This window comes from Diabrotica virgifera, chromosome 5 (assembly GCF_917563875.1).
Source record: "Diabrotica virgifera virgifera chromosome 5, PGI_DIABVI_V3a".
In the NCBI taxonomy this organism is placed as follows: Eukaryota; Metazoa; Arthropoda; class Insecta; order Coleoptera; family Chrysomelidae; genus Diabrotica; species Diabrotica virgifera.
The window spans coordinates 94,120,078-94,192,166 of NC_065447.1; the positions used below are offsets into that span (position 1 = coordinate 94,120,078).

At 33.8% G+C, this 72,089-nt stretch overlaps 1 protein-coding gene across 1 annotated transcript; it reads left to right on the forward strand.

Moving 5' to 3' along the window:
* The first annotated feature begins 23,842 nt into the window (after positions 1-23,842).
* On the forward strand, positions 23,843-31,273 carry LOC126885060 (general transcription factor II-I repeat domain-containing protein 2A-like). Its single transcript, XM_050651489.1, has 2 exons — positions 23,843-23,990; positions 30,023-31,273. Exons 1-2 carry the CDS (start codon positions 23,865-23,867, stop codon positions 30,929-30,931), a joined length of 1,035 nt encoding a protein of 344 aa, XP_050507446.1. The 5' UTR covers positions 23,843-23,864; the 3' UTR covers positions 30,932-31,273.
* Positions 31,274-72,089: the final 40,816 nt, after the last annotated feature.

Below are 72,089 nucleotides of genomic sequence, written 5' to 3' on the forward strand. Positions count from 1 at the left end.
TCCGACATGTTTTTTTTATTTGCTTTTCAGACTCAGGGGAACTCAACAACGTCGAAAAAAGTGAAATCTGAAAAAATTTTGTTTGCACGATCCTATAACTTTATCTATAATACTCATACTACGTATGTAGTACGATAAAGTAAAAAAGATAATCAATAACAAAAAAATTCATTAACAGAAAGAAATGCACAATGCTATTTAACTGACATTACAAAAAATTAAGTAAGAACAGTACACATTTCAACTAATATACTATTTAATTATTTTTTTGTGTGTGTTGAGTAAATGTCTTGTTACTTTGAAAAGTAAACTTCATTGTGTTTCCAAAGAGACGCTAATTGTATCCAACCGTCTGCGCTCCCTCCGGTGAGTACCGATCCCACAAGAATAGAAATTATTTTCACGTATTAATTTTAATAAAAGAAAAATTTCCTACCCCTGACTAAGGGGTATTGAGATCGACTAAGGGGTATTGAGATGAGGTACCGTGAGATTCGAACTCACGACTACTTAATCCAAAGGTAAGCCCTCTCACCACTGAGCTACAGAAGGAGTACTATTTAATTTATCAGTTGGTACTCTCAGGTGCCAAATGAAATTAATAGAAAAGTCAACATTGCTAATTTTGAAGTAGCTTTAAGAATTATTGTTAGTTACTCCCTTGTGCCTGTCTCACACAGCAAAGCTGTTCAAAAGAATATCTTTATATTATAAATATCAAAACTGTGTTCTTTGTCTATATTCAGTCGAGACCTATATGTATTTTCTCTCTAAAGCAGCGACGGAAGAAAATGAGAAGAAAATGCCGCTTCTAAAAACTCAATTGTTGAAAATGGCAAAAATGCTCTCGTTTTTAGTGGAGAAAATGCATCATACACTTCCGCCCACAATTAAAAGAGATCTTCTTCTTCTATAAGTGACATCTCCACGGCGGACGTCGGCAATCATCATAGCTACTCGGATTTTAGAGACGGCTGCTCTGAAAAGTTCATTTGATGTACATCCGTACCATTCTCTCAGGTTGCGCAGACACGATATTCTGCATCTCCGTATTCTTTTTTCCTTTAATCTTTCCCTGCATAATTAATTGGAGCAAGCTGAATCTCTCTGCAGGTGTAAGGTGTCCGAGATTTTCTCCAAATACAAAATTTTCAAATTTTCTTGTTTTGATGGTATATAAGATTTCCATTTCTTTGTTCATCTTCCTCAGATGTGACGTGTTCTATCCACGATATTTTCAGAATTCTTCTGTACACCCACAGCTCGAATAATTCTACTTTTTTCATTGATGCAGAGTTCAAGGTCCAAGCTTCCATTCCATAAAACAAAGTCGAGAAAACGTAGCACCTAGCCAACCTAACTCTTAGCTACAACTTAAAATCTCTTATGCAGACCACTTTTCTCATTTTGTTAAAATTTGCTCTAGTCTTACCTATTGTGATTTTGTTTTCTGTAAGTAATCACCTGTAGAGTTGATTATTGTTACAAGCTATGCATATTGGTCTGCTCATTCGATATTGGATCAGTTTATGAAGAAAATCTCGTTATTTTTTTTTGCAGTTTTCGATATTCTCATAAACTTCGTCTTCTTGACGTTCATTGTTAGACCGTATTCTTGTCCAAACTCCACTATTCTGGCCACCAGCCTCTGAAGATCCCCAATATTTTCGGCTAAGATGACAGTGTCATCCGTATATCTAACCCTCAAGAGGTTTGTCCGAGATCTCTCAGGCAGTAAAAATAATTGACGACAACACACATCCCTATCTCACCCCACGTCTGATTTCAATTCTTTGTGACAGCTGATCGTTAACACGTACTTTTGCTCGTTGCTTATATAAGTTCGATATAATCCTGAGGTAATTGTAGTCTATCTTCTTTGATTTCGGGACAAGCATTAATTCTTCATGTCGTACTTTGTCGAATGCTTTATTATAGTCAATAAAACACGCATATATTATTGTGTTTTCAATTTTATCAATCAAAGGCAAAATAAAAATTAAATTAAATTTTTTTTTAAATAACGCGCGCACATAAATTTGATACACCCTGTATATTGAGCTGTAAATATTTATTAGAATTTAGTTTGGATGTAAGTGGATTTCTCTTTTGATGAGCTTTCCGATGAACCATTAAAGACTTTTGTGAATAATTAAAGTGAAAAGGGCGATGTATTTAGATTTAAAATGGAAATAGATTGTTTATTACGAGAACTATAGAATCCACAGGTAGAGGTAATTATCAATTTCTAGAAGAGTGGTTTTAAAAGAAAGTTTGGAATTTTAATCTTTGTTTCAACACGAGTAAATGTTGTAGAGTTTCTCCGAAAGTAATTAGGATGGTCGGAATAATTTTGAAAATGACTGTTTGTTTGTCGAATGGAAAAGTCGATTGGATGATTGAGAGAGTTTGAAAAAGAAGTCATTATGTTTTTGGCATCGCTGAAGAGCAGTTCGACGTTTTCGTGGATAGATAGTTAGCAAGTACCAGTGGTTGTTTGATAGTGGAGAATAGTGTTGAAAAGTGGAACGAGGGACAGATTAAATTGAGACGAAATACCTCTTTGATTCTGTATTATTGTGAGAAGGAGAGCAGAGCATTCTTGGAGTTTTGTTTGAATCGAGTACGTGTCAAAAGAGGCCCGGCTTGTTGGAGAATTGGTGCTGGTATGCTGATAGATTTGAAGCTGGAGAACGGAGAGGGCTTTGATGAGTAGCCTTTAACATAGTCAACGAGGGAGAGCTGTTTTGGGTCACGAGAAGACATCCGAGTGAGTGAAGCAAAAGGTCAGTCAATTTATGTGAAAGAGATTTTTATGTTCGGAAACTAAATTTTTGAGTAAAAAGCATATGAATTAAAATTCCAATATTTCAAAAAGTAAATAGTAAATATAGGTAATCTTGCAAATACATGAAGTTGTTTTGTTTAGTTTGTTTTACCAAAGTCATCGGGAACAAACTGATAAATTGTTTTTTTTTTAACTAAAATAAATTTAAATGGTAGAAATTTCATTCGGACATCTGTGTCCACAGGTTTTTAGATTCGATAGATTTTAGAGTATTGATTTTGATAAATAAAAGACAATTCTGTATTTTTATTTTAATATTTTGCTTTATTTCTTTTCCCTATTTTATCCCGATTAGGATCAACTAAGAGATACTAAACCCACGAGAGAAGATAAGTATAACGTGAGATAATTTAGATTTTTTTTAATAGTATAAAAAGGCACCCTGAGATTTTTTATTCATTTTTTATGTATGATTTGCGACAATTAAATAATTAATCAAATAAATAATAATTAATATAAAATTAATAAAAAGCAGATCATAACAACATGGCGAGCCAACGTAGGACATTAAAGTATCTCTGCTTGTGAATTTGAAGGGAATAGGAAACGAAAAAACAGGTGAAGGAGAATTTATTTGCCCGTCGGAAAGAGTTAGATATATTTAAAATTTTTGAAATATTTGTTGACTTAATTTTTTTATCTAGGTACAGTTTTTACATATTTATTTTATTTTTGATTGATTTGAATTTTGGAATATTTAAAAATTTGTGGGATAAATTGATTATATTTGGGGAGAGAAAAATTTCCGTCTCGACAGCATACAATGTATTTTCGAATTTCATATTAGGCGGGGATAAATTTTAACTACATGTCGATAACAACCAGAAGCAAAAACAAGAAGAACATTTCGAACAAGAAGAACATATAGAATAAGAAGACATTTTCGAAACAACAATCATGGCATCAGAACAACAGGAATTATCAGGAATAGATAAATTATTACAACTGATGCAACTCCAGTCACAAAAAATGGAACAGAAAATGGATGAAACACAACAAAAACTGGATAGAAATCAGGAAGAAACATCAAAGAAAATGGATAAAAATCAGGAAGAAACAAAACAAGCAATAGAAAAGAACAATAAGAAAATAGAGGAACACATAGAAAAGTATGAAAAGGAAATAAAAGGATGTTTGACAACAATGAAAAACGAGATAGAACAGCAAGAAATGAAAATTAAAGATCACATGCTAGAACAAGAAATGAAATTTCAAAACAAAATGGAGGAGTTAACAAATTGCCAGCAAAAGGAACTAGAAAATTTGGAAAACAAATTTGAAAATGCTTTACAAGAAGACAAGAAAGAAATAGAAGAAAGATGCCGAAATAATGAAAAATAAATTGATGGTATCAGAAAACAACAAAATTCCGGAGAAAGAAGGGAAACGATTATCCATAGTACAGAGGATGTGAAAATAAAATTTAGCGGAGATGTAAAAAAATTACACCCAGTAATTTTCATAAACAATTTAAAAAAGAAAATACGACACATCGGTAACTTCGAAACAGCCAAAGAAACGATAAGGAACTATCTTAAAGATGAGGCAAGTTTATGGTTTGATAGCAAAGAAGAAGAATTGGACAATTGGCATAAATTCGAACAAAAGTTCCTGAATTTTTTTCTGGGGAAAAATACAACAGCTAGAAATAAACAAGGAATTGCAAAATGGGAGGTACCATAATAGAATGGGTATTTCAGAGATGACATATGCACTACAATTATATAATAATGCAAAACATCTACAGTACAATTATTCATCCGAACAGCTAGTAGAACTGATAGCCAGACATTTTGAAGATACCTTAGAAGATCACATAACTCTACAAAACTACAAAGATATCGACAGTTTGTGCCAATTCTTGCAGATACGAGAAGCAAAAATGAGAGAAAGAGAAATAAGAAGATCGCAAGATAATTATAGACAACGCGAAAATCGAGACTATAGAGATAGAAGACAGAACTTTAGGAGAGATTATACAAGAAGAGAAAACGAAAATAGAGACAACGGAAGAGGAAACTATGAACAAAGAAATCGGCAATGGAACGAAGACAGATATCGAGAAAACCAGAATAGAAATAACACCCGCACAAATCAAGAAAACAGAAATGATAATAGAAGGAATGAACAGGAAAATCGGGGAAACCGATACGGGTCCGACAGACAAAGAGAAAACAGAAGAGCGGTAAACAACACGCAAATATATGAATATGAGGATGAGAGACAAAGCGACGGAAGAAGAAGCGAAGAAGAACAGCAAGCGTTTTTTCACGAAAGCGCTCACTAAAAACAAAAGAACAAACAGGAATTTTTGTCACCCGAAGGAATTTATTAAATTAGCAGGAAATAATGATAATGGAAGTGGATCAAATTTAAAATTTGTAGATGGTTTTATCAATGAGAAACCGATTAAAATTATGATTGATACTGGTTCAGAAATTACTTTGATTAACAGGAAATTAATAGAAGAGGTTGATTTGACGAATTTGATTTACAAAATTCCCAGGGTAAATTTAGTGGGCGCAAATAAACGGACTTTGGCAACAATAAATGAAGGAATACGAATAAAGGTTCGATTGGGGAAGAAATTTTATGCACTACAATGTGTTATAATGCCAAACATGATGCATGATATGATCGTAGGAGTGGATGAATTGTCAGAAAAATATGTGGTGATAGATTTCAAAAATAACACGATGAAAATCACAGATGGAAAAGAAGAAGAACCGAACATTCTGAAAATGGACAAGGAACATGAGAAACGAAAAAAGGAAAATGTAGACAAAAAACAAACGGTGGAAATGAATTTGGCAATGAAGCAAGGACAGAGAAGAAAGAGGAGAAAGCAACAGAAGATAAATAAAAACAATGAAGCCTGGGATTCCTCGAAAAAGGAGATGAGCCCAGAAGAAGAAAAAGAAGAAAAAAGAGTGACAAAGGAAATTGACGATTGGAATTCCTCGAAAAAAGAGATGAGTCCAGAAGAAGAAAAAGAAGAAAGAAGATTGATAAAAGAAAATGAAGATTGGGATTCCTCGAAAAAAGAGATGAGCCCAGAAGAAGAAAAAGAAGAAAGAAGATGGATAAAAGAAAATGAAGATTGGGATTCCTCGAAAAAAGAGATGAGCCCAGAAGAAGAAAAAGAAGAAAGAAGATTGACAAAAGAAAATGAAGATTGGGATTCCTCGAAAAAAGAGATGAGCCCAGAAAAAGAAAAGGAAGAAAAAAGATTGACACAGGAAAATGAAGCTTGGGATTCCTCAAAAGAAGAGATGAGCCCAGAAAAAGAAAAGGAAGAAAAAAGATTGACACAGGAAAATGAAGCTTGGGATTCCTCAAAAGATGAGATGAGCCCAGAAGAAGAAGAAGAAATCAGAATAGAAAAAGAAGGCGGAAAAGATACAATTGAGACTGCGGCATTTAAAGAGGAAGTATGCAAAATGGAGAAGATAGAATACACAATAAACATCTATAGAGAATCGGAGGAAAAAGAAAGAGAATTGATATGTGGAGAAGAAAAGGAGAAGGAACTGCATGTAATATGGAGGGAATGTGAAAATTTAATAAATGAAGAAAACTGAGTAGCCAAAAAGTATGAAAATTCATTTGAGACTAAAGACTTAGGAAATTTTCGATCGAAAACTTATCCTATCCCATCTAAGTACAGACACTGGGAAAAAGAAAGCAATTGTTTTTCAGGTGGGAACAAATATTTTGACACAATAGAAAAGTATTGTTGTCGAGAGAAAATCATATTTTTGTTGCACTTATTAATACTGATTTTATCTCAAAACAAGGCGGTGATGTTATTGTGTTTTCAATTTTATCAATCAAAGGCAAAATAAAAATTAAATTAATTTTTTTTTTAATAACGCGGGCACATAAATTTGATACACCCTGTATATTGAGCTGTAAATATTTATTAGAATTTAGTTTGGATGTAAGTGGATTTCTCTTTTAATGAGCTTTCCGATGAACCATTAAAGACTTTTGTGAATAATTAAAGTGAAAAGGACGTTGTATTTAGATTTAAAATGGAAATAGATTGTTTATTACGAGAACTATAGAATCCACAGGTAGAGGTAATTATCAATTTCTAGAAGAGTGGTTTTAAAAGAAAGTTTGGAATTTTAATCTTTGTTTCAACACGAGTAAATGTTGTAGAGTTTCTCCGAAAGTAATTAGGATGGTCGGAATAATTTTGAAAATGACTGTTTGTTTGTCGAATGGAAAAGTCGATGTTTCTGATTCTTGGCAATGTGGAAGGGGAAAAGTGGATTGGATGATTGAGAGAGTTTGAAAAAGAAGTCATTATGTTTTTGGCACCGCTGAAGAGCAGTTCGACGTTTTCGTGGATAGATAGTTAGCAAGTACCAATGGCTGTTTGATAGTGGAGAATAGTGTTGAAAAGTGGAACGAGAGACAGATCAAATTGAGACGAAATACCTCTTTGATTCTGTATTATTGTGAGAAGGAGAGCAGAGAATTTTTGGAGTTTTGTTTGAATCGAGTACGTGTCAAAAGATGCCCGGCTTGTTGGAGAATTGGTGCTGGTATGCTGATAGTTTTGAAGCTGGAGAACGGAGAGGACTTTGATGAGTAGCCTTTAACATAGTCAACGAGGGAGAGCTGTTTTGGGTCACGAGAAGACATCAGAGTGAGTGAAGCAAAAGGTCAGTCAATTTATGTGAAAGAGATTTTTATGTTCGGAAACTAAATTTTTGAGTAAAAAGCATATGAATTAAAATTCCAATATTTCAAAAAGTAAATAGTAAATATAGGTAATCTTGCGAATACATAAAGTTGTTTTGTTTAGTTTGTTTTACCAAAGTCATCGGGAACAAACCGATAAATTTTTTTTTTAACTAAAATAAATTTAAATGGTAGAAATTTCATTCGGACATCTGTGTCCACAGGTTTTTAGATTCGATAGATTTTAGAGTATTGATTTTGATAAATAAAAGATAATTCTGTATTTTTATTTTAATATTTTGCTTTATTTCTTTTTCCTATTTTATCCCGATTAGGATCAACTAAGAGATACTGAACCCACGAGAGAAGATAAGTATAACGTGAGATAATTTAGATTTTTTTAATAGTATAAAAAGGCACCCTGAGATTTTTTATTCATTTTTTATGTATGATTTGCGACAATTAAATAATTAATCAAATAAATAATAATTAATATAAAATTAATAAAAAGCAGATCATAACAATATATATCTTGATTGACGTCCAGGCACCTTTTTATAAGTATGTTAAGTAAAAAAAGAGCTTCACAAGTTCCTAGACCTTTCTTCTTCTTCATGTGCCATCTCCTCTGAGAAGGTTGGCAACCATCACGGCAATTCGCACTTTCGATACCGCTGCTCTAAAGAGATCAGCAGAAGTGCAATTAAACCAAGCTCTCAAATTGTTTAACCAGGAGATGCGTCTTCTTCCGCGACTTCTTCTACCCTGTATTCTTCCTTGTGTTATTCATTGTAACAAGTTATAACGCTCGCTCCTCATAACATGTCCCAGATATTGCAGTTTTCTGACTTTATTTTGTATTTGAAACCTCTTTATCTTTTCCCATCCTTCTCAACACCTCGATATTCGTGACTCAATCCACCCAACTTATTTTTAATATTCTTCTATAGACCCATAACTCGAAGGCTTCTAATCTGTCCGAAACATCCTTCTTTAATGTCCAAGCCTCCAACCCATAGAATAATACGGAGAACACGTAGCATCTCAGAAGTCTTATCTTTAAAGAAATTGTAATGCCCCTGCTACATATTACTTTTTTCAGTTTGTTGAAAGCATTTCTTGCCTGTCCTATTCTTGCTTTAATCTCTTCTGTGTACTCATTAGTTTCATTAATTATTGTACCCAAATATTTATATTTTTCAAACTTTTTAATTTGTTCTCCATGTATTGTTATGCTTTCTTGGCGCTGTTGAGCTTTTGTGATTACCATAAATTGTGTCTTTTTTGTGTTTAGGGACAGTCCGTTTTCTTGGCTGACTTCTACCACTCTGTCAACCATTTGTTGTAAATCCTCAAGACATTCGGCTAATAAAATAGTGTCGTCGACAAACCGTATATTATTTATTGGTCAGCCATTTACTTTTATTCCCGTGGTTAGGTCTTCTAGTGCTTCCTGGATTATTTCCTCTGAATGCAAATTGAACAAAGTAGGAGACAGGACACAGCCCTGTCTGACGCCCCTCTCAATCTGTATTTCATTTGAAAAGGCGTTGTTCTCTTTTACCACAGCGATCTGATTATAAAAGATAGCACTAATGATCCTGATGTCCCTCATATCTAAGTTTTATTTTTCAAGTAATTCGATAAGGCGGTTATGTCTGACCTTACCGAAGGCTTTGTTGTAATCCAAGAAACACATATATACTGGCTGATTAACATCCATGCACCTTTGCACAATTACATTTACAGCGAACAGGGCTTCCCTCGTTCCCATTGCAATTCTAAATCCAAATTGCGTATCGCTTATGTCCTGCTAAAGTTTGTTATGTATTCTCCGGTGTATAATTTTTGAAAATATTTTGAGTGTATGACTCATTAAACTTATTATCCGGTGGTCTTGGCATTATTTTGCATTTGGTTTTTTTGGCAGTGTTATGGACGTTGACAGCAGCCAATCTCTAGGAATAATTCCTGTACTGTATACTGTATTAAATAAGTCGACCAATATTCCAATTTGCTGTTCTTCTATTAACCGTATTATGTCTACAGGTATTTAGTCAGGACCTGTTGCCTTGATATTCTTTGTTCGCTTTATCGCCTCTAATACCTCATCTTCTGTTATGTCTGGGCCGTTGTCGAACTTTTCCTGCTCTAGTACTATCTCAGTCCGTTCGTATTTAAATAGCTTTTGAATATATTCCTGCCATCTTTTAAGCCTTTCACCGACGTCTATAATTATTTTGCCGTTTTTATCCAGCATTAAGTTTGATTTTTTCTTAATATTAGTGCCTGTTATTTCTGTAATTTTCTTATGAAGGCTTAAGTTATCATGTTTCTCTACAAACTGTTCAATCTCTGCGCATCTGTCACTATACCATCTTTCCTTTGCCTCTCTGATCTTTCTCCTTATTTCTGTGTGTATAATATTATACATGTTTTTGTCTTTGATTTTATAAGATCGTCTTGCTTCCATGAGATCTAGAATCTCCTCGGTCATCCATTCATTTTTATTCTTAATTAGTTTAGGTGTTAGTGTTGTCTCATATGTGCGGATAAGAGTATCTTTTAACATGTGCCATTTCCTGTTCGCATCTTCAGTAGGAATAATTTCTATTTGGGTGAACTCTTCTTTAATTTTCAGTGTGACTTGCTCTTTTGTTGATGGATCTCTTAATCGAGCTACTTGTATCGTCTCTACTTTAGTTTTAACCACAGGCTTCTTTAGATTAATTCTAAACCTTCCTATAACTGGGTTGTGATCTGATCTCACATCAGCTCCAGGGTATGATTTTATGGAATTTCGGTATCGTTTGCAGATGAGAAGATAGTCAATTTGGTTTCTGATGACGTTATGTTGGTTGTCTGCTGGTGATTTCCATATATAGAGCCTCCTGGACGGCAGATCATAATAAGTATTCGTGGCAATAAAATCGGTCTCTTGGCAGAATTGAGCCAATCTTTCTCCTCTGTCGTTACGAGTGCCCAGTCAAAAGTTTCCAATAAAATAACCTTGACTTCCTCTACCGATTTTTGCATTTAGATCTCCCATTACTATTGTAACGTCTCTAGACTTAGTTACTTCTAAAGCTTGTTGTAATTCGTTATAAAACTGTTCGAGTTCTTCATCTGATTTATCTGCTGTGGGAGCATATACTTGAATTATATTGACTCTAGACTGGGCTGTTTTGAGTGTTACCATCATAACTCTATCCAAGATGGGTAAGAAGCCAGTTACAAATTTCTGGGTGGTTTTATCAACTGATATCGCTACTCCGTTCCAGTGATTTGGGTCATTGTCATTACCAGAGTAGTATATCGTTGTTTGGCCTACTAATATGTCACCCGAGTTGGGCCATCTGGTCTCACAGTCCTAATATTTTTATGTTAAATCTTTCCATTTCCTGAATGTCATTATGGACTTTACCTGCTTGGTATATTGACTTAACATCCCACGTGCTTATCTTCATGCACTTTTTGTCGATTTTAGTCTTCTTTTTGAACGATGTGTTACTGATGGGTATTTCACAGGGATTTCGTTTGATATCGACCTGAGAGGCCCTGTGGTTTATCTGCGATTTGCCTACCCTGCCGGATTTTGGTCTCCGATATCCATGATCAGTAACAGAGTTACTTTTTTGTACCTCCATGACAATTGTACTAGGGATATCCGTATATGATCTTTAATGTAGTGGTTTCCCCTTGCCTTCTATATCCTTATGCCGTTGACCGTTTTTTTTTTGTTCATCCGCCTTCACGGCCGATTTCTCAACCCAAGGACAAAAGAGTGCCCTACCACTTATTAACTCATCCGCCCGAAGCCGTTGGTCGGTAAATGGGAGATTGCTTATACCGGCAATCACTCGGTGAAATTATCGCCATATCTGGCTACCTTCACTTAGTTTAGCCTGCAGACCAACGCAGTTGCCCGGGGTGTGGCAAGTGGAGCCATAAGTGAGAGTTAGTTGTCTTATGAGGACCAGTTATCAAGAACCATCTCCCGTCTATGACGCATGATGTGGTCGTTCCGATAAAAGGTGCTACCTCTATAACACAACCCCTAGACTTTTGCGAAACTTAAATTGCGTGTCGTTTATTTTACATCCAGTTTATGATATATTCGGTTATGAGACAAATGAAGATCGACGTTAACCAATCTTTGGATAATGTACCTGAGCTATAAATTTTGTTCAAGAGTATCACTACAACATCAATATACTGTTCATCTATAATTTTTAGAAGGTCGATAGAAAGCATGTCAGGTCCTGGGCCTTTACCGTTTTTCATTGTTTTTATTGCGTGTATTACTTCTTCTTCTGTAATATCTGAACCTATTTCTCCTGAAATAAGTTCTATGTGTTCTAGGTCCCCTCTTTCATCATCGAACAATTCATCGATGTATTCTGCCCAACGCAAACGTTGTACTTTCTAATCGGTCTGTGTTATAGCATCCCGTGTCTACCCAGAAATGCACCAGTGAGATTTTGTTTTCTTAGTCCAAACCATTTCTTTGACATTCTTATGTAGGTTAAATAGATCGTATCTTTTTTGGACGTCCTCGGCCTCTTTGCATTTCTCTTCAAAGTGTTTTTCTTTTGCCCGATTTATCTTCTTCCTTAGCTCGTGGTTAATTTCCCTGTATTTATTGTTTTCCTTGTTCTTATACTGTCTCCATAAAAGAGATACCTGTACTCTTGTAAAAGAGATACTTATTACTAATTCGCTAGGAAATAAATCCCTATCAGCCTATGACCCTGAATGAGCGAATATCATGTCTTAGATATTACTTGATCAGTGATATGGTTTTCAATTGGAATTTTATCGCTGACTACAAGGTTGTGTCTCATAAATTATTGTGTCTGAGGTGTTAATTCAAAGACCAATTGTTTTTGGCGTTTCATATAGCGTTTCCAGAATTTTTGTAGCTTTATCGCCTCTATGAGATATTAAAACGATGTTATCGGCAAAATCTTAGGCTAAGAACAGAACAAGTGGGTCGCGGTGGAGGTGGAGGTCGCGGTCGATGTCGATATCCATGTAAAACAAACACATTGTAGTAAATGGAAGAGAACAGACCAGGTAAGTCGCGGTGGAGGTTTATATCGATGCTTTTGAAAATAAAATGAGTTTGTTTTACATGGATGTCTACTGCGCGGCCTACAAGGATGCTTCCCTGTGATTGGTCCGTTCGAAGCCAAGTTGTCATTGACTGCACTATCTTTTGCGAGATGCGATTGCCTGCGAGTTGATATTTTTTATATAATCCCTTTTTGTATTCAGTTTATTTTTGAATTTCTAAAGTACAGTAAAACCTGTGTTACCGGCCACCTGCCAACGTCGACCACCTGTCCTAACGGCCAGTTTAAAAATTTCCCAAACCAATTATATGTAGACTACAAAAATTGGCAATAGCGGCCACCTTTCTATATCGGTCAATAGTTCTTTCATGTTTAGTGGCCGTTACTGACAGGTTTTACTGTATTTAAATTTAGTAAATTTTTGAAATATGAAGAAGGATCTGATTATTTACAGGCGACATTTCATCACTATCATCACTTGACTGACACATCATCGCAAAAGAACAGTCTTTTTGTGATTCAAATTTCATTAAACTACTTCACTTGATAGTGGTTCTAGCTCGACTGAGAGCTCAGGTGACCTCCTTGCTATGTGCTGTCGACATCGACCTCGACTTAACTAGTAGCATCCACCGCGACCTACACCTCCACCTCGACCCTCTTGTTCTGTTCTTACCCTTAGGTTGTTCAGATCCTCTGCCTCTATATTGCTTCTATTATTATCCTCTCGTTCAATTCGCTTAAACATGTATTCGATTACAACTGTAAATAAATTCTGGGAGTCAGCATCACGTCTAATTCCACGTTCTATTCGGAACTTTTTGGTATATTCATGAAGTCCGACACAAGCTGTACCAGTTTCGCAGGTACCTATTCTTAATCAAAGCAATATATCGGTAGTCAATATGGTAGTCAGCCAATGCTCGAAGCATTTTGTGATGATATATTTATAATATCAAACGTCTATTCATAGTCTACGAATATGAGAAAGATAGGCTTATTGTCATGTATTCTGTGCACTTTTCTATTATCGTTTTAATAACCTGTAGATGACTATTTGTTCCGTATTTTCAGCGGAATCCAGCCTATTGACAAAGTTGGTAATTATCCAGTTTGTCCAATAGGAGTTTTTTTATTATCTTCATGAATAGTTTGTCTATATGGGAGAGCAAACTAATAGGTCTTTAGTTCTGTAAGTCTGAAATGTCACTTTTTCTGTGCATCGTGCATTTTCTTATTGCATCGTGCCATTGGGAAGGGATTACGTCTCACATATGTCGATTTAATGGATTTACGCGGCCAAAATTATTTTAAAGCATATTTCTACTAAAACTGATACAAATCAAAGAAAAATATTGTTTTTTAAAAATTGATTTGTTTTTTTTTTTCATAGAAAAAATAAAAATTGAAAATTAATACAAAATCTGCACTTTTTACTTATACCTCACTCGGTATCTGACATAACGGACCCAGTATTTGGGGTCACCTGGTAGGTAACAGCATTCGAAATGTTTCAGAACAAAATAAGCCTGGTTTTATCCCTTTCTGTACACGTATTTTGCTGCTTAAATTTGTTAATAGTGGGTCAGAAGTTAAAAGAAGTTTAATTTCTTGTACGCATCTCTGTATTTCCTTGCACTAGCGGGGATCTCTGAAATCTCTTTTGATATTGTTGAAGCATTGCTTTTTCCACGAGCCTGTAATGTCTGTGCTGCATGAGCGATAACATCAACATCAAGCAAAGAACGTATTTCTTCTGTTTTTCTTCTTTTTGTCCTTTCACTGGAGTGCTCAAATAATTTAGAAAGTCGACTTGGATTAGATAAACTTTTTGCCACAGATATTCGAAAGTTGAAGATTGAAGATGTCATATTAAATTTTTATTTTAGAATCTTCAAGAAATTGTATGATAAGATCATTAATAGTTTTGGAGTTGAAGCTTAGTAGGTGTGAAATATTCAGCGGTAAACTTACATTCTTCTCCTGAAGTCTAGCAATTAGTGCTTCCGTATGGTATTTATTAAGTTCACAATTAAAGATTATGTGATATAAATCTGCATTAGAGTAGTTATCATATGTCTATGGTTAAGCTAGTTACAGGGTTTGAATTCGGGTATATCGCAAGAATAAGTGATAATAGAACTGAAATAAATTAAAATTGAGATTAAAGAATAAAGGTAGACTAAAGAGAATATTTAGGTGATAGAACAGTTGAGCGCTTATTAATTTTATAATAAAAATAATAAAACAAAATAGAAAGTATATAAATTAATAACATCAAAAGGAATTGGGATAAAATAAGTGTTTAAAGAAAAATAACAAACATGTGACGTTAATAACTGAATCTTCGCAATTCTTCCACTCAGTGGAAGAGAACTCTAATTAGTTTACATAAAACTAGTTTTTCTACTGACGGAATACCATCACAAAATGCTGATTCGAAACCAGCGTATCTTCCAACTTTTTAAGAATCTCATGATGTGACAAACAAAAAATTATTTTCGAAAAATTATTTATTTATTATAAAGTACCTGCTTAAATCTAATTAAGGGGAGTGAAATTATGCCAATGTGTCACGAGGGCAAAACAAATCGATAAATTTTAAGAGCTCGAATGTAATTCGGTAATATTATTTCATGAATAACACTATTTGTTAAATCATTTTAAATTATATTTTATTGGTATCTTCGCCTGAATATTTGCTAAACTTGCTCATGGTGTTCTATTTGAAAAGTTGTAAAACATTAATTGTCATTAATATCACTGAATATTCATTTTTGCGTAGCAACGAAGGGTATCTGACGTACAGTTGAGTCCGCGAGTCTTTACCCGTGCGTCATTAATACCTGGCGAGATAAAACACATACTTTTTATCTAGCATCATTCTCTTCCAATCATGAAACTCATAACAAACGAGCTGCTGTTTGTTATTAAGTAAAAACACATGTTATTTTTATGAACCATCTAGACCAGGGTTGTCCAACTGGCGGCCCGCGGGCCGCCAGTTGGACAACCCGCGAGGCTATTTGTTGTGGCCCACGTAAGATTTTCGAAAAGCATATATTTTCTTTAAATGCTGCCACTGTGGAAAAAGATTTTTTAATTTATATTTTATGGTTTAGCAGTGTTTTTACATCACAAGTACTGTACCGCGTGCCGCTTCGCGGACGTGTAACGAACACAATCGTCCTCCACCACTATGAGAACTGCACTGATTACTTCGCATCACAGTTCACGCAGGACAAACCTCCCACTGCTTACCATCCGTTGCCAGCCGCCATCATTCCAGTGTGCTACTGACACGTAGGCTAGTCGGCTAATCTATTACGTTGCTAGTGAACAGTGAACTTAATTAATTATTTGTCTTGATTCCTCTTATACAATAATGAGTGTAAAACCAGTAAAACGGAAAATTGATAGTGAGAACAGAATTTACAAAGAAAGTTGGGAGAGTGATTACTTGATTGTAACAATAATGGAAAGTTGCAGTGCTTAGTGTGCATGAATGTCGTTTCAGTGCCTAAAGAATATAATGTGAGAAGACATTACACAACAGTGCATGAAAATAAGTATGCTACGTACACAAATGAAAGTCGGCGTGCCCTAGTTGCAGATTTGAAGAAAAAGCTTAAACAGCAAAATGTTCAGTAAAATATTACACTCTCAAACGCATTCTTTGCATGCATCTTATGCCGTGTCAGTAAAAGGACAGCAACAGTTCGAGCCCACTTTGACCCGTTTTTACATGTAAATCTCCATAAGAAAATCTAAGGTTCATTCTGGTCATTTTTGTCTCGTTTTGTGGTGGAGGCGCGACCGCTCGGCGGATCGTGACGTGTGGCGTATCGTTGGAAAGGTATTGAAAAATGGGGTTGAACGCAGTCTGTGGCGTGCACATCAGAGTATGCCAAAAGGGCATTACGTCATATCTTCGTTTCTATTGGTCCGATCATGGCGTAAGAGGACTCGTTGGAAAGCGGAGGGGATAACGAATACGTTGAGACAAAAAAAGATGGCGGCATTGCCAAAACGGCATTACAGCATATCTTCGTTGCTATTGGACCGATTTTGACGTATGGGGTGTCAAATGAAAGCGGTGGCGACACAGAAGACAACTGTCAATTCTTCTTCTGTCAACGTTCAATATTAAGTGCCAATTCTTCTTCTTCTTTCCGTCTATCGCAAATTATACAGGGTGTAGTCAGAAAGTCAAACCAATTCTTCTTATTTTCAGCTGTCATAGTGATTCTTCTAGTTGTTTGTTAAATCGGTTTTCATAGCTCTTTCTTATCTGCCAAAATATTACCTGTCACTTCAGACATGGATGCATTGTCAAAGCAACATTAGGTATGTAAGACTAAATGACTTAACGTACAGAAACACACGACTCATCGCTGATAACGTATACGGAATAATAGAATAATTCTTATAATATGTCCAAACCATCCCTCTCTCATGAATTTTATCAAATACAATGCAACGGTATTGCAACAAAACAAACATTCGAATTCGTTTACATGCACACACACACGCACGCGCGCACACACACACAAGCGCACACACACTTCTCCATCTAACAATTAGATCAAATCGCCTTCTCATATCCCTTGCCGGCTACAACCTTTTCATGACGATCGAACGCCATCAGGTACATCTAAAAAACCGACCATCAAAGCAAACACACATTATATTCTTTAACTCTGTCCAATCCATCCAGCACCTATCTGTCATCGTAAAAAAACACTCCTTCAGTCTGCACTATTATTCTGAATATACATATCATTTTTATGAAAATTGCTGAATAAATATTTTCGCATTTCGCAGCCGTCAATTCTTCTTCTTTGTGTCGAGCCTTCTGCTTCTTCTTTTTCGTTTATCATGTTGATATTGATTCTTCTTCTACCCAGGCCACATACTGAGACTATATGCTCAACAGATTACGAAATAACAGTATATCAAACATTGCTGTTACACTCTACCGTGATAGCCAAAAGGCTATTACATCGGATCTTCGCTATTATCGGTTCGATTTACACGTAAAAGGCGCCAAATACACAAACACACCGTCCACTGCTCGACATGTGGCTACCCATTATTTTTCTTTCAAATCTTCTTCTTCTTAAGGTGCCTATCCGTTCCGGATGTTGGCGACCAGCATGGCTATCCTAACTTTGCTTGCTGCTATTCTGAATAGTCCGGTTGTCGATGTATTAAACCACTTTCTCAGGTTTTGAAGCCAAGATATTCTTCTTCTCCCTGGTCCTCTCTTTCCAAATACCTTGCCTTGAAGAATGAGTTGCAACAAGCCATATCTCTTTTCATTCCTCATAACATGGCCAAGATATTCTAGTTTGCGCTCTTTGATTATGTTAATAATCTCGCATTCCTTGCCTATTCTACGTAGAACCTCAATATTAGTCACACGATCCACCCACGAAATTCTCAAAATGCGCCTGTAACACCACATCTCAAATGCCTCGAGTTTTCTCAAAGAAGCCTCGGAAAGTGTCCAGGCCTCTACTCCGTATAATAACGTAGAAAATACATAGCATCTGATGATAGAGATTTTGGTAGCAAGAGGTAAATCGTGGCTTCTGAAAAGAGACTTCATCATTATGAACGCTGATCTCGCTTTTCCTATGCGTTGTTTTATTTCACTTGAGTGGTCCCACTGGCTGTTTATGTTGGTACCAAGGTATGCGTAGCTGTCGACCCTGTCAATTAGTTGTTGGTTAACCAAAAGCTGTGTATTTAATATTTCGCGCTTACTGACTACCATATACTTTGTTTTTTTCGTATTGAGATCAAGTCCGTATTCTCTACTTATATCTGATATGCGCGACATTATTCTTTGCAAACCATCTAGACTGTCTGCAAAAACTACAGCGTCGTCGGCATATCTAATGTTGTTCAGACGCACTCCGTTGACTAATACTCCTTCCTGTAGTTCTCCCAGCGCTTGCTCGAAGATACTAGTCTTTCAATATTCAAATTTAGATATTCTTTCAAATAAACTAGTCAAATGTCCACTTTTCTAAAAAGATCTTTCATTCTTTCGTCTATAAGTAATTTTTGATCAACCCCGTATATCTGTACAATTACTAATATTTTTATACATTACACGAAAACTCTAATCTATACTTCTAAAATTCTTTTATTGCTAAAATGCCGCATTTTTAGATATAAACATCTAACAAGCTGGAATACTCCATACCACTTTCATTACTAATTGCTGAACCTCGTAAGTACAGAGGGGGTACCTCAGACGTACAGACGCCATCAGAGACATGCTAACAGCAGACAGAAACGACCACAAAGGGGTATCTGAGACTTACAGACGTCATCACAGATACGCCAAGAGAAGGCAGAGACGACCACAGAGGCTACCAGAGACGTACAGACGTCATCAGAGACACGCTTACAGAAGGCACAGATGACCACAGTTACTACGTGTGAGATATCAAGCATCTACGCTAGCACAGACGTACAGACACCATCAGAGACACGCTAACAGAAGGCACAGACGACCACAGAGACATACAGACGTCATCAGAGACACGCTAACAGAAGGCACAGACGACCACAGAGACATACAGACGTCATCAGAGACACGCTAACAGAAGGTACAGACGACCACAGAGATATACAGACGTCATCAGAGACACGCTAGCAGAAGGCACAGATGGCCACAGAGACATACAGACGTTACACAGACGACAAACACAAGTACATAGAAGGCCTGCACAAAAAATAGGGAGAGAGAAATAGAAGTCAAAATTATTAAAGCAGAGTAGACGTGAATTTTTTTGCACGTAATTATTTTAAAAATACATAAAACAACCACAAGTACATAACACAAGAACTTATTTCAAAAATATTTAAAATATGAAACACCAGTACACAATAAATACATATAAAAATGTTTAACAAATGAACAACAAAAATCTCTTACCTTGATTCAATATTTATCACTGCACTGCGGACTTACTAGCGAAACGTTCAGATGCTAACTATAGCTCGGACATAATTGGTTATACACAATTATTATTTTATGCTTGTCAGAAAATCACTGAACTGACTATCCTCCGATTTCTATTTATATAGTAGGTTAATTAGATGACGCATTATAATTTACATGTACTTGCAGGATTTATTGAAACGGCATGTGCATATTATTTCTAGAATTTTTGGTTTTAATTTCCGTTATTAACATGTATTGTGGAATGTGTTGTGTCATAATAATGAAATCGTATACTAAAAAATAAAATCGATGCTTTTTTTGCGGTCATTGCCCTACATTCTTATTATTGCAATATCAGGTTAAAATGCAATATTAAACGACATGTGAATATTATTTCTAGAAGTTGCAGTTTTAATTTCCGTTTTAACGGGTCATGTAAAATTTGCAAGGTGTTTTTGTCGATGTTGCTAAAAATATAATCGTTGCTTTTTTGCGGTCATTGCCCTATATTCTTACTATTGCAATATCATGTTACAGGTGTAATATTAGATGAAGAATGTGCCTTGCTTTGCTGACACATTCGTTTTGTGTGACTAATGAAATTATTGTATTTAATACCAGTATTAGATGTGAAATGTAGCTTTTTATGAATAATGAAATCGTATTTAATGTCTTCTTCTTTGTGTCGAGCCATCTGTCAATTCTTCTTCTTTTTGGTCTATCAATTCTTCTTCTTCTTTACGTTTGTAATGTTGCTGTCAATTCTTCTTCATTGTGTTGAGCCATTGTCACTTCTTCTTTTCGTGTGTCAATTGTTCTTCTTTTCGTTGTCTTGTTGCTGTCAATTCTTCTTCCTCTTCTTCTTTTCGATTTGTCAATTCTTCTTCATTGTGTTTAGCCATTGTCACTTCTTCTTTTTTTTGTCATGCTGCTGTCAATTCTTCTTCTTCTTTTCGTTTGTCATGTTTCTGTCAATTCTTCTTCTTCTTTCCGGTTTGTCACTTCTTCATTGTGTTGAGCCATTGTCACTTCTTCTTCCTTTCGTTTGTCATGTTGCTGTCAATTCTTCTTCTTTTCGTTTGTAACGTCAACTTCTTCTTCTTCTTTACGGTTTGTCAATTCTTCATTGTTTTGAGCTATTGTCAATTCTTCTTTTCGTTTGTCACGTCAATTTCTTCTTCTTTGCGGTCTGTCAATTCTTGTTTATTGTATCAATATTTACCGTATCTTGTAAGTAGAAGGTCGAAATTTTTGTATTAGCTTGGTTAGTTGCAAGTCTAGACAACAAGATTTTGAACTTTGACCGTGTTAATGCCGCATGCGTGAAATAATCAATTAGTGTAGATAACTGTATTGGTAGATAAATTTAACCAATTCGTAAGGACTCGTTTAGTCTCGTGGCACATTTTTGAGAGTTCAGCTTTTTGTTTTTAAGTATAATTTACTCTTAAATTTAAATGATTTTTCTCTTCTAGCAGTTTCCATTTGCGCCCTGTATTTTTTAAGTAGACTTGTTTATCATGTCTACATCTACGTTATAAGAAAATAAAAAAAGCAAAATTTTTAAGCAAAAAATGTCACATTTTTTGAGTTTTTTCCCTTTATTTTTGATGGTTTGTAAGTTTGATGGTACGCCTTTTACTACGGGTAACGTTGATCCTGCTACAAATGCCTGTCATGCCATTGAACTATTTTCATGTACCGATGAAATGTGTATCGTCTACGTCAGTGGTTTTCTTCTAAGTTAAAATCGGACCAATAGCAATGAAGATACAATATCGTGACTTTTTGATAATAAATGCAAGCAATCAGTTTGCTTTACCTGATTACACCAAAGTGAAGAAATTTATGATTTTCTTTTTAATTGGTTGTGCGATTTAAAGTCGTTGACCTCCATGCGACAATAACCTCAACCCGATGAGTCAGCATTTGGACTATAACTGACCTGATTCGAAAACTGCAAAATTGTGAATATTATTTTTTTATTTTTTAATGTAATTAATTTTCATTGATTATACTTTCAGTCTGATATAACATTGTAATCGTTAACAACGAAGGGTATAAAATTTAATCCCTCGCGCATTTCTGATATTTTAAATAAATAATTATTTAAAAAAAACGTCCTTGAGGGCAGTATCTATTAGTGTCGTAGTCCTACTGTATTTTTTTCGTAGGATTTTATTGTGGGCATTCGTGACTTTTATGCTTTAACGAAAAAGAAATGTTTCCGTTTTCCATTGTTTCGAACTGTCGGCGATTTTGGAATGTTAGTGTAGTTAAATGTTTATTATTAAGGTAAGTTTTTAAGTATTTTTTTTTGTTAAAAAGCTTACTTTTTTAAAATGTGAGTGATATAGTGCTTTTTACTTAAGTATCTTTGGTACACCATCAACAATATTTTTTCTTATTTCCGGTGGAAACGTCTCCTAAAATATGCTGTCGTCGATTTGCTTTTCTTAAATCATGATAAATATCCAAAATTTTTATGTCTTCACCGCTTTTCGGTGTCCGATATTCTTTCTTTCTTTCATTATCGTAAATTTATGCTTGGTAGCACATTTCACCTATTTTAATTGAAATATATTAAAAATATTACTACTTGTATATACGAGGTTGATCAAAAATTAATTGTGAAATAAACATTATAAAATAAAAGAATTTTAGAAGTATAGATTAGAGTTTTCGTGTGAATTATTGTAATGTATAAAAATATTAGTAATTGTACAGATATACGGGGTTGATCAAAAATTACTTATAGACGAAAGAATGAAAGATCTTTGTAGAAAAGTGGACATTTGACTAGTTTATTTGAAAGAAAAATAATGGGTAGCCACATGTCGAGCAGTGGACGGTGTGTTTGTGTATTTGGCGCCTTTTACGTCTAAATCGAACCGATAATAGCGAAGATCCGATATAATAGCCTTTTGGCTATCACAGTAGAGTGTAACAGCAATGTTTGATATACTTTTATTTCGTAATCTGTTGAGCATATAGTCTCAGTATGTGGCCTGGGTAGAAGAAGAATTAATATCAACATGATAAACGAAAAAGAAGAAGAAGAAGGCTCGACACAAAGAAGAAGAATTGACGGCTGCGAAATGCGAAAATATTTATTCAGCAATTTTCATAAAAATGATATGTATATTCAGAATAATAGTGCAGACTGAAGGAGTGTTTTTTTACGATGACAGATAGGTGCTGGATGGATTGGACATAGTTAAAGAATATAATGTGTGTTTGCTTTGATGGTCGGTTTTTTAGATATACCTGATGGCGTTCGATCGTCATGAAAAGGTTGTAGCCGGCAAGGGATATGAGAAGGCAATTTGATCTAATTGTTAGATGGAGAAGTGTGTGTGCGCTTGTGTGTGTGTGCGCGCGTGCGTGTGTGTGTGCATGTAAACGAATTCGAATGTTTGTTTTGTTGCAATACCGTTGCATTGTATTTGATAAAATTCATGAGAGAGGGATGGTTTGGACATATTATAAGAATTATTCTATTATTCCGTATACGTTATCAGCGATGAGTCGTGTGGTTCTGTACGTTAAGTCATTTAGTCTTACATACCTAATGTTGCTTTGACAATGCATCCATGTCTGAAGTGACAGGTAATATTTTGGCAGATAAGAAAGAACTATGAAAACCGATTTAACAAACAACTAGAAGAATCACTATGACAGCTGAAAATAAGAAGAATTGGTTTGACTTTCTGACTACACCCTGTATAATTTGCGATAGACGGAAAGAAGAAGAAGAATTGGCACTTAATATTGAACGTTGACAGAAGAAGAATTGACAGTTGTCTTCTGTGTCGCCACCGCTTTCATTTGACACCCCATACGTCAAAATCGGTCCAATAGCAACGAAGATATGCTGTAATGCCGTTTTGGCAATGCCGCCATCTTTTTTGTCTCAACGTATTCGTTATCCCCTCTGCTTTCCAACGAGTCCTCTTACGCCATGATCGGACGGATAGAAACGAAGATATGACGTAATGCCCTTTTGGCATACTCTGATGTGCACGCCACAGACTGCGTTCAACCCCATTTTTCAATACCTTTCCAACGATACGCCACACGTCACGATCCGCCGAGCGGTCGCGCCTCCACCACAAAACGAGACAAAAATGACCAGAATGAACCTTAGATTTTCTTATGGAGATTTACATGTAAAAACGGGTCAAAGTGGGCTCGAACTGTTGCTGTCCTTTTACTCGTGTCGCTTGAGCTGGTAAAGGCATAAAAACATTTCACTGATGGCAATTTGATAAAAAAATGTGCTGTTGAAATGGCCAAAGCTTTCGGTGATTCTAAAATGGCGGATAAATTTGAATCAGTGCCACTTTCACATCAAACCATACAAAGAAGGATTGTTGCTATGGGTGAGCAAGTAGAAAAATCTATGCTTAGCCTGGTTAACCTTTAACTACACGCGCTGGCGTACTTTGTACGCCAGATATAAGAATTTTACTGGAAATATATTTAAAAATTTAATTTTTGACCCTGCTTATTTTTCTAACCTATCACTGGAATGTGCTTTACAATTTGGTTTTAGTTTTTCGTTATAATCGGCGTTCTGGAAACATCGTAATTTACATTTTATTATTTGTTGTTTCCGGTGGTGGACAATATACCCCAGGATTATATTAGTATAAGTCGTAATATAAGTACTGTTGTGATCTTGATTATTGATATGAGATAATATTTTTGTATGTCATTTAATTTAATCAATGCTTTAATAATAATCTAATTAATTTACCAGATCACATATCAATATGTTTTCAATCTCAGGGCTTTTTATAAAATTAATTACTTACATACGTGGCTTCTAAGTATTTCTTAATGGTTCCTAATCGGGATAGGAAAGAAAAGAGTAAAATAATAACACATATGGGTTACAATTGTAATCAAAATATTGTTTATTTTATTTAAATGGCAATCACTGCTTAATATTTGCTATATCTTATTATTCTTAAACATAACATTTACACATGGGAATCTTATTTCCTTTTGATTTCCAATTGAAAGTTTTTATTAACATTTAACTATTATGATTTATTAGCAACAATTCTATTTAAGTTTGATGAAGCTTTTCTGATATTATTGATTATGTTTCTTCAATTTTAAATGTGGTATTTACTACGAAAAACCCATACATTCATGTCCAAACAAATGAGACTGACCTTTTTCTGGTGCACTGAGAATGTCTTCACACAAGACCCGTTTCCTGCTATCCTTGGCTGCAATCAAAACCTCGTCCTGGCTTCCAGTAATGTTCTCCTCTGAAACTAGCTCGTATAGCTCTCGTTTCCTGCTTCTGTCGTGATGCTGTGTTCTACCTTTTTCGAAACTGCAATCAGCTACCGGGAACTCTTGGCTCAAGGAGGTTCTTTTACTCTCAACCTGGCCTACCTCTCGTTCTACGATAGATACTCCACACTCACGGAACTACACCGGCTTTCTCACTCTCCGTACACTACCGTCTACTACTTGACTTCACTTCTCGACAGCTCAAAACATTCTGATCTCTATTTGTCATTCATTCCCCTACTTTCTAAATATCCCTTCCAGATTCACAAATCAAAATTCCACCACCAACTCTCATTCGCAGTATTCCTCAAAACCAATTTTTAAACTTTCTAAATATGCTTAATGGATTTCAAAGAAAATAGTTAATTCCCATTCTAAAACTACTTTCTACTATATACAAATTTTAATGACCTATTCTCTATTTCCACTTAGTCTTATTTAGCATCGGCTAATGATCGATCCTTCCGCGAACAAACGATAATGACCTATTAACGATTTCACTTGAGTCTTATTTAATCACTTCTTAAAATTAAATATAACAATTTGTTGTATACAGGTTGTTCTAAATTTATATGCCCGTGGTTGAGAAAATTGAAAATATTTTATATTAAATTGAATTTTGTCTATAATTATCAAATTTTAATTTTCATATCAAATAGAAATATAACAAATCCCCGCCTTGTATTCGATAAAATTTATCTGCATTTTTAAATAAATTTTCTCGAGGCAAAACCAACTCCCTGTATATTTCCTTACTTTAATCTACGTCTTATACCCCTTCTTCTTGTATTACTCTAATTAGTCCCACCTGTAGAGTAATTGTTTCCTTATTTTCAGTGTCCTCATCCTGTGTTAGAGTGTCGGCTATTATGTTGTCTTTCCCTTTTTCCCATATCAATCTTCTGTCTTTTTCCTCAGATTTTTCACATACTTTTACCGTGCATTCTGCATCCTCGTTTTCATATGCCTCCTCTTCAAATGCCACTGTTTCGATCATATCTTTTTCGCTTTCATTTGTTAGCTTTATTTCTTCTTCTCCTGAGCTCATCTCTTCTTTTGAGGAATCCCAGTTTTCTTTTGCTTTTGATACTCTCAATTTTTCTTCTTCTGGGCTCAACTCTTCTTTTGAGGAGCCACAGGTTTCATTTTCTTTTGTCTTTTTCTGACTTTTTCTCCCTTTTCTTCTTTGTCCTTGCTTCGTTGCCAAATTCATTTCCACTGTTTGTTCTTTACCTGATTCGTCCGTATTTTGTTTCTCCTGTTCCTTGTTCTGTTCTTCTTCTTTTTCTTCTGTTAGATTCATCGTATTATTTTTAAAATCTATCACTCCATGTTTTTCTGCCAATTCGTCAACTCCTACTATCATGTCATGTGACATGTTTGGCATTATTACACATTGTAGTGCATACATCTTCTTACCCAGTCGTACCATTACTCGTATGCCTTCATTTATAGTTGCCAATGTCCGTTTGTTTGCGCCCACTAAATTTACCCTAGGTATTTTGTAAATTAAATTTGTTAAGTTAACTTCTTCTATTAGTTTTCTGTTGACCAATGTTATTTCAGATCCAGTGTCTATCATAATTTTAATTGGTTTCTCGTTGATAAATCCATCCACAAATTTTAAATTAACTCCATTTTTCTTTTCGTTGTTTCCTGCCAATTTAATAAACTCCTTGGGGTTACAAAAGATTCCTGTGTGATTTTTGGTTTTTAGTGAGCGCCGTCGTGAAAAAACGCCGGTTGCTCATCGTTGTTTATATTTTCGTCATAATGTCTCTCTCCGACATATTCATCTGTCTGGGTATTATTTACTTCTCTTCTATTTTCTCTTGGTCTGTCGGATCTGTTTCGGTTTTCTCGATATCCCTGTTCATTTTGTCTACCATTATTTCTGTTTTCTTGATTTGAGCGTGTGGTGTTTCTATTTTCGTTTTCCCTTCTGGGATTAAAATCTCGTCTTGTATAGTCCCTCCTATTTTGATTTCTATCTCTGTAATCCTGTGTTTCTCGGGGCCTGTAATCTTCTCGCGACCTTCTTGATTTTCTTTCTCTTAAACGTGATTCTCTTATTTGTAGGAATTGGCATAAACTATCTATGTCTTTGTAGTTTTGCAATATGATATGGTCTTCCAGCGTTTCTTCGAAATGTCTTGCAATCAGTTCGACTAATTGTTCCGATGAGTAATTATATTGTAGATGTTTTGCGTTATAGTAAATTTGTAATGCATATGTCCTTTCTGATATACCCATCCTATCATTGTATTTCCCATTTTGCAATTCCTTGTTAATTTCCAATTGTTGGACTTTTCCCCAGAAATAATTCAAAAATTTTTGTTCAAATTGTTGCCAACTGTCAAATTCTTCTTCTTTGCAATCGAACCATAGGCTTGCTTCATATTTGAGATGGTTTCTGATAGTTTCTTTTGCTGTTTCGAAATTTCCGATGTGCTGTATTTTCTTTTTCAGGCTATTTATGAACGGCACTGGGTGTAATCTTCTTACGTCCCCGCCAAACCTTATCTTCACGTCATCTGTGCTATGTATAACCATTTCTCTTCTTTCTCCGACATTTTGTTGAGTATTGATTTCCGCAATCTTTCTTTCCACTTCTTCTATGCCTGCTTGAATAGCGTTTTGCAACTTGTTTTCCAAACTTTCTATTTCCTTTTTCTGGCAATTCGTTATTTCCTTTATTTTGCTTTTGATTTCTTTAATCTCTGTCTCTTGTTGTCTCATATCGTTCTTGATTATTGTCAAACATCCTTTTACTTCCTTTTCATACTTTCCTATGCGTTCCTCCATTTTCTTGTTGTTCTCTTCTATTGCTTGTTTCATTTTTTGTTGTGTTTCATCCATTTTTTGATCCAATTTTTGTTGTGTTTCATCCATTTTTTGTTGTGTTTCATCTATTTTTTGATCCACTTTATCCATTTTCTTTGATGTTTCTTCCTGATTTTTATCCATTTTTTTTTTGTGTTTCATCCATTTTCTGTTCCATTCTTTGTGACTGGAGTTGCATCATTTGTAATATTTTATCTATTCCTGATAATTCTTGCTGTTCTGATGCCATGATTGTCTTGTCTAAAATATCTTCTTGGCCTGAATTATTCTCTTGATTTGAATGTTCTTTTTGTTTTTTGTTGTCTTTGCTTTGGCTTCTTGTCACAGACATTTGTTTTCAAGAAGTACTGTCCCCGCCAAATATGAAATTTTACTAGTATGTTACCAAGACGACTTTTTCTCACCCAAATATTATAAATTGTCAATAAATATATCAAATGTAAATATCGTAAAAATAAAATATTAAATCAGTTATGTAAAATTTGTACCTAAAGAGATCTAAAATTTTATGTTATCAAATGTAAGTATCTCACTTTTTACCACAGGCATATAAATTTTCAAATACCGGCTTTACTCTTTCTATCCTTCAAATTTGCCACTAGAAATACTTTACAATGCCCTCCACGTTGGACGACAGTTGTTGTGATCTTGATTATTGATATGAGATAATATTTTTGTATGTCATTTAATTTAATCAATGCTTTAATAATAATCTAATTAATTTACCAGATCACATATCAATATGTTTTCAATCTCAGGGCTTTTTATAAAATTAATTACTTACATACGTGGCTTCTAAGTATTTCTTAATGGTTCCTAATCGGGATAGGAAAGAAAAGAGTAAAATAATAACACATATGGGTTACAATTGTAATCAAAATATTGTTTATTTTATTTAAATGGCAATCACTGCTTAATATTTGCTATATCTTATTATTCTTAAACATAACATTTACACATGGGAATCTTATTTCCTTTTGATTTCCAATTGAAAGTTTTTATTAACATTTAACTATTATGATTTATTAGCAACAATTCTATTTAAGTTTGATGAAGCTTTTCTGATATTATTGATTATGTTTCTTCAATTTTAAATGTGGTATTTACTACGAAAAACCCATACATTCATGTCCAAACAAATGAGACTGACCTTTTTCTGGTGCACTGAGAATGTCTTCACACAAGACCCGTTTCCTGCTATCCTTGGCTGCAATCAAAACCTCGTCCTGGCTTCCAGTAATGTTCTCCTCTGAAACTAGCTCGTATAGCTCTCGTTTCCTGCTTCTGTCGTGATGCTGTGTTCTACCTTTTTCGAAACTGCAATCAGCTACCGGGAACTCTTGGCTCAAGGAGGTTCTTTTACTCTCAACCTGGCCTACCTCTCGTTCTACGATAGATACTCCACAATCACGGAACTACACCGGCTTTCTCACTCTCCCTACACTACCGTCTACTACTCGACTTCACTTCTCGACAGCTCAAAACATTCTGATCTCTATTTGTCATTCATTCCCCTACTTTCTAAATATCCCTTCCAGATTCACAAATCAAAATTCCACCACCAACTCTCATTCGCAGTATTCCTCAAAACCAATTTTTAAACTTTCTAAATATGCTTAATGGATTTCAAAGAAAATAGTTAATTCCCATTCTAAAATTACTTTCTACTATATACAAATTTTAATGACCTATTCTCTATTTCCACTTAGTCTTATTTAGCATCGGCTAATGATCGATCCTTCCGCGAACAAACGATAATGACCTATTAACGATTTCACTTGAGTCTTATTTAATCACTTCTTAAAATTAAATATAACAATTTGTTGTATACAGGTTGTTCTAAATTTATATGCCCGTGGTTGAGAAAATTGAAAATATTTTATATTAAATTGAATTTTGTCTATAATTATCAAATTTTAATTTTCATATCAAATAGAAATATAACAGTACATATTTTAATTGTTTTTTAGTCATTATGGCAAAAAATATATTTTTCTATGTAAACAATACTTTTTCTCCTGTAAAAAATCACATTTAAAAAAATTTTTTATTAGTAATTTTATTTATCATGGAATCCAGTTATTCCATGATTCCAGTTATAAATCCCAATTGGCTTACTGAAAAGGAACTCCAAGTATTCACTGATGCCGAATACGGTTTATAACAAACAACTAAGTGTATTTTTTCAAAAAAAATTAAACAAATCCGCTGTTTTTAAGTGTATTTTCTTGTGGCGTACAAAGAACGCCACGCGTGTAGTTATGTTATAACTTGATGCGCGGGTAGTTAAAGGTTAAGAAAAGTTCATATTTCTCACTTTGTTTGGATGAAAGCACTGATCAAGCCGATGTTAGTCAGCTGTTAATATTTGTGCGCACTACTTTTGATGATTTTACCAGTAAAGAGGGGTTATTTGATATTTGTCCTCTTTATGGAACAACAAAAGGAAAAGACATCTATGAGGCTGTGAAAAAAACAGTTGACAGAATTGGAGGCTTTGATAAATGTTCAGCCATAGCAACAGACGGGGCCCCATCAATGACAGGTAAAAAAATTGGATTAGTGGGTCTGCTTCGAGAGAATGGTGTCACTTGCCCAATAATTCATTGTATTATACATCAGGGAGCTTTATGTGGAAAATCAGTCAAGGAAGATCAAGTTTTCCAAACCGTGATTAAGATTATAAATATGATTAGAGGTGGAAATCGATCTCTTTTACACAGGCAACTTAAGCAGTTTTTAGTGGAAACAGAGGCTGAGTATAGAGACTTGCTAATGTACAACCATGTAAGGTGGCTGAGTGCAGGAATGTGCATGGAACGATTTTTTGCCATAAGAAAGGAAATCCCTGCATTCCTCAACAAATACGTTTCATCTGACACAACTGAACTGGAAGAGAAGTTTAAGGATCCAGAATTCTTAAGACAGTTAGCTTTTATAACAGATCTGACTAATCATCTTAACATGTTAAACTTGAATCTTCAAGGAAGAAACCAGACGGTTTCAGATTTGATCGGAATGATAAACGGATTCCGGAATAAGCTGAACGTGTTTAAACGTGCTTTGGAAAAGAACAACCTGACACACTTCCCTAGCTGTCTGCAAATAGCAGAAGAATTCAACGGTGAGGAAAATATTGAGTTTTCATCCTGCATTTCACAAATTGAACAAGTTATTGATGAATTCAATACAAGATTTTAAGAAATTGAAAGTCTCAAAAGCAGTGTACTACTTTATAATAACCCTCTTGGAGCAACCATTGATGATCAACCACCCAACTTACAGCTTGAGCTATGTGATCTTCAAGCCGACATGTTCCTAATCACCAGACAAGAAAAGGGACCTGAATTTTTCAAATTACTGTCAAAGGAGAAATTCACAAACCTGCGAGATTTTGGACTGAAAATGACGTCAATGTTCGGAAGCACATATACATGTGAAAGTGCCTTTTCCTCCATGAAATACATAAAAAACAAAAACAGAAGCAACCTTACCGATTCTTCCTTACGTCATCTTATGAGACTGTCTACAGCTGAACTGGAGGTGGAAATTTCTTCATTGGTGGATGAAGCCGATCGACCATAGTCCTCACACTAATTGGATACATATTTTTCGTTGCTTTTGCAATGTTTGTCTTGATTATTGAAAAGTGTTATCAATAAATTTTCCATTTATAAAAAAATGTAGTTGTTGAGCAATAAAAGAAATAATACTCTTTTTTGTTTTAATTATTTTTATACCTCACTTTATTTTGTTATTACTTGTAACAAAATTATTATATGGCCCGCGACAACATCAAAGGTTTTAGTTTTGGCCCTTGAGGCATTGCAAGTTGGACACCCCTGATCTAGACTCAGTGGATTGAAAAGAGATAGGTACAAAAAAGACGATTCGGTATGTTTTCATATTTTAACCACAATTTGTTTGACGTTTCTGCTTTGTTTACTTTTGTGGCTGTCAGTCAGTTGAATTTTTTGCGGTTTTTGTCGAATTTTTGCGTTTTGAAGTTTTTTTATATTACACAAACAGTTGTTTTAACAACTAATTTTATATTGGGCTTTGAAATTTTAAGGTAAATATTATATTTTGGCAATTAATATTTAAAACATACAAAGCTAACGTCATTCACACAGTAAAGAAATGACTGTGTTTAGATTTCCTTCAAAGTGAATAAAATAACAAAAATAAAATATGTTATTGAATTTTTTTATAAATTGTTTATTTATTTATTAATCAATAATAATAAAAGAATTTATTAAGCTACTTCAAATGTACCTGTAATTCTGCACAAAAATTTTGAAGCAAAACTTACATTTGACATTCTATATATTTGATAACGTCAAATTTTATAATTAAACCCGTAATCGGAACAGGAGCCACTTTCTGTCAGTTGTTGTTGCGTAAAATATATTTCCGACTTATTTCGTATGCTTTAAATGATGACGCACGGGTAAAGACTGGCGGACTCAACTGTAATACTTGATGATGGGAAATTGTAGAAAAAAATTAAGGCTGTAATTTTTATTCTTTTAGTTTTCTATTTGTCAGAATCTCTATAAATGAAATAATCAGTAGTAATTACACGAGACCTCTAAAATTATCCATTTGTATCCGAGTGACACTTTGACAGTTTTGTCACAGTATGTCAAAGTGTCACGAGGGCAAAACAAATCGGTGATTTTTGAGATTTCCCGAGTAATTAGGTAAGATTATTTTTCATGAATAAAACTGTTTTTAAATCATTTTAACTAATATTTTATTGATATCTTCGCCTGAATATTTGGTAAATCTCTTCATGGTGTTCTCTTTGAGAAGTTGTAAAGTTATTTTCATTAATATTACTGAATGTTCATTTTTGAATAGGAACGAAGGGCATCTGACGTAATACTTGACGACGAGAAATTATCAGTAGTAATTACATGAGAGCTCTAAAATTATCGATTTGTATCCCGAGTGAAACTTTGACAGTTTCATGACCCTACGGGGATGAAATTATGTCAAAGTGTCACGAGGGCAAAACAAATCGATAATTTTTAAGAGCTCGAAAGTAATTCGGTAAGATCATTTCGTGAATAAAACTTTTTTAAATCAGTTTGACTAACATTTTATTAATATCTTTTCCTAAGTATTTGCTAAACCTGTTTACGGTATTCTCGTTGACAAGTTGTAAAACATTAATTGTCATTAATGTCACTGAATGTATTTTTGCGTAGCAACGAAGGGCATCTGACGTAATACTTGACGACGGGAAATTACATGAGAGCTCTAAAATTATCGATTTGTATCCCGAGTGATCGATAATTTAAGAGCTCGAGAGTAATTGGGTAAGATTATTTCATGAATGATACTGTCTTTTAAATCTTTTTAATATTTGGTAAACCTGTTTCTTGGTATTCTCATTTTTTCGTAGTAACGAAGAATGTCTGACGTAATACTTGACGACGGGAAATTATCAAAAATTATCGCTGTAATTTTTATTTATGTAGCTTTCTATTGGTCAAAATCACTATGAATGAAATTAATAATCAAAATAATGGGGGAATTTTTCGAAAACTTGTTACTGGTACTGAATTAGGGATGGCGGTTGTTGACAAAACACCGGTTTTCGTTTATACCGTTTTTTATACCTACGGTTTAATATGGCAGTTATAAACGGTCAAAAAAACCGGTTATTCCAAAAACCGGTGTTCGGTTTTTTTAGTCATATACCCAGTAGGTTACATTTCAGTAGGATATCAGTTCATATCAGTATAAAAATCAGTCATCTCATCAGTGATGTGAAATCGGTTTCAGTCAGTTTACAATTTCTCATTTACGCGCGGGGGGTGAAAAATTTCCCATTTTTCCTCAGAATTCGTTATCTTTTCCACTTATCCGTTTTTTCACCGGTTATTACTTTAAAAGGAAAAAACCGGTTATAACCGGCACAAAAAAAATAACCGGAAAAACCGATTATTGCAGAGGAAAAAACCGGTTTTAGGTTATAACCGGTAGGTTTTCACCATCCCTATACTGAACCGGAGGGCTCCAGGGACTATTGACGATTGTATACAAGTTTAAGAAATAAAATTGGAGCATTATTTTCCTATTTATTGTTACTATCGTGTGATATTCGACAGATTATGTTTTAATACATACATATAAAATTCAAGTCTTTGTATAAAACCTTTCAGTGGCATTTGACCTAATTATTGTGAAACACATTTTTCGACTTGTCAAAGTGAACAGCAAAGTTTAGCAAATATTTTGACGAAGATATTAATAAAATATTAGTTAAAATTATTTATAAAAATACAATTTTATTCATGACCTAATTTTTGCTGAAGTAAACTCTTAAACGGCTTAAAATTGCAGATTTGTGTTCTCCTCGTGACAATTTAACATTAGATGCAAAACTAAAAGTTTATTATGGATATTTTCTTACATGTGACAGTAGTCAAAACTAGGAAACTGGTTGCAATTTGAAACAATCTACTTATAATCTACAATAATTAACTAATTGGGCAGAATTAAACACGTGGCGAAAAATCGTACTACACCACTGGAAGTTATAATCATTAAAAAATAATCGCTGTAATTTTTATTCTTGTAGGTTTCTATTGTAGATTTTATCCCAATTAATGTGATACACTTGTCAAAGCACAGTTAAGCAAATATTCAGATGAAGATATCAATAAAATATTATTTAAAATTATTTATAATTTTAGGCCTAGTCATGCTATTTTTTGTAAGTATGGCCTCTTGTTTTTTAAAACCTCTTTAAATTTTTAACTTTTTCTCAATTAAATAGGTTATACTTAATTTTAGGGCTTTTAGAACACTGATGATGGATTTCTTAATCCGAAAACGTTTTGTCTTGTGACCCTTTTTTAGGGTATTTTAAAATATACATTTTTAAAACAAAACTAGTAATTTTGTGATTTATGGTATACAGCCAGCTACAGGAAGTTTATTTTCCTCGTGGATTTTTTAAATTTATAAATAAAGTTTTTATCGTGAAATAAACTTCCCGAAGTAAACTCCATTGCTTAAAATTGCCGATTTGTGTTGTCCTCGTTTTTTGACATTAATTAGACATTAATGCAGAACTAAAATTTATTGTGGTTTATATTCTTAAATGTAACAGTTGTCAAAACAAGGAAACTAGAAATTAAACATAAATAATCTACCTAAAAATTATTCCCACTGTAATAATCTGAGTAGAAAATTCCCGCTCTAATAATAATCTGATTGGACAGAATTTAGCACGTGATGAAAAATCTTACTACACGATTGGAAGTTAAAATCATTAAAAAATAATCAGTAGTAATTGCACAAGAGCTCTGAAATTATTGAATTTTTCCCGAGTGACACTTTGACAGTTTTAATTTCACGAGCCGAAGGCGAGTGAAATTATGTCAAAGTGTCACGAGAGCAAAAATTATATATTAATTTCAGAGGTCGAGTGCAATTTACTGCGATTATTTCATGAATAAAACTGTTTAAAACCAAAATTTTATTGTAATTTATTTATGCAAGTACCATTAAACACACAGTTTTTATAAATATTTGACGATTGAAAGTCATCACTTTTATAATTTTTAAAACATTAATTGTCATTCTAGGGTGCTCGGTAAAAGAACTATAAGTCAATTTAGTCAACTTTTCAGGAGAAGCAAAAAACGAAAAATAATTTTGTTCTGAAGCAAATTAATTGTCATATCTCCTAAACCGTAGTACACAGAATTGTTATATTTACCTATTTTACTTAGTCAACATTAATCTTGAAAATGGTATATCTTTTTTTTAAATAAATGGAAATTACAAAAAAAAATTTTACTTATATTATTTGGACCACACGTACCAGATGACTTATACTTTTTTTCAGCCCAAAAAAGCTGTTGTGTATTAAAAAATAAATAAATAAAAATATATTTATGCAATATTTATTAAAAAAAAACAATATAAAAACATAGGAATAATGTTAACTGAGAAAAGTATTACTCTGCTTCAGATGAATCTTCATCATCTGGAATAATATCAGTAGTATCAGTTGTCTTTAAATTTTTATAAAAGTCGTGAGATACTGGACTTATCAGAAGAAGAAGATCCAAAATATCCTTTTTCTTCTGCACTGATATAGCAAGAGTGCTTTTATACAAATTGCTGGGTACCAACCTAGCATTAGTTTGTCCTCTACGTAGTACACTTAGCGTCAGAAATTCCTCTTTTTCATCAAGTGGTGTTTTATAAAAAATAATTCCCTTTTCTCTTGTATAACGAAACCATTTCACATCAAACCAGTTGAAAGGATTTCCTCTTGTATCTTTTTTACGCATGAGACAGTTACTTTTCAAAAGATCTGAAAAATTTAAGAAATCACCATGGTAAAGTTCTACAACATTGAATTTCTTCTTTTTTCCTGTAGTTCTCACAAGCTGATACCAGTCGTGCGGATGGCTTATTGGAACACTTAATCTTTTTTTTTGCTTTTCGATCAATCCATGATCAATGTCACACTCCATATGACTGTGCCCACTCACCATGAATTTATGGTCAATAACTTCTAAATTAGTGTTATTTTGCATTGCTACTAAAAACATCATAGCAACATGTGAATTTTTGTTCTGACCACCGCATGTATCCGAATACAGGGTCACTTTGGAAACATGTGATGGTAGTGATATTTATTCTTTATAAATACATGTAGCTATATTGTTACCTCCCCGGCCTCCTTCACCTTCGTGCCATATGTAACATGCCACACTTCCTTCTCGATTCTCATGAATAGTTAGGTTGTATGTCCATAACTGTCTTTTGTAAAAGGCAACAGAGGAATTTACATATGAAGTCGGGAGACACTGCTGCAAGTCAAACGTGAGGCATCTAAAAGTACTATCACATTTTGCTTTTTCTGTGTCGTTGCTCTTCATAACATATGCATTGTCTGCAGCAGTGTGATGAATACTTATCTCATCTTTAATTTTAGTTTTATCATCTTCGCTTTCAGTAACTTTGAGTTTATTACTCAGCACATCACATTTATGGCACGTATCTACTTTAGGTTTTTTAAATGAAATGTTCAATTTATGGAACTCTCTTTCATATATAGATCTAGAGACAGGTGATTCATTTTCTTCACAGTATAATTTGTACATTATCTGAAGATTAAGATGGCATGGCAAATACAATCTACTACTTTCTCGTCGAGTATAATGAGATTCATATAGGGGAAACGAATTTATGTGGGACTTCACTGCATTAATTTTTTCTTCATTATGCTTGTTAGCAGAAATATCACGACCACGCTGGTCATCAGTTATTCTCCCTGAAGTATTTGAATCCCTATTTGTAAGAGCCAGTGTAATAAACATATTTCTCTCGTCAAATGTGTTCATAAAACATTTTTTACAAACTTGAATTCTAGCGCCATTCACCTTTAAATGAAAAACATGAGTCACTTTGCGAACTTTTTCTTTATCTGGATCTAAGTTCCTTTTTCTAGTGGTTTTAGGTGGTTCTGAGTCTATAAGGCTAACAATATATGCAACACGTTTGTTACGATCACCCATAGACCAATATTGGTCAAACAGTTTTTTTTGTACATCTTCTGAAATTTTGTTATTGCATTTATTTCTACAGGCTTCAAGTTTTTTCATGCAGCGTGCTCGTTTTACCTTATTTTTTGCTGTTACATAAGCTTTTCCAAAGTTTCGATTTCTTTTACGTTTTTTTTTTTTCGTGAATATACTTTAGTGTTGGAATTAATACTGGTATTACCTGATTTTGATCTCCTCTCTGTATTTTCAGACCTGGACTGTGGAACAGCTTCTATTTTTTCTTCAACTGCACTACTAGAGTCACTACTCTCCGGCATATAGTTTTCATCCTAGTCACTAGAATCATCTGAAGAAATATTGCTATTAATCACATTTGATGCAGATGTTAGCCCATCAGTTATGGTATTTTCAAGCAGTTCAACTTCACCTGTAAAAGAAATAAATATATTTTAAAATGAAGAAATTTAACAAGTTCGGAGAGAGAAACTGTTGCATAATGTGTTTAACTTTAATAATTTTTGTACATACCATCCGTTGAATTACTTTTAATAGGTATTAAATGGAGACCATCCGTGTTCAATGAAACTTCAGATATGTCGTCCACATCATGTTTATCAAAAACACCCAGTCCATTCGCGATATTAGTTTCTAAAAAAAAAGAATGAAATTAGTTATAAACTTTGTGTACATAAAGAACAGAAATCATATTAGAACAGAAAATATCTAATCTTCTCAGTAGCAAAGCTAAAAATATACACTATAAAACACCCTAATTAACAAAATATAAGAGAATATAAACAAATACCTATTTAGATAAAAATTTCACAGGAAAATTGTAAATGTTTTTGCCTTTAATAATTTCTCAAATTGTTTCTTTACATACAACTATTTATCACTTTATCTTCTATTAGGTACTTATTTTAACCTGTATATTATACTGCGTAAATAATTTCACAAATAACATTTTTACACTTACCTGTATTGCTGGCAAAATTCTCAACATTCATATTCATTAACTTCATTATTTTCTTAGGTCGTGATGACATTTTTATATATCTCTGCAACCAACTTAATCGAAGTAATCTCTCTGTGTTGAATTTTTTTCTGCACACCGGAATGAAATTTTAACCACCAAATTTTTGCTAAATGCAAACACAGTGGTCTAGAAAATAAACCACCTACTAATCTATTTTTATCAAATTACACCTACGTGGGAAGTTTGTATTACTTATTCTCGCTGTCCCTATTAAAAATAAGTGTTAGGTATCTTTAATTGATAAAATTCTCACGGTTCAATTATCAGCCAAACGCGAATAGTTATCAGTTGTTTCTTGAAAATCTCGTACAGAAAAGAGTAATATTTGCTTAGTAAGCTTGACACACGTATCTGAAAGCGATCGCCTTAGTATAAGTCAACCGCCTTACTTGGATATTATTCACTATCAATGGTCAAAACAGTACATGTTGAGATGTACTATTAGAGCCAAGAATAGTTCACAAACTCGTAGTGTATAAACAGTATAAGTTGACATAAACTGTTTTTACCAACTTAAAAGTTCATTTAAGTAGTTTTACTTAAAAGACCAATTAATTTTATTTAATTTATATCAGCATATTGACTTGTTCTATTGATACCAATTTAAAGATATAGTCCTTTATAGCATTATTCTGTAAAGATAAGATTTTGAACATTTTTGACTTACACTCTTTTTACCGAGCACCCTAACATTAATGTCACTGAATGTATTTTTTCGTAGCAACGAAGGGCATCTGACGTAATATACTTAACGACGGGAGATTATCAAAAATTATCGATTTAATTCAGATTTCTGTAGCTTTCTATTGGTCAGAATCTCCTATGAATGATATAATCAGTAGTAATTGCACAAGAGCTCTGAAATTATTGAATTTTTCCCGAGTGACACTTTGACAGTTTTAATTTCACGAGCCGAAGGCGAGTGAAATTATGTCAAAGTTTCACGAGAGCAAAAATTCTATATTAATTTCAGAGGTCGAGTGCAATTTGTTGCGATTATTTCATGAATAAAACTGTTCAAAACCAAAATTTTATTGTAATTTATTTATGTAAGTACCATTAAACACACAGTTTTTATAAATATTTGACGATTGAAAGTCATCACTTTTATAATTTTTAAAACATTAATTGTCATTAATGTCACTGAATGTATTTTTTCGTAGCAACGAAGGGCATCTGACGTAATATACTTAACGACAGGAGATTATCAAAAATTATCGATTTAATTCAGATTTCTGTAACTTTCTATTGGTCAGAATCTCCTATGAATGAAATAATCTCTGTAATTTTTATTGTTGTATCTTTCTATTGGTCAGAATTTCCATGAATGCAAAAATAATCAACGTAACAATATCAAACAGGACGCACAACACAAGAGCTGAACAGTACTGAAACACATGATACTGCAAGAAAGAGCTTCGGGATACGATTTTAAATTAAATTTAATAAAATCGTAATTGACGTATTAAAATACGGTAGTTAAAAAGTAAACTAAATGAGATCCAAATACCATCGACATTGCTAAATTAAGTAATTATATTTCTCACCAGACTACGAGATGAAGCCATCGAGATATTTATGAATAAATGTCGTTTCCTCCGGCGAATAAAAGAGATTTCATCTCTGATAATAATTAATACAAGTCGAGATAACGTCCTGGAATTGCTAAATATTTCAGAGTTTCTAATTGAATTCTGCCAGACCAATTAGTAAGTTGGGAGAAAATTTGTATGTAACATTCATTCGGTCTCACTAATGCAGACTAGATTTAAATCGCCATTTGTTTCACAATTTGTGGATTCCAAACTATTAACTTCAGAACTAGTTTCCGGTTTATACTAGTCAATGAGATTGAAAAATAAACTTCACTGATTTATGTGCATATTGCAAATTATGTATGGATTCATGTCGAATTATTAAGTTAATTCTTCTTCTTCTTTTTCTTCTTCTTCTTCTATTTCCATAACCGTTAGCGATTGTTAGATATCGTGTTGGCTACCATATTCGCTATGGTGACTTTTTTACAGCAGCTTAGAAGAATGATATAGTTGATTTTCCGTAACATTGCCTTAGATTTTTCAGACATAATGTCTTTTTCTACCAGAACCACGTTTACCTTGGATCTTTCCTTGAATGGTCAGATGTAAAATATCATCTTTTTCGGTGTGTCTCATAATGTTACCAAAGTATTCCAACTTGCGTGTCTTGATTATACTGACCAGTTGTGTTGTTTCGTTCAGCCATCTAAGGACCTCCTCATATCTAACTCTATAGACCCAGCTTTGACTGAAACAGTCGACGGGTTATTTACCTTCGAATGAACAAGGGGGGTAAATTTGGTCCCCAGCGTATGTTTTTCTTTAATAAATTCAAAACTATTTTCAATTTTTAAATCATTATTTTTTTATTTGACTTTAATGTCAATCTAGATATCCTCATATTTTCAAATAAAAAAATTCCCTATATTTTACAAATAAAAAATAAATTCTGAAGTTGATGTTTAGTAGAATACCGTCTATTATGTGGAATTCCAAGTGGTTTTACACTGCGCGTTATCAAAATCTATTTTTAGACTGTGGTGCCTGTTATGTACGAATCATGACATTCCTGTCTGCTACAGTTAGTCATTATTATTATTTCCGGGCGTATATTATTATATTTTCTTAGTATTTTGTGTACATATAAGATATGGCCCGCAAATATCTTACTGAGGCTGAGTTACAAATAGATTAATAATGTTACAAATAAAAACAAATCGTACAGACTTAAACATCATTCAGGTATATGCACCTACACAACAATATGACGATGAAGTTGTCGAAAGCTTTTATTCAGATCTAGACTATTTATTATCATCCACAGGAAGCCAAGATATAAACATTGTATTGGGGGATTTCAATGCCAAGGTTGGAAGAGGTAGTGAAGAAAATATCGTTGGCAAGTTTGGTTTAGGAACGAGAAATGACCGTGGAGAATGCTTAGATTTTGCGTAGAAAAACAATTAGTAATATATAACACTTCTTTTGACTTGCCTAAGCGACGACTTTACACCTGGAAATCTCCTATGGACACTTGTGGAAGAATAGTAAGAAATCAAATTGATTATATATGTAAATCAAAAAGATATAGAAATGCTATACTATCCTCCAAAACATATCCAGGAGCGGATGTACCCTTCAACCACAACTTACTAGCAGCTAAATTATTACTTTCATTTAAAAAGATTAAAAAATCCAAAATATCTCCTAGGATCAGCAAAGATAAACTTTCAAATGCGGAAGTAAAAGAAATAGTAACCGATAAATTAGAAGATCAGTTTAAGAAATTGGGAGATAAAAATTCAGAAGAACAATTATGGAAGTCATGCAAAGAAACATTGGAAAAAGTCCAAGAAGACCATCTAATGGAAAATCAGCGTAGGAATAAGCAACAGTGGATGACAGAAGAGATATTGAATGTAATGGATGCAAGAAGAAAATATAAGAATGCTAATTTGACAGAATATAAAAAGCTAAACAAAAAAAAAATAAACTAGTAAATCCTTTATAAAAGGTATATATTTAAAATCCCTAAAAAGGGCTACATCACAATCACATAACTAGTTTTCGAGTGGTTTACCAGTCATCATCAGTGCTTACGTGAAGTTTACATCCTAACAACCAAGATATAGTTTAACAAAAATACGTGGGTCAAAGCCCTGTATAAGGTCAAAGCCCTGTATAAGTGGTCCGTTAAGGAAACATCAGTTAAAAATGCCTAGTTAAAGCATGGATGTTTAAACTGTTTTAATATTATGCCCCAGGTAACATCTAAGCCGTGGTGTGACTTGATTAGATGGCGAAAGTCTGGTAGCAAATAACGTCATTTGCAAATGAGGTCATTTGATACCAGACTTTCACCATGTAATCAAGTCACACCACAGCTCAGATGTTACCTGGGGCAAATAATAAAATAGTTCAAACATCCATGCTTTAACTGGCATTTTTAACTGATAATGTTTCCTTAACCCGGCATTGGTCGCTAGGTAGGTTGTTACGCGAGTGGTCGCGCGTGAGATTTTCTCTCACATATCCAACTTTTGCCTTTCTTTACAAAATTTTACAAAAAAGATGAGGTTTATTTAACGATAAAGCAATTTGCTTTAAAAAGACACGACGTTTTTTTGTTTTATTATTATTATCTTTATATAAAATGTGACTATTGATGCCGCCAATATTTAACATTGAAAAATATATGGTAAGTGACCATCTACAACTAACCCGTGAAACAGAATATAGGATTTTCATATCATCGAACACATCCTCGGCGCCTTTTATTACATCATAAAAGGATATTATTTTAGGTTTTAAGGGGAAAAATAAAATTAATTTTTATACACAGTTGGTGACGCGGGTGGTCGCTTGATGAGAGAATCTCTCACATGAAGCGCACTGACTCAACAATATGGTGATACTAAGTAAACTGAGTCACTATCTGAGCGGAAGAGTCTATTAGATTGTCAAGGGAGGATAATTAGTATACTAGAATGAACTACAGCGCGTAATATTTCCCAGAAAAAAAGTTGTGCGCAATTTTCTAAAACCGTGAGAGAAAATCTCATACAGCGACCACTGGCGGGTTAACGGACCACTTATACAGAGCTTTGACCCACATATTTTTTTAAACTATATCTTGGTGGTTAGCATGTAAACTTCACTTAAGCGCTGATGATGACTGGTAAACCAGTCGAAAACTAGTTATGTGATTGTGATGTAGCCCTTTTTAGGGATTTTAAATATATACCTTTTATAAAGGATTTACCAATTTTTTTGTATTACATGGTATACAGCCAACTACAGGAACACTTTTTCCTTGTGGATAAAAAGCTAAAAAGTATGATTCGAAGAAAAATAAGAAAGAAGTTGCAGGACTGAATAAAAAATGTAATCTTCCACTAATCGAAGATAAAAACGGAAAAAATTATAATCGATGTCGAAGGTCAACTAATACGATGGACAGAATATATAAAGGAATTATTCGATGAAAGAAGCGAACTAGAAACGCTAGATGACATGAGCGGTCCTCCAATAACTAGGGAAGAAATGCAATACGCTATAAAGAACGCAAAAAACGGCAAGGCGATCGGACCAGATGGGATTTACGTCGAAACGCTAAAGCTTTTAGGTACCGAAGATATTAAGATACTTACGAAATTATTCAACTTATTCTACGAAAGCGGAAAAATTCCTAAAGATTGGCTTAAATCCTCATTTGTTGTAGTACCAAAAAAACACAGAGCTACAAAATGCAGCGACTATTGCACCATCAGCCTAATGAGTCATGTATTAAAAACTTTTTTCAGACTAATTCATCAAAGAACATACAGAAAAATTGAGGAAAGAATCTTAAATAATCAATTCGGTTTTCGCTGTGCCCTTGGAACGCATGGTGCACTATTCGCAACCCAAGTTTTAATTCAAAGATGCAGATATGTAAATCATGACGTTTTCATGCGCGCGATTGATTTTGAAAAGGCCTTTGATAAAGTTCGCCATGAAAAAATGCTACATATTCTCAAAACTACTGGTCTGGACGGTAGGGATATTAGAATAATCGCAAATTTGTATTGGGGCCAGGCTGCATGTGTTAGGGTTGGGAATCAGTGCCCTGAAGAAGTAAAAATCAAGCGTGGAGTTCGACCAGGCTGTATATTGTCACCAATGTTGTTTAATCTTTACGCTGAAATAATCTTAAATGAAGTGTTGGAAAACGCAAAAGAGGGAATACTCATCAAATGGTATCCTTATGAACAATATCAGATACGCAGATGACACCTTGTTACTGACAGGATCAATTAAACATCTTCAAGCGTTATTGAACCGAATGGTGGCATTCTGCGCGATATATGGATTCAAACTCAACGCAAGACAAACAAAGTTTATGGTTATTAGTAAACAGGCAGCCGTAAATAATAATAACTATAACATAACAATCGGTAATGACTCAATTGACCGAGTAAGTAATATTGTATATCTGGGTAATTATATTAATGAAAGGTGGAACCTTAGTACAGAAATAAAATGTAGAATTGCCAAAGCAGGAACAAGTTTTATGAAATTTAAGAAAATCCTGTGCAGTCATGATCTAAATTTGGAACTTCGCATAAGAATGGTTCGATGTTATATATTCCCAGTACTACTTTACGGGGTTGAAGCATGGACCCTTACAGAATCACTTTTAAAAAACCTAGAAGCATTTGAAATGTGGGTCTACCGCCGTATTCTGAAGATCAGTTGGGTAGAAAGAGTCACAAACGAAAGGGTTTTGCAACCTTTGAATAAAAGTTGCGAGGTAGTGAACACGGTTAAAAGGCGCAAATTGGAATAGTTTGGTCATATAATGCGTCACCCATAAAAATATGACATACTTCACCTTTCCATGCAAGGTAAAATAATGGGAAAAAGAAGTGTGGGCCGCCGTACAACTTCTTGGCTTAAAAACCTACGCCAATGGTTTGCGAAAACTAGCACTGAACTATTTCGTACGGCTGTAAATAAGAAAATGATTGTTAATATGTTGGGCAACATGAGAGGTAACGATCGACAAACGGTCTCGGCACCTTAAGAAGAAGAAGATGATCTAGGTTCAGTCGCTCATTCTACAAGAGACGTGAGATAAGTGTTTTCACAACTCGAGGAAGAAACGGGTAGTCTGGGCCTTCAAATAAATGAAGAGAAGACGAAGTACATGCTAGTAACCAAAAATCCAAGACGAAGAGTTAAGCAGAACATAACTTTTAATGACCACAACTTCGAAGTAATAAAAGAGTTCAAATATTTGTGGGCGGTAATCACAAATGACAACCTCGTATAAAAAAAAGGTCTCAGCAAGGATACCTGCATGGAATAGAGCATCCTCCTTATTATCATTATTAAGACCTAAGCTGGTAAAATGACAATCTAAATTAAGATTGTGCGTGCCAATAATTATTCGCCCTATTATTACATACGGAATTAAAACATGCACTCTACATAGCGGAAAATAAATTTGCTGCTGGTTTTTGAAAGGAAAATTCTCAGAATGACATTTAGCCCTAAAAGGCAAGTACGATAATTTGCAAATTTTATTGACAGGAGAGTGGAGAAGGTGCCTCAAAGTTGAATTGGTGATTGTGTATGGTACTGAAAACATCGGCAGACATATATATTATAAAAACTAACCGGATAATATCGGCAGGTTATGTGGTAAGATCAGAGAAAGACAAAATGTTAAAGAGAGTGTTTCTTGATAGCCCCGATGGTAGAAGATCAGTAGGTCGTCCCAGAAAAAGATGTAAGGATGATAAAGAATCGTAGTATCCTGAAATAGAGAAGGCTGCTTGTAGAATTATGTGCATATTATGTGTAACAACGATGTGAACCATTTAATTTCACTTTAAAATTCGTGAAATCCAAACACTGAGAGAAAATTACACTTTTTAAATAATGGTTTAATTGCAGCTCGCGAAAAATTTCAAATTTTGAAATATGGCTCGGACTATCAACCAGCTTGGTCAACCCTGATATAGAAGATGAAATAGTATCAGAAAACGAGGATGTATTGTTAGATGAATATTTAAATTCTAAAAACATTCATTTCAGGTGATTTTTAACTTGGGGTCATTTTTTACCCCCGTTGGTCATCCGTGTAACAAAAAAAGGTTGGTCATCGGAAGGTTAAACACGAACCTCGTTAATGCGGTACAGGTTACCCAAAATAGGGATAGATGGAGAAACAGCGTAAAAAGAGAGAAATCCCTGGAAGAAATGAATCACTAGTAGTCACTTAGCATCTTTCAAGATGTGTAGATTGAAAAGAAGGACGACTAGTAGAAACCATCTTCCCCAACAACTTTGTTTGATATACGTTACTGCAGGATTTTTAAAACTATTTTTTTAAAACGATTTCCGTAGCGGAAATTGAAACATCAAATATTAGTTAAAAATGTAATAATTTTTATTAAAATCAATTTATTCTGGCTTCTTCTTCTTCTTCTTCTTCAAGTGCTGTATCCGCGACAGAGGTCGGCATTAATCATAGCTATTCGGAGTTTAGAAATGGCGGCTCTGAATATCTCATTTGATTTATATCTGTACCATTCTCTCAGGTTGGGCAGCCTCGAGATTCTACTTCTCCTAGAGCTTCTTTTTCCTTGGATCTTTCCATGCATAATCAATTGGAGCAAGTTGTATCTTTTTCCCCATGTAATATGCCCGAGATATCCTAATTTTGTTGTTTTGCTTGTATTTAAGATTTTCATTTCTTTATTCATCTTTCTTAGAACCTCTTTGTTTATGCAGTGTTCTGTCCACGATATTTTCAGAATTGGTCTACACACCTACAGCTCGAATGATTCCAGTTTTTTAATTGATGCCGCATTTAAGGTCCAAGCTTCTATTCCATAATACAAAGTCGAGAAAACGTAGCACCTAGCCAACCTAACCTTTAGCTTCAACTTTAAATTTATTTTGCAGAGCAGTCTTCTCATCTTGTTAAAAAATTTTTTAGTCTTTCGTATTCTGATTTTAATTTTCTGTAAGTAATCGTTTAAGGAATTAATCATTGTTCCAAAATATGCATATTGATCTACTTGTTCGACATTGGTGCCGTTTATGGGGAGAGTCTCATCTCTTTGAGTTTTGAATATTCTCATAAATTTTGTTTTCTTGACGTTCATTGTTAGACCTTATCCTTCTCCATATGCTATTCGTCGGCGTAATGTGAAAAGTGCATAAGTCCAAAATACCTCATTTTACAGGAGAGACAAAAAACTAACTGTGCATATCTCCACTTGTACACAACTAAATATAATGTGAAAATTGCACAGGTCCATTCTAGTAGTAAATTTGGTTAATTACCAAACAATATGTTGTGCCATTTCAACCTGTACACTGTAGGTACCCACCCGTTTACAATGAATATACTTTTTTTGTATAAACATCAGAAAATGACCAATACGTTTAAACGGTTTGGCCACTAACAAGAGCAGACTTGTGCAGATTTCATATGAAGGGCCAGGGGGAAGAACGATGAATGTCTATCTGCAAGCATTTTCGGTAAAATGAGAAACAAAGTTACATATTCATTGCTTTTCTCCCTTGCGTCCAATCTTGTGACGTGATTTTAATACGGATATTATCTTTATACCCCTTGGTCATACACGGTTTGATAGTAAATTTTCTAAGCTAACAAATTGCACAAAAATCGCAAAATTAGCCCAGTCGGGATACCATTTGACCTTGCATTAGGAGCTGCCCCAAATTTTATTTTTATAATCTTTAGGGGGGGGGTCAAAATTAGTATAAAACTAAAATCTCGACTGAATTTGACCGTTGCATTAGCCGCCATCTTGATTTTAAACGAGAACCGTTTTTGCTCAATATCTCCGCCATTTTCATCTTTTCGACAAAAAATTTAAAAACTGAAATTGTTGAAAATGCGATTTTCTATAATTTAGTTTATTATAATTTTTTGTGCGGTCCATATTTTCCTAGTTATGGGGAAAAACAGTGACAGTTAAAGCATAATCATTGATTTATTGAATTATCTCATTTATTATTACTTCTACAACAAATTTTAAGCTATACAAAAATGACGAGAATTAAATTTTGTACAATTTTAATGTCCTTCATTTTTTTGATAAAATCAATATTTAAGGTAGTACGTATGCGGTAAAGGCGCGAGCGTAAGACCCGATTGATTTTAAAGCAATTGCTTTTGTTCAATATCTTCCCCATTTTCAACTTTTCGACAAAAAGTGTAAGTATTGAAATTGTTGCAATTACGATTTACTACAATTTTGTGGTGAATCTAAGGGGGAATGGAAAAATTCCCCCCAAAAGGGTCCAAAATTTAAAAAAAAAATTGTTGAAATATTAAAATATGTTAGCTGACATGAAACTTAATTCTCGACAGACAAATTCAACCAATAAAACCCGCTAGTTAATAAAATTAAGTGAACTTAATGCATATAAGTTTATTATTTTTGTACTTATTTGTACTTAGTTTAGTTAGTGTTTCACTGGAAGTTTCAGAAATTGTATAAAATATAATTCTCTTTATGTTTGTTTATGTACAATTATGTCGTAAAGTTAATAATAAATGAGACAATTCAATAATTATGCTTTCCCTTCGATTCCAATATTTTCCTCCTTAACTCAGAAAATATCAACCGCATGAAAAAAATTGTTAAAAATAAATTGTAGGAAATCATATTTTTAACAATTTAAGTTGAAAATAGCGTAGATATTGAACAAAACCAATTGCTACAAAATCAATCAGGTATTACGCTCGCGCCATTATCGCATACATACTACCTTAAATATTAACTTCAGCAAAAAAATGAAAGAAACTAAAATTGTGTAGAATTCAATTCTCTCTATTTTTGTATATGAGCATTTTTGTCGTAAACTAACAATAAACGAGATAATTCAATAAATATCCTCTATTTATATATAACTGTCATTATTTTCCGCTTTAACTCGGAAAATATCGATGGCACGAAAAAATTGTAAAAGTAAAAATGATATAAAATTACATTTTCAACAATTTTGGTTGTTATACTTTTTGTCGAAAAGTTGAAAATGGCGGAGATATTGAGCAAAAATGGTTCTCGTTTAAAATCAAGATGGCCGCTAACGCAATGGCGGAATTCAGTCGAGATTTTAATTTTACACTACTATTGACCCCCCTAAAGATTAAAAAAATAAAATTTGGGGCAGCTCCTAATGCAAGGTTAGGCCTGTTATTCGGGTTGACTGGACTAAATGACCAAAAATTGACATTCATCGTTTTTCCCTCTGACATTTCATATAGTTATCAACATTAATGGATTTATGCAGATTTCATTTTCATAATTTTAACAAAATCTAGTAAAATATATTAGAAGAAAACAGAGCCTTACATAGCTATTGGATAATGCTAACAGATGCCATTTAAAAAATGGAATATTTTGAAATTATGCATTCCAGTCTAAAATTGAATATTTTGAACTTATGCATTTTCATATTAGGCTGACGTATTCTGGTAACCAGCCTCTGAAGATCTTCAATGTTTTCGGCTAAGATAACAGTATCATCCGCATATCTAATGCTGTTAAAATGGGAGCTCCATTTACCTATATTCCAGATGTCTCACCTTTAGCAGCTTTTTTAGGACCTATTCCGAGTAGACTTTAAAATTTGGCGACAATGTGCATCCCCATCTCACCTCACGTCTGATTTCAATTTCCACTGACAGTTGTTTGTTAACACGTGCTTTTGGTCGCTGCTTATAGTATAAATTCGACATGTGGCTTAATCCCATGTAAACATAATAATTATTTAACTAACATAAATTTATTATTAGATATGCATACATTGCTTCTATAAAGTAACGCATAAATTCATTATTAGCTAAATAATAGTTATTAATGTACCAAGTCAGTCAAGTTACTCTTTATCGAACGAGTCTGATATTATGAGCAGAGCGAGCCTAGCGAGCGAGGCGAATAAGAGACGAGTTCGATAAAGAGTCTTTACTGACGTGGTGCATACAAAATTTTATCGTCAGCAATTTTGATATTGATCTTAATACTTACTTACAATTTAAAATTTAAGAATTTTTTAAAATTTTAGACGTAATAAAAATTCCATGACAGTGATGACAGGTGACTTCTGCATGATGGCCGCTTTCGATTTTTAATCGTTACTTATCAATATTGAATAATTCTTAATCGGTAAAATGTTGATATATTTTATATGAATATAATTAAAAAATACTACAGAATTTCACTTCTCAACATCAATTTAATTAACAATGTCGTAAATTTTGTACAATATTTTTAATAATTAAAGAAAACAAATTCTAAGTTAACTCAAATAAATAATCGATTACTGCCATCGACCACTTACATTCAATTCCGATTAATCGCGGCAGGTAAAGTAATATTCTTCTTTCAGTACAATAAAGTGTTACTTTACTGCCGCAAATGTGGGCAAATGAGTACAATAATGAATGACTTTAATGACGGTTGGTGATAAACAACATTATTAGAAATTCCCGAAATAGGTCGATTTTTATTTTTAAATTACGATTATTTAAGGTACATTCCATGTCAAATCACTCACGCAAAAAATTTTGGATCTCCGATTTGTCTGAAAATTGGTATATAGCTTCTGCGGGACGTAAAAATAAGATATTTAAGGTCAAAAAATCTTCTTCTTCTTTTTTTCTCAAAATGTTATTTTATGCGATTTTACAGTGATTTGGTGTTTATTTAAACAAATTTGCATTTTCTGTCGCAAAGTATCAATGAAAAACATAATATTTTAATAGAAAGGACTCAAAAATGTCAATATATGGCATTATAACAAGTTATTTTGAATCAAAACAAGTTTTTGATCAAATTTTATAGTGCAAAAAACGTTAAAATACCGTTTTTACATTTTCCTCCATTCCCAAAATACATCATCATCGATTTGGCTGAAAATTTGCCCACAGATAGCCAAAAGATAGGATTTTAAGTGGTTAGAAGGATTTGAATTATATTATCATATCAAAAAAGTTACATGCAGTAATATCAGACTCAAAAGTATATATTAGTCCAGTCGGGATAGCATTTGACCTTGAATGCCGAGCTGCCCAAAATTTTATTTTTCTGATCTTTAGGGGAGTCAATAGTAGCGTAAATTTAAAATCACAAATGAATTCCTCCGTTACGTTAGCCGCCATCTTGATTTTAAAGAAGAACTTGTTTTGCTCAATATCTCCGCCATTTTTAACTTTTCGACAAAAATGGTACGAACTGAAATTGTTTCAAATAAATCGTATTTACAATTTCTTTTTAACAATTTTTGTCGTGAGGTCGATATTTTCGAGTTAATTGTACTTAGAGGACACGCCTATATTTTTGACTATAATATTGCATGTAACTTTTTTGATATTGTAATATAATTCAAATTCTTCTCATCAGTTAAAGTCCTATGTTTTGTCTATCTGTTGGCAAATTTTCAGCCAAATCGATTATGATGTATTTTGGGAATGGAGAAAAATGTAAAAAACGGTATTTTAACGTTTTCTACACTATAAAATTTGATCAAAAGCTTGTTTTGGATCAAAGTAACTTGTTATAATGCCACATAATGACATTTTGAGTCCCTTCTATTAAAATATTATGTTTTCCATTGAACTTTACGATAGAAAATGCAAATTTGTATAAATAAACACCAAATCACTATAAAATCGCATAAAATAACATTTTGAGAAAAAAAAGAAGAAGAAGATTTTTTGACCTTAAATATCTTACTTTTACGTCCCGCACAAGCTATATACCAATTTCCAGACAAATCGGAGGTCCAAAATTTTTTTTGCTCCAATGGAATGACCCTTAAGAGGATCGGTACGTAATTTCGGCTGCTATGCTATTCAAATGGGGATTCATTTTTTTCGAATCCTGAGAAAACTAATAAGTATTTTTGAAAAATTTAAACGCAGAATGAAAAATTACGTTATTGGCGAGGGTCGAAAGTCCCTAAAAACTTCTGTAATGTTTATTTTAATAAGTTACAGGGGTGAAAAACTAAGAGAAAATTTAGTGTGATTTTTAATATCAAATATCTCATTCAAAATAAACTTTTTATTTATTCTAAGGGACTTTCGGCCCTCGGTAATAATTTAGTCTTTCATTCTGCGTTTAAATTTTTCAAAAATATTTATTGGATTTTTCAGGATTCGAAAAAAATTAACACAGTGCCGTGGTAATATTTTCCAAATCTATCTTTGTCTTACAACGCACCCAGCTGAATATAATATTGTCAGCATATAGTGTCAGTCAGACACTGACAATCAGTGACAATTTTAAATATTTGACATTGCATCGGGAATATTTTGAGTTATTAATTAAATATTATTGATATATAGTGTATTTGATAAATAATTGATTTAAGACGTGAATTTAATAAATAGTATATTGTGCAACAAGTGCAGAAAGGTACTAATTTCTCACGAGTTTGAAAAGTTGCGGTACGAGCGCAAGCGAGTGCCGCAATTCAAACGAGTGAGAAATTACCTTTCTGCACGTGTTTCACACTATACTTTTTCTACAAGCACAGTTTTTCCTAAAAATAAAAATCACAATTTCCAAACGACGATTAATTATAATAGGTACCTATGTGATAAATTTTAAACTGTATTTAATTAATACCTACTAATCAATTTAAATTCCTTATACCTAAATAAATTGCACAGAAATCAGTTAAAAAATTAATGCACTGCCTTAATTTGTTTAAATTTAAACAATTATTACACATTATTGACATTATATTTATGCAGTCACGGATTTACACAAAACCTACTTCATTCGACGTCTCTTGCACAGGTTGCTAAATCCTTATTGGTTATTTGATAATTATAAAATGTTTAATAAGAATAAAGTTGTAAAATAAAACAGTTGTAACATCCATAATTTAGTTTCTATGCTATAGTTAAATATAATAATTGTCTTATAGGTTATATATTTGTCTAAAGTTTAACCACGGATGTAAACAGAATATAACGTTACTCAGAATGCGGTAGTCCACGGATGTAAACAGAATATAACGTTACTCAGAATGAGGTAGTCAACTGTGCAGAAAAGAAATTTGCGGCACAGAAACGTCACTTTGCGGCACAGAAACGTCACTTTTCTGCACACTAATGTCAAATATCTTATACTGTGAGAAAATATCAAGTTTGCTAACATAAAACCGTGCAGAAAAGTGCACTTTCAATAGTGGTTGTAGAAAAAAGTAATTTATTGTGTATTATTTGTGGAAGATCCAAGCAGAGAATACATCAGGATAATAATATATTCTGTGATCCAAGTATTTTGTTATTAAAGATGTTCAAAATTGTAAGCGTTCCATAAGAACAATATTAAAAAATCACTTTAACACTTTTCCTCTTTTCTCGATTGAGTATTAGTTTTTGTTGTACAAATGAATTATTACAATCACTGAATACATAGTTAGTGAAAAAATTATCATATTTATTAACTGAATTAATAATTTGCAATTATAAAAATAACAGTTATCCAAGAACATTCAAAAGCCATCTCTTTAAATTAATGATGACATTTTCAAGTAGAATGACATTGTAGTAATGTTTACATATCGATACCAGTGTGAATTTTACTACACGTAATTTGCCGTGTAAAGACAGAAAAAGTAGGGATACACGTAAAATATTTGCGAATTATGTACCCATAGCCTTAATTAGTACATTGTTTACCAGGTAGGAAAAGCTTAACATTCCTGGACGACTGTGAAGATTGCTAAGTCGAGGCGCAAGCCGAGACTTAGCAACACAGAGTCCAGGAATGTGGCTTTTCCTACGAGGTAAACATACTGTTTTTCCGCAAATCGTTTAAAATTCGACAGATATTGATTGATTTAAAAAAAACGCGATAATTTTATTCCCAAATAAATGGTGCTTTGAAATTCCTAATAAAATTACTTGGGTTACTATGGAAACGTATTGAGGTTGAATTGTCAAACTTGACGCTTATAAATTTAATTGCTGGTGTTCTCGAAAGTAAAATGATAAGTGATGATGAAATTTCCATTCCTGGGACTCCTCCAGAGCTGGTTGAGGCAGTGAATACTGCTTCATTAGAATTATTGCCAAAGAAATCAAGAGAAAAGTACGAAAATGCATACAGACGTTTTATGGATTATCGCATGAGTAAAAATTCTATCATTTATGTAGAACACTAACAACTGTACGGAAATATCATTTCCTTACAGTAAGGAAATGACATTTCCTTACAGTAAGGAAGTCCTGACTTTTTCTTCAAGAAATTTTGACAGGAATGTCAAAATTTCCTGGCGATTTGCGGAAAAATAATGAATTTAAAGTATTGTTGTTTATTTAGCTAATAATGAATTCATACGTTACTTTATGGACTTCATATACTGAAAATTATGTTTTTTTTTTGTTTTCGGTAGATATGAATACGGCACTGCCCCTTGTGGTTTTATATTTTGTTTGACGTTTTATTAAGAAGAGAATTTTATTTCAGGAGGATGTGTTTTATTGTGATGTTTATATCAGTTGAAACCAAGCAAGCAAGCAATTTGATTCAACCCGACCTGTAGGAGATGTCCACCCTATCGAAAAAGTACATTCGGGTGTAACAATTCATTGGGGCGAGGTGTTTTGACCCGAGTACAAACAGGGATCACCCCACCTCGCTCCAATGCCCCAGGCCATCCCTTTCCCCCCCATAGCACGCTGATGCGCGATGGGGGCACAACTATCGTAGCCAAATGCTCTTCACAATGGAATCCTGGGTAATAAGATTCCATGTGGTACCCTAATGGAATGCAAAAAACTAGGCCAACGTGAAGCGCTCTATGCCTTTATCTTCTTAATTACTTATCCGCGGAACTAAAATTGCTTGCTTGGGCCCCAAGTCATTGTACCGAGCCCCATTGAGCTCTGTCCAATGACTTGTTGCTCGAGTTGTTTAGGGTGTTTTTTTTGGGTTTTTTTATTTTTTGGGGGGCTTACGCCTTTTTTGTATTTTATGTATTTTTTTGGGGGCTTACGCCCTTCTGTATTTTTATATTTCTGACTTACCTTAAAGGTGATCGTGGTATTGGACCTACGTGTGTTACGTTTTCTTCGGAACTTGTTTTCGAGCTACGAACCGTTCACTGTTTACACTATTTTATTTATTTATCCCACTTTACAATATTTGTTCCTTTGGACGTTTGTGCTTCCACCGGTGGAAAGCGTCGTACCTTAGCATTTCTCGCAGTATTGGACTTGGATGGTGTTCCAGTTCTGCAAATTTTACCCTGGCCTTGTCTCTCATCATCTCCGTGACTCTTACTTGCTGTAGTTCTCTGAAGAGGAATCGTTCGGCAACGTATTTTGGGACTTTGGCTGCTTCTCTTAGGCTGTTGTTGTGGACCGCCTGTATCTTCTTTTTTGTTGTGTTACACACGTGTCCCCATGCGAGAGATGCGTTAATATCGAAAGTATTATGCTATTTATGTGCCTTATTTTAGTCTTCAATCTTAGTTTACTTCTCTTTCCTGTTAGTCCTCTGAGTGTTGCTCTTGTTATGTTGGTTTTTTGGACTGTGGCTTCTACGAGTTTCTTGAAGGTTAATCCTTTGTCCATGATGACTCCTAGATATTTGGCTTCGTCTTTCCACTCAATGGGGGTGTTCTGCACCGTCAATTGTTCTTCTGGCTGTTGTCTTCCTTTCTTATATAGTACCGCTTGCGTTTTCTCCGAGTTGATTGCTATCTTCCACTTTATGCTCTATTCTTCTATGTCTTCTAATGCTGTTTGCAGGTTGGTCACTGCTATGTCTACATTTCTATGTTTGACCACTATCGCTGTGTCGTCTGCGTAGAGGCTCATAATGGTACCCGGAGTTCTAGGTACGTCTGCGGTATATATTGTGTACAGTAGGGGTGAGAGGATTGCTCCCTGCGGTACCCCAGCTTCCGGGCTCCCGAGCTCGGACAGGACTTGTCCTATCCGAACCCTGAAGCTCCGGTCGCCCAAGTACGAAGAGATCAGCCTCGTCATCGCCCCACTGTACCCATAGCCTCGCATTTTATATATAAGTCCCTTATGCCACACTCTGTCGAAAGCCTTGCTTACGTCCAGGAATGCTGCTCCAGTGTACTGCTTATCGTTGAAACCAGCTGCTATGTACTCAGTTAGTCTGAGTACCTGTAGCTCACTGGAGTGCTCTGCTCTGAATCCAAATTGAGCTTCTGGGATTATCTCTAGTCTGTTTGCTTCCGCTTGCAGTCTTCTGAGAATGATTCTTTTCACTATTTTGCTGATCGCTGGGAGTAAGCTGATTGGCCTGTAGTTCTGCGGGAACGTGTGGTTTTTGCCAGGTTTTGGGATCATGATGACATCGGCCTCTTTCCATCTGTTTGGGAATCTTTTGTATCTTAATATCGCATTCACTATGTTTGTAAAATACACTATGGCTCTTCTGGGAAGGTATTTTAGGGCTCTATTTGATATTTCGTCTAGACCAGACGCTTTTCTCGGTGAACTGTTTCTTATATATACGAAGCAAGCTTTCAATCCTAATAGCAAATAATTAATATTGAAAAATATCAAAAATTACTAAAAGATTTTTAAATTGAAAACTTACTGGTACATCCCCATGTATACACCTCCAAGACTTCTACAATTTGCAAGTCATATGGATGCTGCAGTAAAGACGATAGGGAAGGAATTCTAAACTTTGCAATTCAAATCCCCCGTCTGCAGCCGGTTAGGAACTGAAAGATGCACCATAGTTACTCTACTGAGTAATAAGAAAATAAAATAAAAATGTGTGTACCATTTTTATATATTCGGCTGCAATACGAAGGAAAAACAATCTTACTTTTTAATTAGAATAAGGAGTGCAGCCAGTCCCTTTAACTGCAATTTTCTGCTCTTATTGGAGCTTCATCAGAAGGAACGTAGGCACTGTTCTCCTTAATCCAATCAAATCGCATCGAAATGTTTTTCCAAATATTGCAGCCAAAATGATGGTATTGGATGGCTAGCGCCATCTGGCCGTAAAAATACGAAGCAAGCTTTCAATCCTAATAGCAAATAATTAATATTGAAAAATATCAAAAATTACTAAAAGATTTTTAAATTGAAAACTTACTGGTACATCCCCATGTATACACCTCCAAGACTTCTACAATTTGCAAGTCATATGGATGCTGCAGTAAAGACGATAGGGAAGGAATTCTAAACTTTGCAATTCAAATCCCCCGTCTGCAGCCGGTTAGGAACTGAAAGATGCACCATAGTTACTCTACTGAGTAATAAGAAAATAAAATAAAAATGTGTGTACCATTTTTATATATTCGGCTGCAATACGAAGGAAAAACAATCTTACTTTTTAATTAGAATAAGGAGTGCAGCCAGTCCCTTTAACTGCAATTTTCTGCTCTTATTGGAGCTTCATCAGAAGGAACGTAGGCACTGTTCTCCTTAATCCAATCAAATCGCATCGAAATGTTTTTCCAAATATTGCAGCCAAAATGATGGTATTGGGTGGCTAGCGCCATCTGGCCGTAAATGTTTTAAAGTCGTAAATTTTAAAAATTTAAAGCCGTAAATTGTTTCTTATATGTTCGTGTATTCCTTCCGGTGATGTTGGGGGGATGATGTCTTCTGGATTCAGTTGAAAGCTTCTCTTATAAAAATGAGTTAGCCACGGTCATCTGACACGACCAGTAATCATAAAACCATTTTAAAATTCGTTAATGGGCGACGTCGAGTTACTTGTAAGCGCCTGTTAATGTACATGTAAAAATGTAGAAATGTAATGTAAAATGTAATGTAAAAATAAGATTCCTTATTCGCTTCCGCTACAGTTGAAACCAGCACACAGATAAATCACGTTTGTCTGCAAAGGTAACGCAGAAATAGATACATCAAAACAAATCCAAATGAACCCAGAACAAATAGCTAGGTTATGGAAACCAAATTATGGAATAAAATTGATAACAAAGTAATAAAGACAAACGATGTAATAAGTGAAGGGGAAGAAAGTACAGAGATAGAGCAAGTAAGTAGAGAAGAAGTAATAGACGGATTATCAAACACAAAAATAGGTAAGGCAGGTTGAGATGATCAAATTAAATTAGAAATGGTAAAATACATGAGAGAAGAAGCAATAAACTGGTTATAGAAAATATGTAAAAGGATGTGGGAAAAACAAACAATCCCTACTGATAGCACAATAGCATAGTGCCAATACATACAAGAAAGAGAATATGAAAACTGCGATAAAGAGAAGAGGGATAATACAAGAAGTAAAAGTGAAATTGGGAGAAGAACAACCGGCATTTAGACCAGGAAGACAGACAAATCACAACACATTAGTAACCTAATGGAAAGAATCATAGATACGAGGGGAAATTAGTAGTAGCATCCCTATATCCAAGAGCAACATTGACAAGATAGAAAGACAATTATGGGAAAATGCTTGAGGAAAATAAATGTACCAAATACATTTATAAAAATTATTGAAAGTACTTACAAAGAGGAAGAATACAAATAATAGAGAAAAGATCGGAAGAATTTAATCGGAAGAGAGGTATCAAACACAGAGATAGTCTCCGCCCTTTTCTATTCATAATAGTAATGAACGAATTGATAAAAAATACTGAAGCAAGAGACAACCGACTAGACACATTTGATATCATATACTACAACAGGCAGCAATAGAGGCCATAATATATGCCAATGGCATAGTATTAGTAGCACATTCCGAGAATAAAATGCAGAAACTAAGGGATATATGGGTAGAACAAATAGAAGAACTAAAAATGGAAATAGACGTAACGGAAAAAAGTTAAATATTGATAATCGGAGTCAAAAAAGATAAGGAAGATAATGAAATTAAAATAAACTCTAAAAACTTAGAACTGGAAATAGTTACAGCTTACGAATACCTGAGAAATGTAATTACTAACAACGGAAAAATAGATTGGGAAATAACACATAAAGCAAAGAAATCAATCAAGTTATACTATGCCCAAATACTGGGAAAAAGATAACTTAAAGAGAGACAAGAACAAATATAATACCACAATAGTGAAACCGACCTTGCTCTATGCAAGTGAAAACTGCATAATTCTGGTAAAAAATAAGAGCAGAATAAATGCAATGGAGATAAGACACCTAAGAACGATAGTTGGAAACACGGAATGGGACAGATTAAACAACGAGACTATTAGGAGAATGGCCAACCAAGAACCAATAATGAATAAAATACACACATGTCCAAAAGTTTGGAATACGTACAAATAATATATATACGCCTATGGTGGTTTCAAAACTGTTGTTGATATTCATTCTAGAGCGTTTTTAAATGAAAATGATAAAAAAATTGAATCGTTTTTGTATCATTTTGGCCACATTCAACTGATTAGCGTATGTACAGATTATTTCAGTTTTTGTTTAAATTTGAACTGAGCCGTTTAAAAATGACTAGAAACGTGATATATCATTTTGACAGATCTAAAGTAATTGCTTTGTGACAACAGTACATTATTCAAAGTGATATCGCGAGTATTGTTGATGTTACTCAGAGGGCTGTATCGAAAATTAAAAAAAAAATCCAAGATACAACCACGTGCCCCATTTGGAGGGGACAGTATTATGATTTGGGGTGGTATTATGAGTGGTAGACGGACGCCACTGCTGGTTCTGGAGAGAAGAGTCACTAGTGCTCTGTACATCGAGAAAGTTTTAAATCATGTCGTGCGTCTATTCCGAGGGGCAGTAGGTGATGGATTTGTGTTTATGCATGATAATGCACTTTCTCATCGAACAGCAGCAGTACAAAATTTTCTGGAAGAAGATGGAATATCTACATTACACTGGCCCTCAAATTCCCCCGACATGAACGTTATTGAACATGCTTGGGACATTCTCAAACACCCATTAAGAAGCGAAACAATCCCCCTATTACACTTCGAGAACTAAAAGATGCTGCTCGTGAAGAATGGGAGAGAATTACCCAAGCCCAGCTCGACCAGTTCCTCGGCAACCTGCCAAATCGCCTACAGGCATGCATGCAAGCCAATGGAGGAAATACTGATTATTAGTTTTATTAAAAATTACTTTTATGTACACCAGTTTATTTTTAAATGTAAGCTGTGCATTGTAATTTTTTCACTCCAAGATATTAAATCAATTTTTTGAATATCGTTTATCTGCTTTTATATTTTTTATTTTGAGATTTATACATTTTTTAGTATTGATGATAATTGAAACAAAATGATGTTTAATAGTCCAGGAACCGAAGCATTTCACCTCGCAATTTTTACAGAATGGATAGATTTGCTTGAAAATTTGAGAATAAGTAGTGGATAGTTCAAGGATCAAAATCTATATGATGCCGAAAGGCGCTTTTACCATGGGGTCGGTTGCCACCCCATCTTAAGGGTCGAAATTTTTTATTATATTTTGACTGCAAAAGTTGATAAAAACATTCATTCTAAGCAAAAAATGTTCTATACATTTTTTTGATAAAATTAATACTTTTCGATTTATTCGCTATCGAAAGTGTTAGTTTTATATAGAAAAAATCAATATTTTTCGATATATTACTCATTTACCATTCACTCAATTTTTGCCGTAGAAAAAATTTTTTCAAACCAAGTTCTTGGGAATTAAATAACCTACAATTTCATATTAAAACATTTTTTCGTATATCTGATGCTAATCTTTCTATTTTGAAGAAAATGGCATTTTTTACCAAACTACAAAAAGTCGTTATTCGCTTTTAACTCTAGTTTTTTAAAAACTAATCATTCTAAGCCAGTCAAACTTTTAAAATCTATTAATAATACATAAATAAAGAAGAATTAATATGGCCAATGACTAAAAGCAAAGCTAACTTACATTATTATGCTTCCAATTGGAATTCATTTTTTTTTTTTTGAAAAAAATATATTAATTTTTTAACCGTAACCTTTTTAATTTTTATCTTAGAAAGTTTATTAAAAAATAATTTGGTAGGTTTTTATAAGATCTATAAGACTGTTAATACCAAATCCTTTTAAAATCCTCAGTCGCAAGAAGCGGTGACATTGAAAGGGTTGGTAAAGGTGATTTTTGCATGTTATTACAAGTTTTAATTGTCAATAGCTCACTCAATTTTTACCGTAGAGAAAATTTTTGCAAACCAGGTTCTTGTAAATTAAATAAGCTACAATTTTGTATTTAAATATTTTTTGTATCTCTGATGATAATCTTTCTATTCTGAAGAAAAAGGAATTTTTTACCAAACTTCAAAAATTCGATATTTGCTCTTGACTCCATTTTTTTTAAACTAATCATTCTAAACCAGTTAAACTTCTAGAACCTATTAATCATACATAAGTAAAGAAGAAGAAATAAGGTAAATGACTAATTTTAATCAGGGTGGTGATTAGGGGTTTGCTTTCGGTCACTTTTTCGCTGAAAAATATAGGGTCTGACATTCTTTTCATTATAAGCCACCTAATTTTTGAGCTAAAGACTTTTTTTTATTTCTGAAGATAGATATTTTTAAATACTTCAAATTAGTTTAAACAAGTGATCCTCGAAAAATGCATAGTTTTCCCGTCTTTTGACTTTGAAACTACAATATTTAGCATTTGCCGAAGAAGACCTAACATATAATAAAGTATAGCTCGATTACTATTGGTCTTAAAGAAAATTTAAAAACACTGTTTTGTTGATGTTTTCAAAATAAACATTTTTTTAAGCAAAGTTGTTTTGATAAAACAAAAACTTTTTGAGTTATTTGCAGAAAACTGATTAAAAACATTAATTTTTTTAATATAAAACTAACACTTTCGATAGCGAATAAATTAATGTTATCAAAAAAATGTATAGAACATTTTTTGCTTAGAATGAATGTTTTTACCAACTTTTGCGGTCAAAATATAATAAAAAATTTTCACCCCCGACATGGGGTGGCAACCACCCCCATGGTAAAAGCGCCTTTTGGCATCATATAGATTTTGATCCTTGGACTATCCACTACTTATACTCAAATTTTCAAGAAAATCGATGCATTCTGTAAAAATTGCGAGGTTTTGTCCTATTTTAAGCTTCATTACTTGGACTATAACCAGTCAGGAGAATTTTTATATAAAAATCAATAAAAAGATGAAATTCCAATATTCCAAACTTTTGGACATATGTGTAGCTAAGAGACAAATGAACTGGTGTTTTTACCCTCGGGATATCGAATTCTGACTCTTTTTGTATTATTTGTTTATGTATTATGCGTTTATGTAATGTGTGTTTATGTACTTATAGGCTTGTGTATAATTGTAAATGGTGTATCTTGGACTCTCTATTTATCCACTATGTTTTGTATATTTTGTATTATTTGTATATTGTCTCTGTCATATCGCGCTACAACCCAAGTCGGGCCCTGGCCTTCCCCAGTATCCGCGTCCAAGTATATCTGTCTCTCACTGCTCTCCTTCAGTTGTCTACCCTCAATACCTCTTTACCATGGGTTATCACTTCGTCTATGCACATCTTCCTTGGTCTTCCTACTGGCCGACGTCCCACCATAGTTCCGCTAAGCGTTCTACTAGGTGTTCTGTCGTTATCCATTCTTATAAGGTGACCTGCCCAGCGCAATCTTTGTATTTTTGCTTAATTTGCTATAGAGTGTTCTCTGTAATATTGGTATATCTCTTTGTTGAACCTTATTCTCCATATACCATTGTCACAAATCCCAGTATCCTCCATAATATATTTCTTTCAAAAGTATAAGAAAGTTTATTGTGAAAGAAAAGAAAATAATCGTTTTCGTTTTGATTCAATTCGAGTCTCTTGCCATCCTCTGACACCGTGTTTCGGGGTCTACCCCTTTTCAAAGAGGCTATGGAAGTAGACTGAATTGAATCACAACGAAACGAAGAAGAACTGCATATATTAAAATATTTGCAGCAGAGTGTGGTTAGACTGTTCTCTAACGGGGAATTACGAAATGAGTAAAAATAAATTTCGACCACGAGTCAGTATTCTGTTGACCGAGATACGATAGTACCAAGCGGCGCCGCTAGGAGAACACTCCAACAATGCGTCTCAGATTACTTTAACGAAACGTGGTTATTTTGTACTCTAAAACGAGTAAGGTATGAAAAAGAAAAGAAAATAATCGTTTTCGTTTTGATTCAATTCGAGTCTTTTGCCATCCTCTGACACCGTGTTTCGGGGTCTACCCCTTTTCAAAGAGGCTATGCAAGTAGACTTAATTGAATCACAACGAAACGAAGAACTGCATATATTAAAATATTTGCAGCAGAGTGTGGTTAGACTGTCCTCTAACGGGGAATGACGAAATGAGTAAAAATAAATTTCGACCACGAGTCAGTATTCTGTTGACCGAGATACGATAGTACCAAGCGGCGCCGCTAGGAGAACATTCCAACAATGCATCTAACGAAACGTGGTCATTTTGTACTCTAAATCGAGTAAGTACTAGTAAGTACTATAAACCTTTTTCATACCTTACTCGGAGAGTACAAAATGACCACGTTTCGTTAAAGTAATCTGAGACGCATTGTTGGAGTGTTCTCCTAGCGGCGCCGCTTGGTACTATCGTATCTCGGTCAACAGAATACTGACTCGCGGTCTAAAAGTTTATTGTCTTTTCAGTCATGATCTATGTTTCTACACCATATGTTGCTATTTGCAGTATGATGGTTTTATATATTTTTAAGTTTACTTCCCTATGGATGTCTTTGGATAAAAACGCCTGCGACAAAGAAGTATGCTTTGTTAGCAACCACTGTCAGTTGAGTATGTGAGCTGTTCTACTACTTCTATATAAGCGTCGTCTACTGTTATATTCCGAGTATTATGTAAGCTTTATTTTTTGGTTTTGTTCTGAATACGGTCCTCGCAGCTTTTTGTTCTATTTTTCTTTAATTTGTTTAACGGTTTTTTAAGACGACAATTTTATTTCAGGAGGATTATTTTATATTGATATTTATATCTTTTGGAAGCTTTGTATATCTGTATGTTATGTAACACAAGCATTAAGCACCCAAACGATTTAAAATTCGTTAATGGGCAACGTTGGGTTATTTGTAAGCGCCTGTTAATGTAAATGAGTACAATTTGTCCTATTTTAACAGCTAAAATGACCGGCCTCATGAGAAATAAGATTCCTTATTCGTTTCCGCTACAGTTGAAACTAGCACACATATAAATCACGTTTATCTGGAAAGGTAAGTGCAGCACTTTGCATGTTTATTACCAACGTTTCGTTTGTAAAAAATACGCATTTTTATTAGATGTTAAATATTGTGATTTATGCGCTAAGATAATCTGGTGAAGGTTTCCCCAAAGCCCTGATTTATATTTGCCAAAGAAAGTTTTTGTCGCACATGTGTCCAAAGGATTATAAAATTTAAAATTTACGGTCGAACATAAAGAAAATAAGAACGCTTGAAAATTTATAACTTAATTTCGTACTGGTTTATACGCGTAGTTGTACTACATAATTTAGACCTTATTTCTTGTGAAATATGAGCAGGTAGGAGTAAACTACACCACAGACTCGCCGATACTAATTATAATATATTCAAGGATAATATACAGTGATGAGCGCGCTAATAACCGGCAAAATAGCTCAAAAGATGGAAAACATAATACATTGTGAAACAAAAAGAGATGAAACTAGCGGAGGTGGAAATTATCAGTAGTAATTGCACAAGAGCTCTAAAATTATCAAATTTTTCCCGAGTGAAACTTTGGCAGTTTTAATTTCACGACCAGAAGGGGAGTGAAATTATGTCAAAGTGTCACGAGGGCAAAAATTCGATAATAAATTTAGAGATCGAGTGCGCGATTATTTCATGAATAAAACTGTTCAGAACCAAAATTTTATTGTAATTTATTTATGTAAGTACAAATTAGTACAATTAAACACACAGTTGTTATAAATATTTGATGGTTGAAAGTCATCACTTTTATAATTTTTAAAACATTAATTGTCATTAATGTTACTGAATGTACTTTTTCGTAGCAACGAAGGGCATCTGACGTAATATACCTGACGACGGGACATTATCAAAAATTATCATTTTAATTTTTATATCTGTAGCTTTCTATTGGTCAGAATCTCCTATGAATGAAATAATCAGTAGTAATTGCACAAGAGCTCTAAAATTATCGAATTTTTCCCGAGTGATACTTTGACAGTTTTAATTTTATGTGAAAGTGTCACGAGGACAAAAATTCGATAATAATTTTAGAGATCGAGTACAATTTTTTGCTATTATTTCATGAATAAAACTGATCAAAACCAAAATTTTATTGTAATTTATTTATGCAAGTACAAATTAGTACAATTAAAGATACAGTTTTTATAAATATTTGACGGTTGAAAGTCATCATTTTATAATTTTTAAAACATTAATTGTCATTTCATTAATGTCACTGAATGTATTTTTTCGTAGCAAGGAAGGGCATCTGACGTAATATACTTGACGACGGAATATTATCAAAAATTATCAGTTTAATTTTTATTTCTGTAGCTTTCTATTGGTCAGAATCTCCTGTGAATGAAATAATCGTTATAAACGTATAAAATTAGCATTACATTACATGACTTCCCACCTTTAGACGTATCAGAGGAGTACTGATACTGTCACTGTGACAGTATAATTTTATAAAATACTCCTGTCAAAGACGTCTAAGGGTGGGAAACTATGTAAAATAATGTTAATTTTATACGTTTATAACAATAATTTCCACTTCCACTAGGTTCATCTCTTTTTGTTTCGCAATGGAATATGTTTTCCATCTCTTGAGCTATTTTGCCAGGTTATTAGCGCGCTCATCATTGTATACTAACAATATTTATAATAAATTTATACAAAACAAATTCTACATGAAGCGTTGACGCAGATTTTTAACCTGCAATATTTCTCTGTACAAGTTAGATATCAAAATGTGCTCGGTGAAAAAATTAAATATGTAGCAATTAGTCGACATTCCAGCTCTACCACTGGACAGGACATCGGGCAGCTTGTCAGTGTTGAATGGCTTTGATCATCCTCACTTACAATTTACTTGCAAATTAGAAGACTGAAACATTAATATAATTCCCTTTTTTGGATATGCGTGTCTTTAGGAGGATTGATAAGACCTTAAATGCAAATTGGTACGAAAAACCAATGGCTGTTAACAGGTTTCTCAACTACCATTCTTGTCAGCGGGTTAAACTCAAAAGCAACCTTATCCAAGTGCGTAAATTCATGTTATATTGGTTAACACATGCGGTTCATCTGAGGAAATCCCTTCTTTTATTAAAAAGTATTCTTGTTGAAAATTCGTATACTATCTTGTTGATTAACAAATATCTTATTCTAAGAAATATGGTACCTTAATTAAAGATTTAGCGAATGGTGACCAATTAAGGTCAATTTAACCCTGGAAGCTCACACTTGGGTGTGAGATATCCATCGCGACACTTAACTGCATGTAGCTTGCGCAGCTGCATTTCAATGGTAATGCTGCTTTATGTAAATTCAGTCTCTAGTCTGCCAAGGACGGGTGTGTAGTTGCGGTCTCATTTGAGCAATATTTCCAATCACGAGAATTTATTGAATACAGGCTAGGGTATGTAGCACCCATGTGTGAGGTTTGCGATCAAGTGTGCGTTCAAGTTAATGACCTAACAACACAACATCCCACAAATTTAGTAAAGAAAACTAGGTGTTATTTCTGCAAAGGCAAAGATGGAAAAGCTAAGCGTGCATGCTCGGCTTGCTATAAAGCATAATGCATGGAGCATAGAGCCACACTGTCTTATGAGTGTAGTTACTAAAATGAGTGAAACTGAAATACCTGGCTAAGAATGAATATGAGTTCTATAATCAAAAGGTGTTATATTTTAGTTAGAAAAACCATTTTGTTGTTAAATTAAATTAAAATATTTTGAATTATGTTTCCGGTTTTTTAGAAAATGTTTTTTAATTCTTTTTAGGTATTTTTAATATTTTGTTCTTTGTGTTACTACAATTAAGAGAGAGAAAATAAATTTATTGATTTAATTATTCGTATGTATTCAATAGTGATTAGAGAGTCTCTGGGAATCATAAAATATTTACTTTTATTTCTTCACAAAAAATCATTGGGTATCTGACACCCATATGTGAGGTTTATGTAAAAAAAAATAGGTGTGATCTTCCAGGGTTAAAGTCGTACAGTGGACAGTACAGTTAATAATACACTTCTGCAAGCTACAGCACATAGGAAGGACGTCTTTCAATTCGTCAATATCCAATTATTCATCGTTACCTTGCTTTCCTCAACTTATTAAATTTTTTCGAAATATACCAGTCAAAGTTTCAACTAAAAATGATAAGACTACCAGAAAATTGTTTTCCAAAACCAAGACTTCCTTGTTTCCTTTTAAACAAATTAATAATATTTACCACATTAATTGTGCTGAACATTTTCTATATAGGACAGACCGAACGTTCACTTAAGGGTGTAATGACTTCTCACCGTAATGATAATTTATTATCCATACATTCTTACGCTTTAGCATGAAATAGTTCAAAAGAACTCAATGAATTTGCCTCATCCAGAAACCAAAAATCGTAAATGTCATTGTTACATATTTTTGTCTCACCCTGTAGACATAAGAATATCGCTTCATATGCTAAGTAAATTCATTGAATTTGTCCCTGTTCCAAAAAAATACGTGAGAATTTGTAGTTTGTCCGTCTTGTTAAAGAAAGACGTTATTATATTTCGCACCTTGAAAACCATATGGCAATAACTGCAATTTTTTCATGAAATGACCTTTGAATGCAGTCTAATAGGAAAAAAATCTATTTCTTAATGCTATATAGCAGCATCTGGAAAAAATTTTAAGTTCGGCACCAGAAAGATACATCCCTATGGCTTTTTTCAAACATCGATTCTTCTTTTTATATGATCAGGCATTATCTGCAGTTGATGCTCTACGGTTCTAAAATTGGAACAAAATCTCAGATCTATATGGCAATATATGTGCAAAATGTGACGCACGCTCGTAAAATAAAAGCAAGATGTACTAAGGAAAAATCCTTTGAATGCAACAAAACATAGAGTGCTGCATAGAGATTTCATTGCAACACTGGAAATAAGCGACAAAACTATAATAAATTAATATACAACGTCGTACTGCAGATGAGTTTATCCCAAAAGAAAAGAGAGGAACTCATAAGAATGGAAAAAGAATCAACGAAGTCGGGAAACAAAACATAATTATTTACATCGAGTCCATTCCTAGAGTGGAATTTCACTAACTAAGAAAACACACTACCAGATAATTCGTCAGCGATGACAAAACTCGTGCTGATATTCATCGTGATTATATAAAATTTTGCAAAGAAAAAGGTTCGGTGTTCAAAAATTACGCTACGATGATGACCATATTTCACACGGAATTTACTATAGACTTCTTTAAGCCCTAAAATACCTTTGCTTGCTGTGCGAAAGTTACAGAAATTAATTACATAAATCGACATTAGAAACAGCCTATAACACTCACGGTCAGGAAGTGGAACTCAATAGGAAAGAGAAATAAATGACATAAAATGTGCAAAATCCAACACTTGCATCACTGCTTGTTTTGATTTACAATCATTATTACCGACGCCTTCAGGCGAAGTCTCTTTATTTTATTACAAAAGGAGATTATCAACATTATTGAATTTCACAATTTTTTACCTGAACACAAATGCAGGACACTTCTGTCTTTGGTTCGAGCGAATTGCTAATCATGATTCAAATGAAATAGCGTCGTTCCTGTAACAATTTCTGAGGAACCATGCCAGGAAAAAAAAAATAATACTATACTCAGATAACTACTGTGGGCAAAATAAGAACAAATATATTGTCTATCTTTATCAATATGCAGTACAGAAATTGAACATACCTAAAATTACCCACAAATTTTTGATAACGGGTCACTCCCAAAATACAGGAGACAACGTGAATTATATGATTGAGAAACAAAAGAAAAATGCTTTAAAAGATGACCAATTTACGTGGCTGCGCAATGGTTCACAGTAGTTCAAACAGCGTAAAAACCAGGTGAACCTTATATAAAATTAATGAAAGGTGTACATCGGATATATTTGACTTTAAAAAACGATGTAAGGAAATGGGAAACAATTATAGCATTGACGAAGAAGGAAATTAGATCGTCTGGAATGACATAAGATGAGCTAGGTGGAGAAGACATTTAAAAATAAGTTTCAGGTTAAGGCAAGCTTCAACGATACAGAGTTCAGAACCATTAATATAAGGTAAAGACAACGAGGGATGGTGGCATATATGGAACTAAGTAAAGCATATACGCATCAACCAGGAATATGCAATCTCAAAAAACAAGATGTAGACTCTCACTATGTAAGGCTAATGTTATTCAAGAGCACGGTCATAGGTTTTATGCAGATTTACACGTGACCAATGCAACAATACAAACCGAACAGACAGATTATAATATGCAAGACTTTGATTAAGTGTTAACACTAAAAATTTGTAATAAAATAAGTACATCTTATCTTAAATAAAAAAACTGTTATTTGATATGTATTTTTACTGCGTCATTTGCGAAAATTGGTATATTTTTTAAAACCATATGGCCGTATGTGCTAAAATACCTATTAATTTTAGCAAATTTTATGTACTTCTTAATTCATATAAAAATATGCAAAATTAAAGATAATTATAACAAATATCAGGTTTGTAGCTTATTTTTTGGAACTACAGGAAATAAAATTAACTTTACAAAAACTTAAAATGCTCATAACTCGATATTATGATTTTTGCAGTTACTGCCCTATGGTTTTCAAGGTGCGATTTTACGGTCATAGGTATCTATATTCGATTTCCTGTGTTCCGTTTGTGATGTAAAAAAGAGTTACATTGTAGCTAATCATCGTTTTGGCTCCATGGATCTACGAATTTAGATACACCAAACGTGCTGCTTTGAGTATTAAAAAGCGCAGGTGTAGGAGTGTGCACTCAGCAATATCTTTCCTGAGAACTGTAGAACGAAGTGAGTTTTGCTGACTTTGCAAACTAATTTTGGATGGTTCCCTACTATGTAGGTTGGGCTTAAAACATGTTTTGTTTTTTTCTATTGGTCGATAAAAAGTGTAGGAAGCTTAGATATTTTTTTATTAGTCAGTGATGAAAGAAGGAAGGATTAAATTTTAGGGTAGAACGAGAGATTGAGTGATCTTTTGAAAAGGGCGTTTTGGTTGAGGAATTTGGTAGAGGTTAGGTTCAGAGAGTGCCGTGAGGACATTTAGTTTTGGTGAGAGCTGTCGACAAGTCAAGAAGTGGAGGCCTCGGAGTGTCCGCTGCTCGCAACGACACCTGAGCTACCAGTTTGTGTTGAAGTTCCAGTTAAGTTTATGCAGTTTTATTGCATAAGTTCTTGTGTTTGGTTAGTGTTTGATCCAGTATGGCTTAAGCAATCTGCAGGCCACTACGTTCAGCTGCTTTTAAGCGAACGCGATATTTTCGTACCCCTTTGGTGCCATCGTTCTTGACATAGCAGAAGTAGAAGTTTTCTTTTAAAGCATGAAGTTGGTTTTATTTTTTGTATAATTTCGATCCAGCTCAGCTTAATGAACTAGAAAACAAATCATTTTAAATGTTTTGTTCGAGTAGTGCTAATTTATTTTGAGAATGCGGAATGCATACAATGCTGAATTTTTCTATAAAAATTTTTCTATGTACTAGGGTTTCATCAATTATACACTGTTGCTCTATCAGTCATTTATAAAGTGACTTTAGTGAAGTGAAATTGCGCCTTAGACTTAACAACCACCACGAAGAATCAGGACAATGATTGCACAAGGTATTATTTTTTGTTATGTAAAACTTTTCTTTAATTTTTTTGTTTGGTAATCTCGATCTCTATTTGTAACACCATGAGATCACAGACACATAAATTCATTTTTTTGTTTTAATAAATAATATTTGATTTGCAAAATACAAATTTATTATTACTTTTTTCCTTCTCTCTTGTACCGTAAGAACAATAAAGAATTTGCTGAGTATCGAGTAGATAAGGTAAGTCACGATATATTTGTTTTCACACCATATTTGTTTTCATATAAAAGTATTTTGTATACAGTCGAACCCGCTTATTGGCATAGCCTTCGTGCCTAGTAAAAGAATTCCTATAACCGGGAAATTCTAATAACCGATCATTGGTGGATAGTAGAAATGTTTCGAGACCTCAAATTTCAATTCCTTAAAGCGAGATATTCCTATAACCGGTATTCCAATAAGCGCGCTTGACTGTATTTTTTATTTGACTATGTTTTTGTTTTACTTTGATTTATCTATCTTTCTTTTAATATTTTTATTTTTTGTATATTTTTGGTTCCCATAAGGAAACCAGTGGCGCCCAATATTTTATTTCTTTTTATTTGACATTCTTACTTTGATTTTCCTATTATTTTTATTTCTAAGCTAATAAGAGTATATTAACCCTTAAACGCCCAAGGGTGGGTAAAAAATGTCCACCTAATGCGTATTCCCTTGTAACATATTTATTACGTGTTTAAAAATTTTCCAAAAATTATTTATTGTTAGAAAGACAGTCTTTTATCGAATGTTAAATTGGTTCTACCAAAATTTTTGAAAATTAAAGTAATATCTTGAGTTAAATATGGGTGGGCATAAAAAGTACACCCTTGGTAAAACTTGTTACTAAAGGTTTCTATATAATTTCTGGTTGGTAGGAACATAATCCATACAATTATCGACGTATAATTACATAATCGACATAATTATCCACCAATGAGGAGGTTGAAAGGAAGAATGTGAAGAAAATCGACAAATCTGAATTACTGGCTCTTACTGGTATGTTAATTTTGATGTACATTGTAATTTTGTTATTAGGTTTTTAAATTGTTTATATTAATATTTTAGAAGATGCTGTGTTTATTAAGCATAAGATTTTTAAGTGTAATCAATTTCCAACAACCCTCAATAAATATATTAGCTATTTTCGAGGTGGACATTTTTTACCCACCGTTGGGCGTACATGGAACCTAAAAATGGTTGGGCGTTTAAGGGTTAATAACATCCCTTAAAGATCTACCCCACATCTCTTCCGATTCTGAGCAACCGAGGACTTGTTCTCCACATTGTGTTAGCACGTCACATCTTCTTATGACATATCAACATCTTGTCAAATTTTATTTTCCCTTCA

What these genes read in the sequence shown, in the direction of transcription:
- LOC126885060 (XM_050651489.1), top strand. Translation starts at nt 23,865, where the DNA reads ATGGCCAAAGCTTTCGGTGATTCTAAAATGGCGGATAAATTTGAATCA. An exon ending in AAAAATCTATGCTTAGCCTG is followed by an intron (nt 23,991 to 30,022) that starts GTTAACCTTTAA and finishes GGGTAGTTAAAG; the next exon opens with GTTAAGAAAAGTTCATATTT.